Here is a 72089-nt window from a genome sequence, read left to right as displayed (position 1 = left end):
ACTGCTTGTTGGGGCTTATGCCATCAGAAATCCATATAGTCGGCACTGAAGTTTACCTTGGTTGAAGTTTTAGGATCCTTAATTTTAAAAGACATTTCTTTAGATTATTCTGGAACTGAAATAATTAAAGTTATTTCTGATTTTGTTGTTATTTTGATTTTCATCAAAGATGTCACAACAAGAAAGTCCAGAAGGTAAGTCAGTTACGTCTGATATTGTAGTGCATAAGTGTGCTACCCTTGTTTGTTGGGTTTATTGTCGCACCGACACAATTTTAGGTCATATGGCGACTTTCCAGCTTTAATGGTGGAGGAAGACCCCAGGTGCCCCTCCGTGCATATTTCATCACGAGCGGGCACCTGGGTAGAACCACCGACCTTCCGTAAGCCAGCTGGATGGCTTCCTCACATGAAGAATTCTACGCCCCAAATGAGGTTTCGAACCCACATCGATGAGGGGCAAATGGTTTGAAGTCAACGACTCTAACCACTCGGCCACGGAGGCCCCGTGCTACCCTTGAGCAACTGAGAACGATACCTGGCATTAATAAAAAGATTGCCAATGCACTTTTGTCGGTGTGTGAGGCGATGGGGAACTTAACACGGAAGTCTTGTCCGTGCTGTGTCGCAAGAAATTTACAGAGTCTGAGCTGGGTCAAATTGATTTTACCCAGAATAAATTTTGGCCACTTCAGGACAGTGATAACTTATGAGCCTTAGGCTAGAAAAGGGCCCAGTGCTTGGTCACACGCTAAGGCTGCAGATACTCTAGCTAGGCCTGGGGATTTGATTACCCCTAGACCCAGTATGCATGTTGTATCTTCTGGTATGCACAGGCCATTATTGAAAACTCCAGCTAAATTTCTTTGGACAACAGCATCAGGCAGGAGTAGGGTATCGTTACCAGGAATGAAACTGAATTTCAACCTTGGTGAAGGCAGCACTCCTTTTGGTGATGATGGTAATGCCAATGCAAGTAGACCATCATTAGGTGGGGGAGTGGGAGTCAGAGTCGACTACAGTCAGCTTGCAAGGAAATCGTTAAGTGCCATTTCAGCATTTGACATTCGACAGTAAGGGCAGCTGGGAAGCTTTTGATTTAAAGTTTACCAGATATGCTGAGGCATGCGGATGGTCAGATGCTGAGAAATTTGAGGGCTTGTGCTTGTGTCTTACTGGCAAAGCTATGGACTATTATGTACGGATACACAATAGTGGTGAGGTGAACTCCTACCAGAGTTTATATGGTAAGCCTGAGGTGCGGTTTGGTGAGCACGAGTTGTCAGCTGTGGCTCAACTGCAGTTTCAACAGGCTTGCCAGAGAGAGGGCGAGTTGTTGGATGATTTTGTAGACCGGCTTTTGACACTTGTGGCAAGAGCGTTCAAAGGCCTGCCAGATTCGTTTGTAACTACCGTATATACTCGTGTATAAGGCGCCCTCGCTTATAAGACGCATCCTGATATTGGACTATCGATCGGGGAGGTTTTGCACTGACCCTCGTATAAGACGCAGTCATATTTTTATACAGACTACATCAGAAATTTGTAGAGATGCATTATTTTCCCCAACATTCTATGATTTGCAATAGAAAATAGCAGAAAATGGACAATTTTATTGTAAAAATGCAGAATTTAAATGAATTAGTAACAGCGGAAAAAGGTTAAAAAAAGGCCGAAATTTTGACAATATTCGCCGATTTTATTTTTAAAAGAACTTGCAGACTTGTTTTATATTATGTTAAATAAAATAAATTATTTTAAAATCAATTTCGTGTGTAAAAATGCAATGTAGTAACTTCAAAACGGCGAAATGACGTCTAGAAAACGGCGGAAAATTGACGCTTTTCGCCGATTTTATTTTTGAAGGAACTTGAAAATCTGTTTTTAAATTATAATATGTAGAATAAAATAAAGTATTCTAAAATCAACTTTCATTGGTAATAATATGCACAAAATATCTCCGAAACGGGAGAAATTACGTCTAGAAATTTGACGATATTCGCCCATTTTACTCATAATGCTTAGAAACGCTGAATGTTCGGCCATGTTTCCATAACAGTAACACAGAATGTTTAGGAAAATAATGTATTTCTTGCAATTATTCGAGGATACGCAATTTTTAAATTGCTTTCAAAGGATCTCCAATACATGTTTAGGATTTTTCATTCAAACATGCGCTGCATACAATGAGAAAATTAATGAGGATAAAATATCCTCACCAATTTTCCCAAAGTAATTAACGCAAGTTCGAAAAAGCAAACAAACAAACAAAGCATATTACATATTTTAATTTTATGTGACATACGGTAACTAATAATGCATTAATTTATCACATATTTCAAACACACAAAATTAATCATATAATTTTAAAGCATGTGTGTACACATATTATTTGCAAACAAACTGACAGATAAGTTATCGACGCTTTAATCTTCAACAAAATTTTAACATCAAATTCATTTCATCAGTTTTTCATATCACATTTATTGCAAATTTAAATGACTTTAACACTACGACCAGCCATAAAATCAATGAATTTTGATAACGTCATCACCGTTATTCACAGTTATTTTCATGCATCAAATCTTACATCACATCATCAAAACCCCTCAAATTCCTCATCATCGCTATCACCAAATAATTCCTCAAATTGTTCACTTGTAATGTTTTCATCATATATCCACTGATCATCACATTCATCATCACTGATATCATCTGTATCAGCATCCGTGGCTTCTTCGCGGTCGCGCACTAAGTCACTGACTAGTTCATCATCTTGTGTACCGTCCATTGAGTTCGAGATTCCACATTTGAGGAAGGATTTGATTACCATTTCACGGGGAATTTCATTCCACGAATCTATCACCCACTGGCACACTAATGCAAGATCTGGACGCTTAAGATTGCCAGCCTTCGTAAGCTGCTTTTCGCCATTAACCATCCATTCATTCCATTTGTTTCTCATGTTCACTTTAAACGGTTTGTTCAAACATACATCTAAAGGTTGTAACACAGAAGTACATCCTCCTGGGATCACACACTGATATGAGCGACGCGATTTCAATTTATTCTTCACTTTTTCAAGAAGATGAGCCCTAAACATGTCCCACACTAACAATGATTTATGATTCAACAAAGCGCCAGGACGTTGGAACCAAACTTCTTCAAGCCATTTCATAAGAACACATTCATCTACCCAACCTTTCTCCTGCACAAACACCACGATGTCAGAAGGTAACTTTTCTTTCGGCATGGTTTTACGCTTAAACACTACTGCGGGTTTCAGCTTTGTTCCGTCGGCCAGACACGATAACACTACCGTAAAATGGGCTTTTTCACTGCCCGACGTTTTCACAGTTACTGATTTAGTCCCTTTAATATCAACTGTTCGATTGCCCGGCATATCGAAGAACATCGGCGTTTCATCCATATTTCCTATAGCACCCAACTCAAAATCATGTCCCTTTCTCAAATCAATCACAAACTTATGAAAAGAGTCAACCTTATTGTCTAGATCTTTCGGCAATTTCTGCGCGATGTGTGTTTTCTGTCTCAATACCAGATCATGTCTTTTCATGAATCGCGAGCACCAACCACCTGAAGCTTTAAATTCTGAATATCCATTTTCCATTGCAAGTTGTAACGCACGAAAACGGATCGTGGCACGTGTAACAATATATCCATTGTTGCGCGTATCTATAATCCAGTCTTTCAACTTTCCCTCAATATCATCATACGGCGATATCACAGTTCTCATTTTTTTCACAGATCTAGAATCAACGTTTAATATTTTGCTTTCTTTATTTCGCCAGTCTCTCACCATTTTTTCTGTCACACCGAATTCTCTTTCGGCAGCGCGGTTTGAATTTGCTTTTGCATATTCCACAACTTTAAGTTTAAATGTATCGTAAGAATTCCTTTTGCGTTTCATTGTGTATTCCGGCGATTAAGAACTGACAATAACGTATCGATTGATTACTGATAAGATAGCAAAAAAGGTGGCGAGATTAGGATACATGTACTTTTATGGCAGTAAATCTGACACATTTGTCAATCAAATATGGATATGCCCACTTTGAAATGTTATCCAATCATATTCCAGTTCCGAGTAGCTAGACATCTCTACTGTACCTTCATTTGACTAGAGGGCAGAATTAAAATAATTGCAGCGGACTATTCTATGAAGTCGCCAATTAACATCAATCAGTGTTTATGATACATCTATTTCTATACACGTGTTTATTTAACAGTTTGCACCTTCAGATGATTTATAATGGGTGCGTTTTAACAGTTTACACTTGCAACAATTATAGGTACCGTATCATATGCAATTGGGGATAATTAACTTTTAATAACTCTCAGTTTGCGGGCGGTGAAAAAGTATTTTCTTTGCTCAATTATATCAGTCATTTCCAATTTAAGTAAAGCTAATTCGTCAGATTTTCTGAAAGAATTTTTGATTTTAAAAGAAAAAAAAAATACATTTGTAAATAAAAAATACTTCAGATATTAAACTACCAAATCGTAAAGTAAGTAAATAATAGATCGTTATTGAGGACTGAAACACGGTGCGTGTCCGTTTAGATTTTAATACCGATATGCAATGGCTGAAATACCAAGGAAACGAAGATATGATCCCCAAAACTGTGTCTTATACGCGAATATAGACGGTAGTCAAGTCAGAAGTCATTTCTGTCAGGGTCAAGAAGATTGTTAAAGTTTCCACTATATACATAATTATAGAGAAAAGTAACTACAACTTTGGTAGAGAACCACCAAAGGAACATCCAGGCCAAGTTTCATCAAAATCCATTCAGTGATTTTGGAGGAGATGTCATTTAAACACAATTTAACGGATGGACGACTCGAATGACGGACGCACGCACACCAGACACAGCGTGATCACAATAGCTCACCATGAGCACTATGTACTTAGGTGGGCTAAGAAGTCATGATATACCGGTCAGACTTGCTTACTTTAATAAATTAAACATTAATATTCATGTAGAAACTTCAAATGGGTTGAATTTAATTCATAATTTTAAGAGACTTAAATCTACGAAAATATGATGCGACAGGTGCATGGGGATATCTACTCTCAGAGTCTGACACTGGGGGGTTTCAATAAACAAAAGACTGCCAATTTCACTAAACTGCAGAAACAAAACACAAAATATACATTCACAAAATGTCAGCGAGGCAAGTTTATGCTTTAATGTCAACATAAATTCATTTTCAGAGATGTAATCATTATAAAAACTTTGTACATGTACCAGAAAACATTCCCAATGGATTTCAATTGGGGATTTCTTTACAGAAATATGCAGAATATGTTTGGACTTGACAGAGACAGTGACAGTCAAAAGTTACCATGCTGTCCTGAAACATCCCATTATTTTGACTAATCTACCCTGACACCGGTTTCAGTACACATCAGACTGCCTATAACAATAAATTGCAGAAACAAAACACAAAATATACATTCATAAAATGTCAGCAAGGTAAGTTTATACTTTAATGTCAAAATAAATTCATTATTAGAGATGTAATCATAATCATTACAAATACTTTGTACATGATCCAGAAAATGTTCCCAACGGATTTCTGTTTCCTGACAGAAATATGCAGAATAATTCTGGACGTGATGGGACAGTCAAAAGTTATCATGCTGTCCTGAAACGACGTGACGGGACAGTCAAAAGTTATCATGCTGTCACATGACAGGACAGTCAAAAGTTATCACGCTGCCTTGAAACATTCTAATATTTGGACTTGGCGATAGCCTCAACATGAAATACAGCAAGAGTGATTTCCCTTGGAGCGTGCAGCGTGGAAAGACGTTGCTAGTGTTGCCAAATAGAATAATGTTGCCAAATAGAATAATTGGCTATGGTCCCAAAGACTGATTCCACCATATAAGTTTAATTGGCAAGTATTTCTGGGTTATTTTAAAATTATCCACCAAGTACAACATTACATTTCAGGGCCTCACTTTGTGTGAGTTTGCCTACTCATGTAAATATCAATTTAAATTATGTAAATTTTTCAGCAGATGTTAACCAACCAACCATTGATAACAATTTGCAGAAATAAAAAAAAAGTTATGTCAGAGTTTATCACTGTTCATCAGACCAGTACGAGTAGTCAACAGGGTAATCATTTTCAGCTCCACGATCCGAAAAAAGTAGCCACCTTATCTGTCGCATTTCCTTTAACATTTGTTACTGTCTGTCCCTTTAATCTTCCTTTTATTTTCAATCCTTTCAACTTGCAACCTGGTCCTTCTACCATTTTGTTTGTTTACATAATTGGTTTCCCGCGCTATTTTGTATCACGGAAAAATAACACGGTGTTACATCCGCTACACAAATACGGTGTTAGCACGCTAATACCCGTATACATACATACATACATACATACAAATTCTTCTAGCGGCACTACACAACAACTACAATAATGATAACAAGCGTCAATTTACGTCTTTGATGATGATGATGATAATTTTGATAATAATGATAATAATAATAAAAAAGAAAAACAGAAAAAAGTTAATAACCAAAAAGGAAGAAAAAAGTCACCCCCACTCCCCCTCCCAAAAAAATACACACACGCAAAACAACAACAACAACAAAAAAACCAACGCGACATTTGATTGGGATTTCAATGGCCATTTTATCGTTCTCTAATACATTATTGACCCCTCAAATAAACAAGTGACTAATTTTACTTAAATTTCAATGGTGACTTTGACCTACAAGCATACATCATGAACAACGACACATTTTCTCATCATTGAGAACATTTGTGTGCAACATTAAAATAATCGATCAAATTATGCAAGCGGAAACAAATTTTCAATGGGGGTAATAAGAACAGAGTTACCTCTGGTTATCTCCACAGAGGGCGCTGGTGAAATAAAGGGTAAACATTATGTCGCCTGGGCCATAATTAAAAAATTGTTTGTTTGCAGTGCTCCGACCCAGATTTTTAGGAGTGGGTAGGTATGTAGGGATTTTTTTTTTTTTTTTTTTTTTTTTGTAAAGTTTTGTCAAATTTCAGAGAGTAAGAACATACATGGCCGACACATTCTACCAGGAATTTCACAGAGCACAAACTTGCATGAAGACATTTATTAAACCAGATCTTTCATTTTATAATTAGGCCATAATTAAAAAATTGTTTGTTTGCAGTGCTCCGACCCAGATTTTTAGGAGTGGGTAGGTAGGTAGGGATTTTTTTTTTTTTTTTTTTTTTTTTTGTAAAGTTTTGTCAAATTTCAGAGAGTAAGAACATACATGGCCGACACATTCTACCAGGAATTTCACAGAGCACAAACTTGCATGAAGACATTTATTAAACCAGATCTTTCATTTTATAATTAATCAAAATTGAAATGGATGACAGTACTTTGCATATAGACCGAGAATGCAACGAACGATCTGGACACTCCAAACTCTCATTCCTTAAAACCTTTTACAGGACAGTTGTTCTGACCATGCAGATGCTGTCAGACCCTTAGTGTATGAAATAATGGCCTTTGTTGCATTTTGGTCTAAGTTTTGAGCAATCTGGATACAGGCCTAAGTTGTCCAACATGTTTTAGGCGAGATGGGGGTGGGGAAGGTAGGCAAAGAAGAATGTTTGCTGCCATCCCCCTGGAAATGTTAAAAATCTATTGATGAAATTGTGGCCTCTGTTACATCTCTTGACAGGAATGAAATAGTGGCCTCAGTAACAGTTTTTGACAGGAATGAAATAGTGGCTTCTGGTACCAGTACTTCTTTTGACAGTAATGAAAGGGCGGCCTATGCTACCTCCATGAATAAAATAGTGGCCTTTTTTGATGAAAGAAATGAAATGGTGGCCCCGTGCCCTCTGTTACATCTTTTGGTAGGAATGAAAATAATAGTGGCATCTGTTTAAATACATCTTTTGATAAGAATGAAATGATGGCCTGTGTTCCATCTTTGTTAGGAATGAAATGACGGCTGAACTGTTACATTTTTGTCTAAATTTTGCGTGCACTGATATTATTTATCTGGACACAGGAAATGTTGTTGCATATGAAATCCACATTACAGTCCAAAATTTGGCGGTAGGTATAGAAGAACGAATTCCAGAATATTTTTTAAATACAAGTTTGAAATGGTGGGTTCTGATACATGTTCAACTTTGTTAGATAAAGGTAACTTCTCGGGCAACTTGGGGCAGGGGAGCAGCATATAGGCCTCCCAACCCCTCCACCCCCAACCCTTTGAATACAGGTCTGTGTAGAAGAGGGTGATTGTGACCAGCTGTGGAGCTTCTCATGCTTAATTTTCAGTCTCCATTTTAGTGAAAATTAAGGCTTTAAAATTGAAAGGCTTCACTTTTAAACACAACCTGAAGTATGTCAAATTATGATTTTGTTCCTTTAAGTAAGGAACAAGAAACGAAGTTCACAGCACTTAAATTGCAAATCCATAAACCATCTCAGTCCTTTTAAATCAAAGTGTATTAGGTAATACACAAATTGTACTTGTAGAATTAGGTCAAATTACATCACACCCATCACAACATTTAGCTGTCAAACTGCTTCCTTTCATCTTACATCAAAGGCCAAATGCCGATCCGCATCTTTTCTTTGAACTTAGCCGACAAGTTAGTGCCACTGCATTTCAAGATTGTTTATGCAATTTTGTCACCAAATGTGTCGATAAAACTTGGAAAAAAAGTGAAATCATGTTTGAAAAATTAGGATTTACAAAAAAAAAAATGAGGTATGTGGCTTTATTACGTGTTCGAACAAGGTCTCAATTAATACATAAAAATGTGAATAGTTATCATTCAAGTTGCGGATTATTCTAGTGTATGATAAAAAATTCAGATGTCTGTTTAATTTATAGACTTTTAAATGTTGAAACTAATCAACAGAAAATCAGAATAAATTTTTAGACCGTGGTCATGTTGACTGACTTATTGGTCAGGTCCGTGGCGTTGTGTCAGACGACATTGTTTATTAAAAGAATGAGTTGCAATTTACGGCGAACCTACACAAACAGGTCATATACCGCCGAAACTTTTGTTTACTGGAAAATTGTTTATCAAATATACATAGGTCACCGTAAAATCATGTAAGAAAGACTAAGTAAAGATGTCTGAGCGACTTGCTCACTCGGATCGGAACTTGTGACTTCCGAAACACGTGCGAAGACGGCAATATATAGTCGCGTACACTAAACGCTGAATGATCTGCTGTATATTTAAATACGAAAAGGAAAACGTCTGCTGAAAATGCATTTTGCATCAGAAAGGATCAAAACATATAAAAAAAAAAAAATTGCCCCCCTGAACTGCCTAAAAAATTTTTTGGGTCGGGACGATTTTGATGGGTCGGTCGGAGCACTGCAAACAAACAAAATTTTAATTATGGCCTTAATCAAAATTGAAATGGATGACAGTACTTTGCATATAGACCGAGAATGCAACGAACGATCTGGACACTCCAAACTCTCATTCCTTAAAACCTTTTACAGGACAGTTGTTCTGACCATGCAGATGCTGTCAGACCCTTAGTGTATGAAATAATGGCCTTTGTTGCATTTTGGTCTAAGTTTTGAGCAGTCTGGATACAGGCCTAAGTTGTCCAACATGTTTTAGGCGAGATGGGGGTGGGGAAGGTAGGCAAAGAAGAATGTTTGCTGCCATCCCCCTGGAAATGTTAAAAATCTATTGATGAAATTGTGGCCTCTGTTACATCTCTTGACAGGAATGAAATAGTGGCCTCAGTAACAGTTTTTGACAGGAATGAAATAGTGGCTTCTGGTACCAGTACTTCTTTTGACAGTAATGAAAGGGCGGCCTATGCTACCTCCATGAATAAAATAGTGGCCTTTTTTGATGAAAGAAATGAAATGGTGGCCCCGTGCCCTCTGTTACATCTTTTGGTAGGAATGAAAATAATAGTGGCATCTGTTTAAATACATCTTTTGATAAGAATGAAATGATGGCCTGTGTTCCATCTTTGTTAGGAATGAAATGACGGCTGAACTGTTACATTTTTGTCTAAATTTTGCGTGCACTGATATTATTTATCTGGACACAGGAAATGTTGTTGCATATGAAATCCACATTACAGTCCAAAATTTGGCGGTAGGTATAGAAGAACGAATTCCAGAATATTTTTTAAATACAAGTTTGAAATGGTGGGTTCTGATACATGTTCAGCTTTGTTAGATAAAGGTAACTTCTCGGGCAACTTGGGGCAGGGGAGCAGCATATAGGCCTCCCAACCCCTCCACCCCCAACCCTTTGAATACAGGTCTGTGTAGAAGAGGGTGATTGTGACCAGCTGTGGAGCTTCTCATGCTTAATTTTCAGTCTCCATTTTAGTGAAAATTAAGGCTTTAAAATTGAAAGGCTTCACTTTTAAACACAACCTGAAGTATGTCAAATTATGATTTAGTTCCTTTAAGTAAGGAACAAGAAACGAAGTTCACAGCACTTAAATTGCAAATCCATAAACCATCTCAGTCCTTTTAAATCAAAGTGTATTAGGTAATACACAAATTGTACTTGTAGAATTAGGTCAAATTACATCACACCCATCACAACATTTAGCTGTCAAACTGCTTCCTTTCATCTTACATCAAAGGCCAAATGCCCATTCGCATCTTTTCTTTGAACTTAGCCGACAAGTCAGTGCCACTGCATTTCAAGATTGTTTATGCAATTTTGTCACCAAATGTGTCGATAAAACTGGGAAAAAAAGTGAAATCATGTTTGAAAAATTAGGATTTACAAAAAAAAAATGAGGTATGTGGCTTTATTACGTGTTCGAACAAGGTCTCAATTAATACATAAAAATGTGAATAGTTATCATTCAAGTTGCGGATTATTCTAGTGTATGATAAAAAATTCAGATGTCTGTTTAATTTATAGACTTTTAAATGTTGAAACTAATCAACAGAAAATCAGAATAAATTTTTAGACCGTGGTCATGTTGACTGACTTATTGGTCAGGTCCGTGGCGTTGTGTCAGACGACATTGTTTATTAAAAGAATGAGTTGCAATTTACGGCGAACCTACACAAACAGGTCATATACCGCCGAAACTTTTGTTTACTGGAAAATTGTTTATCAAATATACATAGGTCACCGAAAATCATGTAAGAAAGACTAAGTAAAGATGTCTGAGCGACTTGCTCACTCGGATCGGAACTTGTGACTTCCGAAACACGTGCGAAGACGGCAATATATAGTCGCGTACACTAAACGCTGAATGATCTGCTGTATATTTAAATACGAAAAGGAAAACGTCTGCTGAAAATGCATTTTGCATCAGAAAGGATCAAAACATATAAAAAAAAAAAATTGCCCCCCTGAACTGCCTAAAAAATTTTTTGGGTCGGGACGATTTTGATGGGTCGGTCGGAGCACTGCAAACAAACAAAATTTTAATTATGGCCCTGACCTTAGATTTACTATAGAAAGTAGTAGAGATTCTGTATAATAAACACTAATCAATTTGTAATTTCCTAGGTATTTGACTCTAAACACTAATTAATTTGCAATTGCCTAGGTATTAGACCCAGAACAAAATAAAATCTTAGAAAATAGTCAAATTAATACTTAAATACATTTATTTAAAGGATTTTTGAGTAGTTCATAGATGAAAATAATAAGAATTTGATTATGGTTCTGTATTGTTGTGTACCACTATGTAAGGGTTATGAAGGAATTCGTTAAAAAAAAAAAAAAAAAAACATTTAAAGGATTTATGGAGAGTAGCAGGAAAAATAGCAGATCCTGGAAATAAGACAAAACTGTGGCAACCTAGTAAACATGATATTGTTTCAAAATATTAAGATCTGACTTGCCAGAAACAAAACTTAATCTTGGGTCAAGGATTAGATTTGTGTGCTTCAGCATATAGCTAATTTCCGCAGAAGTATTGTTGGTAAACTTGCATAACTATTATTGTTTTGCGCAGAAATACCAAGAAATATTAACTATTGATGCTGGGCTTTTATATATTTATTTCAACTACATACAATTATTTATCAAATGCATCATATCATTTCATAGACTTAACATGATATTGTACTGCAAATGTCTACATAAATCATCATCAATGTTATTTCACAGATGTTCAGCTATTTATTTCCGCAGATCCTTTTGTAGAACAGTTCTAGCTTTGGTAAAAGGCTGTGTTTACAGTACTCATGATCTAGTTCAACTTTTTGTACAAACATATCCTTGAATATATACACAATGAAAAAGCAATATTGTCTTTCACTTATATAAATCTGTCCCTGTATCTGATAATAGTAGTTTGAAGTTTTCTTTAGCTCCATTTCTCCGTCCGTATATTCCAAGTATGGAAACAATTTCCCAGGTTGGATCATTTCCTCTTTCCCAGCATATGGACATTTCACCTCAACATTATTTGTTCATTGATGACTCTGTCGGGTGTTGCAGCCAGCTATGGACTTCTCTACATATTCATAAACCGCAGTTGTTGACACTATATTCCCGTTTGCTTTTCAAATTTCTTAATTGCTGTTTTTTCATATTGCTTCCCAATTTAGGAAAGTGGATCCTATGGTTTGCTTGCAGTTGATGAAACCCTTCAGTGGGCCAGTCTGAATCCAGAGGTTCTGGTAGGAGAATAGGTTCACCCCTGAAGTCTTGATTTCTGTCATATGCTTCAAGTCTGAAAGTAAGAAAAAGATAGACACCATAAATTCCTCAAACAAGATATAGTGCTAGCATAAGTCATTCACCTGTAAAATGTTATCCAAAGGGCTACTCTCCAGTATTATTGTTTTGTATATTAATTAAAGCAACACTAAATCTACAAATAATGAGATGCAATAAAGATAGCACCAATAAAACTTGCAATGCACACCATGGCCTACATGTAAGACATTGCCTCTGTGTACTGGTTTCTCAAGGTTTAAATGGATTAATACTATTTGTCTGAGAATTATTTAATTATAACAACATAAAAACATACTTTGTTAACAAATCTTCCTTTCTGCCTTTGATTGATGCCCCTCTTTTATCAGTTCTCTCTGTAATTGTAGAACTTTCCATCCAAAATATTTTGATTACTTCTCGGAATCCATTGCAAAGTGTAGTGAGATAAGAATCTGGGTCAGCATTGTTTACCCCTTATTTTACTAGCGCCACCTAGCGAGTAGCTGGCTTATTATCCCCATTGACCTTCAATAGTGACATTGACCTTTGACCGAAAACCATAGGTCATGCGCACGACAAATAGTCTAATCATGGGAAACATTTCTGTGTAGTAATAAAAAGAATCATTCAATGCAATTAAATGTTATAGGACAGAAACAAACTTTCACTTGACCTAAGAAATAAATCACTTTTAGACTCATGACAATTTTTATGACTTCATGTCTAATTATTGTCTGTATACCTAACTGGTAATGTAACAGATTGAAAATGCTCCAGCTCTGACTACAATTCCAACCAGACACATCTCTCACTTAAGGGAGACACATCGTTTAGAAACTAGCTTAAGAACAAGCATGTGAAAGTGCATGCACCCCCTTATACTATATTCTGTTATATATACTCTAGTGTAGTAATAGATAAAATATTAACGTAATTAAATACATGTACTATCGCTGTTAATCTTTCTGTACTTTTTAATAGTTATCGAAAAACTTCAGTGTAGAAAATGTCATTAAGTGCAGGCGTTGGTGAACTACTACAATGCGAGTTAGTTTCACTTTAGTTTCGTTGAACGGAATTCGGGCTGCGTGTTTATCAATCCTCTTACGCATACGCGCAGCCAGTCGTTGAAATGTATAAAGTAAGCCAACCAAGAATAAAAGTACTTTGTTTATCATCAAAATAATAAAGACAAGCTCTAAACAAACATGCAGATATATTTAGCGAATATTGGAAATCGAAAGTTGGAAATACAGTAGCGGGGATTTCAACATTCTTGGAACATACCACACTACTCTACCTGGAATTTCCAAATTAAATCAGACACGCCATTTGCTAAGTTACAACACACAGCGACTGTTGAATGATTATGATATAGTTTTAACAAAGCTGTTGGATGAATGAAAAATTGTTGATAAATGAAAATTACATGTGACTGGATTTTAACTGTGCCCTATACTCTTACACGAATTGTTCTCGTCGGGCTACCGAGTATATTAGATTGTAAGGAAACACACATTTACATGAATTAATTGATTTTCACAAAAAAAAAAACAACAACAACAAAAAAAAAAAAACTTGCTTACTTATCAGACATAATTTAATTTACTTCCTATGTGTGGTATGATATCTGTATAAATGAAATTTTAAACTAATACTCTTTTTCTTGAGTTTTTAACAAAGGGTTACGGTCTGAAAGCAATGAAAATTTAAGATTTGTTAAAGTGTTAACTTAGAGCATTCATTACGAGTAATATCAATACTCTTTATTTGCTTAACTTCATAAGAATAAACCTTTTGTCTTACGCGATAAAACTTAAACTACATGTTTATTGATTATACACACAATAATTATAATGGCTTAATCATCATTCAGTTATATATTTAATACGCAATTTTTGTTTTGTAGATGTTTGCTGTGTAGATATGGTGTAAAGACATCCTGTTTCGTTTGTTAAAGAAAAACAGCTACTCTTCAAACCGATACTCATATAGTTGACATTGCCCTAAGTAGTGCACATGAAGCTCGTGTTTCTTTAAGCACACGTGAAATTTCTTTACAGTTTGCCAATTAACATTTGACTGCATAATGTTTTCATGTGTAAAAGGATATAAACGCGGCGAGACTGTACGGATATTTGCTTGCATGATGTATACACTTATTAGTACATAAAACATATATGTTTATAGACTTGGTGTTGATTTGCAAATCAAGGAACGAAACAAACGAATTTTCAGTTCTTCAAATTTTGTGTTAAAATTTTGAAAAAATGAAAACTGAAGAAGAAATCGCATTACAGAAATGTCATATGTCCCTGCTGCAAGATTTAGACGTAAAGGACATATTACCACACTTGTTTCAAAATGGAATGATTACCTCAAAAGATTACGAGGACTTTGAAGAGATGAACGAAACCAGGACTACTAAATGTAAGAAGCTGCTTCGAAACATAATACGACCTGAAAGTAAATGTACATTTTTAGGCTTCACTGAATCTTTAAGATACAATGATACATATTCATTTTTAGCTGATTTATTAGAACAAGAAAAAGAAAGACTGCTGAGGAAGAACGACTATGAGAGTGGTGATAGAAGTGATCTTCTATATGAACCTGTTAGAAAAATTAATGTGTTTACAAAGAGGAGAAAAGCCATTTCAGCACTTGCTCATAAGCTTAAAAGACTTTCGCACGACGGTGATATTAAAACATTCCAAAGAGTGGTTACAGCTATTGATACAAAGTTTAAAAAGAACAAACTGAACATGACAACGGGTGTAAATGAAAGAATGGAGTTTGCTGACATGAGATTTGCTTCTATTGAAGCTGAAATAAGTGCCAAGAGAGTGCGTTATGACAGAAGTCTTGAGGAAGGGGATATGTTCAGGGATATGGAGTCCGTTATATCTTTTACAAGTAACCCCCGTGTGAGCAGTATGTCTTATCTCGCAAGGTGCGTTTTCTTTTTTATTATGAAGAAGTTCAACACAAGTTACTAGAAGATAAAACAGTAAGCTCTAGTCTTGATATACCGTACTTTGGTTTTACGGTTATTCATTCTGAGATTAACTTGAAAAGTGATGAAATGTTTTATTTTGCATATACTGTATTTATGTTCTTACATTCATTACTTAAAGTCCCATACCGTTTACATTATCATGTTCCAGAACGGAATTTAATTAAAACATAAAAATAACTATGTTTTAAAGTAGTGGACTCATTATGATAAATGGTAAATTACGTATCCTCCCTATGCAATTTCTGAATTTTCCGGGTTTTTTTACGGAAAGTATTGTGCGCTCTGAGCTACTTTACATGCTGCATTGTCTACGTTATCGTATGGACATCACAAGTTCCACTACTTAAAATAATCATTTTTATAATTTTGAAACAATACAAAGTAATGCATGGCTATAACTATACAATGTTAACTTTATAAGATTAAATTGAAACTGATACTTAAAATTCAATTTAATTTCTATAGCATTTGCAAGAATAAAGAGGAGCGGAGAAAGTAGGCATTTTACCATTTTAAACCTAAGCATTATTGACCTTTTTGGCACTTATGAAATAACTGACCTATTTTTTTTCTACTTTAGGTATGGTTCAACAATAGCCATGACAGATTCTATTGATGATGGGCTGGCGTATGTTCAATTTGCTAAAGAACATGCAGAGCACGTGACGCCGTGCAAGGACACGGGCATGGTTTACTACATAGAAGTCAATTTGCTGTCTCAAAAGTATGAAAAAGATCCAACAACTCACCTTAAAGCAAACATTTTGAAAACATCAGAGCAAGGTATTGCTCAGTTTACCGATGAAAATGATGAAATAAGAAAAGACTATCAGAGAATGCTATTGTTAAAAAGGGTATTTTGTTACCTAGGAGTTGGCCTTTTTTGCAAGAAAATAGAAAAAGCAGAAACTACACAAATAGACATAGAAGAGGCTAAAAAGGTGATAGACTTTATAGAAACATCCGACATATGGCAAGGGATGGAGAAAAGACGTAAAATGTTGTTCTACGTTGCTAAGTCAGAGTATTACAAACAACAAGGCAATTCGGATTTAGCAGTGGTCCATGCTAAAGAAGCTCAAAAGTTGGGAGAAGAAAATAACTGGACAGCTGAACTTCCAAATATTTCCGAGATGGTAATGGAGCTTGAAAGAAAAAGGACTACTGTATGTAAACTTACAGATGCATCTGAGGTCGATATACTTGCTGAGTTGTTTGAGGACCTTCCTGACCTCGAAGACGAGTCAGAAGAAAATAATAATGACATAACATGCTCATCAACGAATTACGTTGAACATGGAAATGGAAGCAATGATTTACCGTCGGCGCTCATACGTGGTGTGCAAGAAACCGGCGAGACAATAACACAGATGATGTATATGAAAGAATGTGTGATAAATGACCAGGCCGAAGAAGCTGTTACTTGGGCTACAAATGATTATGGCAACACTTTGCATTCAGATATAGCGTCTACATATGCAATTCAAGGAGCGGAAGAGATGCATAAACAAATGATGGATTTGAAAGAGGTTATTATGCATGACTCTGCCGATGAAACTGCTTGTAGGTCTGCAAACGGTTGTAATCAAAGAATAACGTTTCTGAAAGAGGTCAATGTAGAACAACATACACAAGATCTACAATATCATACACATCTGGGTTTTAATGGTGCAGACATCAGTTTTGACAAAAGCGATAAACAAAATATGCAAAACAATTTAGACAAAACAATAATGGCGCCATGTATGTCATATTTAAAGTCACCAGATAACGAATATGAAGAAAATGAGACATCAATCATTAAAGATCAGTTTCAGTTACGATATAAAAAGGAACAAGAGGACGATAATTGTACACATCCAGACTTATCTAATGATCACCACTTCATGCTTTTGAAAGAACAAAATTCAATTAGTCAATCAGAACCAAGTCCAGTTAGTGAATCACCATCTAACATCAGCCATAATTTGATATTGTTGAAGGAAGGAGGTGAAATTGCAATACCAACTCAGATCTGTCACATGTCTCAGTAACTCCAGTGTCGTATGATACAGCATGAGATATGATGATATATAGGGCATAAACAAGAAAACGTGTCGACGAAGTTAGCGTGTCATGATATATAGGACATGAACAAGTAGACGTGTCACGATATATAGGACATGAACAAGTAAACGTGTCGATGAAGTTAGCGTGTCGTGATATATAGAACATGAACAAGTTAACAACGAGTGTTGATGTATAAGACATGAAAAAGTAGACGTGTTGATAAAGTAAACATGATAATAACTTTTATACTACTCCCGCACGATAATTTAAACGACAGCATGTTTATATTATCGTTTGATTGTTATTGTTCTCATGACTCAAAAAGTTTGTCAATGATAGAAGCTAATTGCATACTGTAATGCTATACAAATGTACAAAAATATTTTCTGTATTAAAACGTATTAATGAAGAAAAATCATAATTATCAAACATGTTATCATTTGAGTTATCGTGCGGGATTTATAAAAACGAGCATTTTTTTGTTTTGGTTATTACGCAATGATAATTGCACTGTGCAGTTACCATATTTTACTTTGATTGGGTAGTATGGGCGATGGCTTTTATTTTCAACATTTAAGATATTTTGTATAAAGAGTGAGTTGTAAGAATCACAATTGAATAGCTGACCTTATTTATTCTTTATGAAATTAAAAAAAGCAAAAGGGCTGTAGTATATTTACTTTCCCATTTGAACTGTGCATGAAGATCAATGACAGTGCTAAGAAAATCAAATTAAAGTGGGGATCATTTTTTTCATATATGAAAAATATGTTCAGTCTTAAAAAAAAAGTATGTGACCTAAAATTGTAACAGCGCTGTATAAGTTTCTATGACATTTCTACAAAGCAATTATTTCATGATAAAAGTGCTACCAAATTATGTGCTTTTTATTTCGGTAGGATAGTACCTTGAAGTTCAGAAAAATGCTATCTTATGTATAAACATTTTTTTACACACGACAAGCGAATTATAGTTTTATGGAAATGCAATACATGTATTCGCGAGGGGTTTAAATTGTATAACATGACAAAACACTTCATGTAAATGTACAATGAATATTGAACAAAAACCTGAACTGAATTGCCCCTCAATCTGTCATTCGAAACTGTAGAATGCAAAAAAGAAGATGGCTTTCTGCCAAGTTACAAGCAATATGACACAACTAAAATATAATACCGTTTGATTACTTGTTCATAATTTAAGTCGACTCATATTTGAACTTAATATTCATCCGTATAACGAGATTAATTCTTCCTGTTTTTGCCAAATTTCTGTATAAAATAATATTGAAAAGGCTAGATGATATTTCATTTAGCAATTCATTAAATTGGTTAAAAATCAATTCTTCAACAATATTGTTTTTTTTGTATGTGATTGGTGATCCCTCTTGCAATAATGCTAGTTTAAGTGCAAAGTGGTAGAGCATAGATATTAACGTAACACGTTTGTGATAATTGTATTTCTAAACAATAGGAGTATATGTTTCTCAAACGCAATCAGAAATGCCACGCCACCAAGGGGACCATTTTATTACCGACGTGAATGAAAAGGAAAATGAGAATATAAATGAACAGTCTCGCGGGAGATTAAAGTATGGATAATAAACAAAATATAGACGGTACGGTAGGTGAACAAAATGCAGAAAGAACTAAAACTTCTAAGGAAGGCGAAGAGCAAAATAGTTTAGGAGATGACATCATTTATGAACCTGTACGGAAGATAGACATATATGCTAGGAGTAGAAGAAAAATATCAACACTGGCACATACATTAAAACGATAATCTCATGAAGGTAGAATGGACAAATTCAATGACATTATTACCGCTATTAATAGCAGGTGTGTTATGAAGAAACTTCAGTTAGGAAAGTGTGTAAGAAATTATATGGAGATGGCTGACATAAAATTTACAGCTCTGGATGCCCAGATAGAAGCCAGAAGACTGAAATATGATACAAGTTTAACTGATAGTGAAGTCTTCGTCCAAATGGAGAAGGTTATCAAGTTCACGTCCGATCCAACTGTTAGCAGTATGACATATCTTGCGAGGTTTGCCTGCCTTTTGATATGCACCTTCTTTTCAATCAGTTTGCTTCTACGTTCTATGTGTTTCAATAGTATTTAATTTCTGTAATGACAGTCTGTTAACCTACCCACTATTCCACATGTATTATAATTATCAGTACTCATTTGTTCCTTTAAACACATGGTATTGTGCATCTCGCTTCGTCATTTGAAGAACTTGACCGCTAACGTTTCGTTCAATGCAGCCTGGGGACGTCTAGTTAATAAATCGTAAACTTTCTTGTAATTTGAAAATTCAGATACATTAAACGCGTACATAAGATAACAAAGTATTGACATGTATGATATTTATAACACAGGCATTACATAACATTTGTGCATTTGTTAAGATATAATTTTAGGAGTTTATACCGAGCGTCATCTTAACAATTTACCGCATTGTCTATCTTTAGAAACAGCTAATATTTGGTTTTCACCGATTAGGTAATTTGAGGTAAAAGAGTTTTATTTTGCGCATTATATTATATATTTGTTTATTTGCAGATTAGGTTCTGCTCTTTCCATGAAAACTACACTTGACAACGGACTGGTTTATTTACAATATGCAAGAGAGCACAGTGAACGTGTACTGCCATGTAAAGATACTGGGATGGTGTATTATATAGAAATCAACCTTCTCTCCCAGAAGTATGAACAAAATCCCACTGAAGAGATGAAAAAGGAAGTCATAAAAACGACCGAACGCGCTATAGCACAATTTTCCAATGAAGCAGACGACATTAGAAAAGACTATGAAAGAATGCTGATGTTAAAAATGGCATATTGCTACCTTGGTTTGAGTCTGTTTGGCAAAAGAATAAATGATGTTAAAGTATCAGACGGGGACAGGCAATCCGCAAAGAAGTGTAACGACTTCATTGAAATTCCAGATATTTGGGAGAGGATGGAAAGCAGAAGAAAAATGTTGTATCACATTGCAAAAGCAGAATATTACAGACAAGAAATGGTCCATGATTTGTCATTATTAAATGCAAAAGAAGCGGAAAGGTTTGCACAAGAAAACAAGTGGACGGCAGAATTACCAAATATACTTGATCTGATTGAAGTATTAGAAGCAAATTCTCAAAATGATGTGAACGATGAGCAGTTAGCAGACGACATTGTACAAAGGTTGTTGGAAGACGTTGCAGACGATGGTGACTAAAAAAGAAGATAATATGTTAACAGAGATATGAAAAAGTTGATATCCAGTTATCATGCGACTACGATTAAACCTATACTTAACAAAACTTGGTATCTTGGCAAAAGTTTTGTTACTAACAGTACATATATGAATTATTCACATATTTACACAAATATATTGAACAAAATGGGTAGTCAGGGATTTCCCTCTGTTGTTTCAATGCAAAACTATCGTTTTATACATTGCATTGATAGCTCAACATCGCGAGAACCAGACATCGTAACCTGATTATATCAGTAAAAATACCCCCCGTTAATATGTTAAAATGAAATTAGTTCATGTATTCACACCACATTATTTCTCCAAATGTTCAAGATATCTCCTCTTACAACAAAATTTCACTAAAGGCAAACTCTTTCAACTTCCTTACTTTTTCACTAAAAAAACTTCATCACAAATATAAATAAAAATTTGAGCCGCGCCATGAGAAAATCAACAGTTTCTCTAATTGCAATAGGTTTTGAAAGCGAACAGCATGGATCCTGACCAGACTGCGCGGATGCTGGTCGCAAAGCCACGTACTATGTTGGTTTTCCCATTGCGCGGCTCAAATACCTTTGTCTGTCGTTCTATAATATCACCAATACCAAGGACCCGGCTTTTTCATAAACTGAAGACAATACTACTATTTGAACAACAAGTGTTCACTGAAGAATTTTACAAAAGAAACGAATACGTCGAGTCCAATATCAAGATTTAATTTGTGTAAAAGAAATACTTGACCAATATAGACATTTGGCAGAGGGCCAAAGACGTGTATTATGTCTCGATGTGTAGAAAAGACCCACACACTGGCTGAAACTGACTACTCTAGACACGTGACCACTTCATTCATTTTTATTGTGTTGCACATAAAAGGTTTATTAAAAGAAACATATAAACACAATCGTATGGAGATTTTATCTTTTTCAAAAACCAATATCCTGCCATCTTTCTCTCTCTGTCTATTTTTTTTTCTCGCTCTGTTATTTTACCCGACTCTTTGATCCAGCGCTTAGACTGTCTGACTACGAAACTAGGGGTCATGAGTGCGAATCCCCGCTCTTCCAACTAAATATTACCATGGAAACTTCTGGAACCCTCCCACTAACATTACTAATAGTCAGTCTTCTGGAGGAGTCGCCCATATTGGTTACCGGAGACGACTGTAGAAAAATTAATGCAGGTAAGACCTCAATAAGGAACGCCGCAGCTGTATTATGTCGGGACATTTCATGTTAGAGTATTATCCTGTCAAACCAATTATGTTATTAAATAAAAATGTGATGTTAACTTTTTCAGCTAGTGTCTTATTATGTTAAACAGTTAAGCCATTATATAAAGCTGTGATGTGAACATGAACAAATAATGTCTAATAATGTCAAATATATAAGTTATCATGTCGAATCGTGCTGTTTACTTGACCAGATAGCATATTCTTATTTCAACTTTTCATTTTGTCGAAGAGCTTTGGTATTATGTGAACATGCTCTCTGAACTTGTCCAAATTGTGCCATATTATGTAAACTAACCATGCCATCATGTCTAAGTGTGATGTTATAAAACTGCCAAAACAATTCCTTGTAATGTTGACAAGTTTGTAATCATGTCAAAGTGTTGGTGTAAAAGTGTACTGATTCAATCATCTTTATAAAAGTCAACAATATCGAATTTCTTTTCCCTAGAATATGACTTGTGGTTAACAGGCATTTTATCCATATTGTTTTTTTACTGATTTACACAAGAATGACAAACTGTAATGACAACGCAAACAACCTTTCTGGTATTCAAACTTTTATTTTCATTTACTGAGAACATTTTCCATCAAAAAGCATGATTATTGTAAACGATTAACGTTTTACCAGACAATAGACGTTAAAATCTTTAACAACCAACGGCTATTCAACAGGTAAGAACACTTGTCGCCTTATTCATGATAAGGTAGCAGATGCCGGTTTTTTCTAGTACTTCAGACTTCCGAGCGATGTGGCCAAGTCAGACGGCTTCTGATATCTTACGAGATGCAGACCTGAAAATAAAAAGATACCTGTTTACATCTTACTTGAAGAAGAAATAAAACACATAGTAAACTTCATACAAAAGCATAGATTTTTAAATCCACAAGCCACCTGAAAGATAATTTCAGCTCGCGAAAATACATGACATTTCAGCCCAAATTAGCCATTTTTCCAAGTGGCCTGAAAATGTTAGGGGAAATGATAGAGCCAAATGGCCACATGCATTCAGTACTCAGTTTCAAGTATTACTTGCAGAGCTGGACAAAAATACCTGTCAACCGATTACTTTTTTCACTATTTTCAACTGTGTGAGGCCTATAGGTCACAATAGGGTAAATAGTTTTCCCTATATACGACCTTTTTTAAAGAGCTACCAAACATAGCTAGACCCATTTCAGAGAACAAATACTTACCTCATTTTAAAGAGATATGATAAAACTGATATAAAATGAAGAGAAAAGTAGGGGTCATATATCTTCTTAGAGAGATTTTTCTGGTCACATTTGCTTACTGTAAACTGACATCAAAATCACACTGCTGTGACCTGGAAGTACTACTCATACTAAAATTGAGCTTGACTTCACCGAATACAACCTGCTGTCCCATTTTTCCTACCAAAATGTCAAAAATACATCCACAGTGAAATTTAAACAGAAACTAGCTTCAATTTAGACCTCTGTTGCCATGCCAAGTGAAAAATTAGTGTTCAAATACCTGGCAGCCATTACGCGACTAGACCAGATGGCTTCCACGCTGGTTCCTTTAGTATAGTTAGGCCTTTCTGTTATTTGACAGTTCACGAGAAGCTGAATGCTGATAGTGGTATATACGCATTTTAAGCAGTTATACGAAAATAATGCCATCAAGCTTACATTCGCATCTGCCAGAATTTCTGCAACATACCATTCTTAAACTTGTTAATCAAAAACTCACATCAACAAATATTTTAAACATCAAAACAGCCTTCACTTCACGGTTTTATCTCTAATGACAGATTTTGAATCTGTGGCTGGAAACTACCAACTGCTACCTAAACAATTATCACAGTATGTAATACCGTTAAATACGTGTTGATGCATATGATCCTGTTGTTTGTTTACCAGTAATCGGATATGCGCCTACTTTCGAGACAAAATTACGGTAAGGGCATGACACAATCTGACTAAAGTACATCTCAAATTAACGCTACGCTTTGGATTTGAAGACGTGCTTTTGAAAGACTCGTTCTGACTGCCCTTCCACTAGCCAGTCAGAGCCTTGCTTTCAACATTTTGAAAGTGACAGTAGAAGTTTTAAAGGTGCAAAAGACTACACATTTTGAAATATACTACTAAACATTACGATTGCCGTGTAATATTCCCTTGAAGTTAAACACGTGCAGAGAAACGAATGATTTGTTTTATATTTTCTTAGACTGACCTGGGTGGTCATTTTGTCCTACTTTCGTGTTTATCGCTTTTCGGAAATCGGTCGGAAATTCTTCGGGATCAGGTGATTTTAAGATTAATTCAAACGAATATCCCATAAAATAACTTTTTTCTTTTGTATTTCCGTGTTGGTAATTGTACACGATTTGTATGAAAAACAAGAGATATATAAGATTTTAGTTTCAAACTGACAGTGACATATATTAGGCCAAGGCAATGTGTTTATGTCTTAAATTTTATTGAATTAATGTAGCAATATGCAATATGTATTTAGGTAAATTTCAATCACATTTTGTTTCTTCAGCGTAATATAGTTATTCATCTATATTTAGCCAGGGATTTTCATGCTTATAATTCTTATGACGACCACATCATAACTGGGCCCTCATGTTTTGAGAGGTATCATATGTCACGGTAAGGCGCAGTCGGTAGAGAACTCGCCCTGTAAGCGAGGAGTCTCGGGTTCGAGCCCCGGACTGACGGTATATTTTTCACACCCTGTGACATTCGACGCTATCTTGATGGTTCAGCCAAATGCTTGTTGAAACGAGTCGTCTGACTGGTTCAAATAAAAATAGATTTGTGAAAATAAAAGTAGCAATATCGGAAATCCTAATTTACAGAGAGATGCCTCAGATCTTTGTTTAGAAGACCAAGTACTTTAGTCAGATTGGGGCATGACATGCGCTTATTTTCCCATACGGAATAACGGGCTATGCGCTATATTCAAATATGCGCTTATTTAACAGATTTATAGTATGTTAACTAGCCATGTTATCATGACAGTGCATTGTGTAACTTGATAAACAGTGTCGTATTTATAATACAAAATGTGGTGTTAACATGTTCAAATGGTGTCTTATTATATTAGCTAGCCATGCTTTCATGTCAAAGAGTAGTGTTAACTTGTCAAAACATAGTTTTATTATGTTAAAACGTTAAAATTCAACATCACATTTTGACATAATAACATTGCGGTTTTACGAATAACACGCTATATGGACAGCAAGACATGAATTGCCAGGATAAAGGACAGCTGCGGCGTTCCATACCTAAAGCTCTGAACCCCGCCTGTAAACACTTCCGTAAATGTTACAGAGCACTTACTGCGTGAGTAACTAAGAGAGAGTCATGTACAATTGCTCAGGTAGTGGTTTCTCCCATTTTGTCTGCAGTATTGTTAAGTAAGGAATCTTGATTCAAGTAAGGCCTAAAAGTTCTTTGTTTCCTTGCTCCAAAAAATTAGGGTAGTTAGGTCGGTTATCTTTTTTTAGGGGTGTGTGGGGGTGGGGGGGGGTGGGGGCGGGGGATTATTTTTCATTAAGTGAGACTTTTCGGAAATTACTTTTTGTGTCAAAAATGAATACATATAAGGGAATCATGCCTTTAGAGCGTCAGTAAGTTGTTTTCTAACATCACTGACCATGTTTAAAGCATTAAAAATTGCCAAAAAGTTGAAAAAAAATATTCTCCAAGGCCATAAAACATTTAGGGTCGGGCCAAACATTTAGGGTAGGTCGGTATACTGGAAACAAACATTTTTTTACGCCTAATGAAAAAAATATACTTAGCTGATACAAATAGAATAAATAAACTAAGAGTCACAAGTCATGACAGTATAGTATAAACGATATAAATAACAATTCGACAATGATATAGAAACGAATTGCGATATCAGATCAACAGAATAACGAGACGCAAAATGAAATACATTTTTTATTACCATTAATTAAGAAAATAACATGGAAAATCGTTTTAGTAATAAGAACATACAAAACCAACAGAAACTCGAATGATCTTTCACATTATTTTTTAGCTTAAATTAAACGGAGATTATTTTTCGATACTAATGCCTGCGATTGTTTAACGAGTATTGATTGTTTAAACCAAAACTAGATTACAACGCGGAAGTTAAAACAATGCATAAAGGAAGTAATAAGCGTGTAACGGTTTTAGACTCAAAATCATGCGAGGAATTATAGGAAATTAACGCAGGTTTGCTTTTATTTTAAGTTGGACTAAATAACATAATTTCTAGTTATATTACATAACCAATGTTTATATATATATATCTGTCCTATTTTGTTCTTTTTTATTTGTTGTTTCGATTTCAGTCTGGTCTAGTGTATTTCTTTTTTAAAAATCCCCCATTTCGCGCACAAGTACTGTTTATATGTTAGTCAGATAAAACAAATCGATGACCAAAATTCCGATCAAACTATCAAATGCATTCACAAGGTTAACTACCCGAGCGTAACACAATGGGACGTTATTCGACACGCCAAAATTGGAGTTTATACATACATGCACGATCTACACTGACGAGATACGAACGTTGGCGTTATTTTCGTGACATGATTTAAATTTGTCGGGCAATGTAAGAAATGTACATGTACTCTGAGCGACCGAAACTCGTACGCTTTTATTCAGCCCTTTGTTAAAAAAGGCACTCGCTACAGTTTTTCCGGACGGGTCGATATTTACCCCAACACCGTGCCAATTTGTAATCGTAGTGCTGGTGCGGTCTTCTGCGCATGCCCGGAAGTGATTATCTAATGTCGCGTACGGCAAAAATTCGCAAATTATTATATGTTCGCATGCATTTAATGTGCAAAATGTATAATATACTGACTAAAGGTTATGGTATGTATCGCCATGGTTACAAAATATATACATTTAAAGTACTTATAGTTCAAATTGCTTCAATCCGACATATACTGGAGTCTGTTATTTATACCAGCGCTCCAACTCTGCATTGAGTCACAGCTGTTTCTAATCCCGTACCGTACCCGTACCGTGCATTCGTAAACTATAGGTTTTGTTAAAAAAATAAGGCGGAAACTTTCATCGTTCTATGCCATCAAAATGCTTCAGAAACACCTTAAAATCCGCTTATTAGGAAATCTGCCGTTTGATAATTTTATATATATATATTTCTAAGTCATTTGCTCAAACACTGAAAGAGTATTTCGTACCAGCCTGCGTTGTATAAATGCCCGTCACACCCCACCTCGTTGTAATTTGATTTAAGCGAAATCTAATATGGTGACCTATCAATTTTCTTTTTGTTTTAGATAAGGTAGACATAACCAAAGGTATGTGCAGAGTTTGATTAAATTCTTTTATGTGAAACTCGACAAAATAGCGGAAGTACCAACTTAAAACTGACAAAAATATGCAAAAATAGCCCTTGGGTCTGCTGAACAAGTATTCCTTTCTTTACAAAATCATGTTCTTTTGATTTCTCTGAGCATGTTTCAAATACATATATTGTTTTCCGTTATAAAACTGCTTAGATAATCAAATTTATGCTGATTATTGTACTTTACTGAAATATATTTTAGGATTACAGAAATTTTTAAAAATGTTTAAAATAGCACCATATCTAGTGGCAAATTAAATTGAAACAAAGCTGGTGACCTAGTATTTTTATTTCATTTTTCAATACATCATAACATGATCTTTTAATACAAAACATTTCATCAAAATCTATTATTGAGAAAAAAATACGAAACTGTAGCGAGCGTCCTTGCTCCGCTGCTGTGTATGCATATATATGCATGAATACAATAGGTAACAGATAACGGCCACGTGCCACACTTTAGCATGCAAAACCACAGGTATTTCATATAGAATTTTATATAAAACAGACTCTGTTTTGACAGGCGTCACTGTTCATAGTCAGGATTTTCATGCTTTTTCAGTGACAATTCAAGGTTAAAAGGTAGGACGGGAGCAGGGCTTTAAAGACCCACCGCAACCTAGTGACCTATTTTTTCCTCCTACATGAACTTCGCGCAAATCATTCTGATAAACTAGTATAATACAGCTATTCTACAAGCTGATAGGTTGACAATTTAGGCCCTCACTGAATAAATGTGTCTTCACATCTTCATCTGCAAACGTATTCAATCATATTCTTTCCAGTATAGCTTTCAAACATACAATAATAACTGTCTTACACTGGAAAAACAAAGTATGTTCTCAACGCATCTTAATCTTTCAACAAATGTTCATACTATAACATTAATAAAATGATATATTTAGACGCTAAACACATTGTCTCGGCCTTATATGTCACTGTCAATTTGTTTCTTCTCGATTTTTTCATGCAAACCATGTATAATTGCCATCATGGATATACAAAAAATACTATTTTGTTGCGCGTCTTTAAATGCATATACCTGCTCATGATTTCCTCGTGCAGTCCGTGTGTGTCAATCATGTGGTTTTATCGAGCGAATTTTACATAGATACATGTATTAGTCGACATACACCATTTTCAGAGATTGTCTGATAATCATTTTGCGATAAGCCGAGGCTAAATTTCGAAGAGAGGGCCCATGTTTTGGCTATGCTCAAATGTGGGCGAACGCAAGAACAAATTTAAAAAGTCTCTCGTTCGATAATACACTGTATCGTTCGACGTGTCAGAGAAACGGAAACGTTTGTCTCTTTCGGGTACACCGCGTGTAACGTCAGTACGGCAGGACAATTACATACGTCAACGTCATTTGCGTGACAGGTTTGTGACGACTGAATCCAGGTAACGTTTTAGTTAGGTAACTGAGGACAGTCTATAAGTCGACATGCAGTAAAATCGGCTTAGAGAACGGGAAATTATATGTCACAGGCCCTATCGCGTCTTATTTGGGCCCGCAACCATCGCGGTCAGCGTTGGCAGAACGTAGCGATGAGTCACGTTTCAACTTTTGGAACGCCTACGGGCGTATCCGTGTCAGCAGACGACGTTGTGAACGCTATGCTAACAATTGCAGCGCAGTCCTTGAGATGGGAGCGGAGTTATGGTCTGAGCAGCCATCAACCATAGGTTTAAGTCTCAACTCGTCCTGTGCCAAGGTTATCTCACAGCCAGGCGTTACATCAACCAAATGTTACGTCCTGTGGTTGTCCTTATATTCCGTGAACGTCAAGGCTTGATCTTTCAGCATAACAACGCGCATGCCACCAGGAACTTTTTTTAGACGAGCAACATTTGCGTATTGCCTTGGCCGATGTGCTCATCGGACTGCAATCCGATAGAACACGCCTTGGATTACCTTAGACAGACGGTGGTTTCGTTAACCACAGCCTGCCAACGTCCAGGAACTGATAAGTAGCGCTCCACCAGGAGTGGGCCAGAATCCCACGGTATCTGCTACGTAACTGGAGCGCACGGGGCGGCGTCTTGCTGCTGTGGGGGCCAGTAATTGTGGCCAAGCGCGCTACTGATTGTGTCAGTGAACTTACTCTGACAAGTCTATTGACATTCAAGATTTGAAGCATATTGCGGCCATGAAATACTGTCTAATAAACAACATATTCTTTTAAATCATCAGATTTGCAAATCGCATTGTTCTTTTCTAATTTTGAATCACAGTTAACAAAATATTGTACAATGAATTTGAATGAGGCGTTTCTTTTTCTCGTCAGGGTTGTATTTAGTGCTTCGAAAGTGCAAGCATGCATGAAGAGGCTGCAAGTGTATAAACTCCGATTTTGGTATGTTCTACAAGTTTGCAGAGCAACTTCCGATAGTGTTACGCTCGTGTAGTTCACCCTGTCAATGTATGTGATATTTTGACCGGACTTTTGGTCATCGATTGTTTTTTTCCATTTGACAAACGTATGAACAGTGCATATAATTGTCGGTGGTAAAAGTATAAGGTTTGATAAGACTTTTTTCTCTTACATAGTTTAAATATTTTAAGTATAATATTTAGAAACTGTATTTATGTTTGGAAAGGTCTTTTCATTTCTAGACAAATAAAACAAAATTATCATAGACATTAAGACTACAAAGGCCACCAAAGGTAATTAAATGCCTTACGCATCCCCAAGATTAAGACTTACAGCTAGGGATCCCAACAGTTTCACAGTATTCCTTACTTTTGAATTGTATTGCGATTCACGGTATGCCTTGATAATATGCACAGTGATGGGGCTTATAACCCGTTAACAGGACAAAATATATCATAAAATTTAAACAAGTATATTTTTTTCAAAAAGATATGAAACAGTTTTTTAAGCATGAACAAGTGCAAACTTTCGGATAAAAGATGTTTATTCATAGTAGACATTTTATTCCTTTCGTGATATATATTTTTTTTGTAGTCATAAACATTAAAAATAGTTTTTTTTTATCTCTGTTAAAAGACCTTTTCAAAAACGTGTAGCTTTGTATACAAAACGTAGTAGAAAAGATACAACTCATTGAATATAGAAGATATTACATGTGTGTCTTTTCATTTTGAATTTATTAAACTCGTTGAATAAAATTGATAAAATGCTCGGCAATGCGGAAAGTCACAAATGTAATATTCTTTTTATCACATGCTAGCCTTTCCTGTCGAAACATCAAAAATTCTACTTTCTTTTACTATATAAACAAGTCAGTTTGACGAAAGACTCATGTACTATAACTGACGTCGACGCCAAAGCTTTATTACACTAGTGTATTATCATTTTTATTTAATTTTATTACACTCCCGCGACGTCAAACATGTGATAAAAAGCGTTACGCACCATGTTAAATATAAAATTAACAAAACGGAATTACTCATTACGTGATACAAAACTGAAACACAAAGGTGAGACACTTTATTTCCATTTATATTTTATAGAATTGATTAAAGTTGAGTTGTTAGTGCCTTCCTACATTCTTAAGGATAGAACCATATTATACATCATGTTGAAAACCGGTTGACATGCATTTAAAGCTACTCGCCCCTAATTGGAAAGAACATTATCAGCATGTTCATTTCCTCTAAGTTAGCAAAGTGAGTGAAACTAAGTGTAAGATTTTGGTAAAAGGCAAGAACAATGTTGATTTTCTCCATTATGTCAAAAGCATTGATATGGTCTACTCGATTCTGCAAAATACCTTTGGTAATGTATAAGAATATCTCGTAAAAAGTCATATGTCAAAAAGTTTGTACCAATTACCAACATTTTATGGCATTTTGAGAGATCAATAATTTCTCCTAAAAAGGAGAGTCGCTTTAAAAAGAACATTTGAAAATACACAAAGCATAAACGCATCATCAAAGTTTGTTGTTAGATTTTTTTTCTCTCTAAAAATGTCTTATTGAAAAAGTTGAAATATTCATTCAAGTTATAGACATCGGTGATAAAACATCATAACATACAAATGGGTGGTGCTCAGTCTACACAGAAGATGGCAACGGAAGACATCCTGAGGTTTTTGGAGGAAGAAGTGAAAACCTGGGGTGACAGCATAAAAAATCTTAGAGAAAGTTGGAAGAATAAAGAGAGTTGGGTACCTGCATATCTGAGAAAACAGATAGAAGAAACAGAGACAAGATGGCTTAATATCAAGTCAATAACAGTATGTCTTTTGTAATTGTGTTTTTGTATAATTAGAGGTTATTGCAACTATTAATGTAGAAATAGGTAAATATTCAATTTTCACACTGTATTAAGATACATAACCTAACTGTGGTGTTTATGAAATTGTAAGTAACAGGTCATGCACAAGCCTGTATATATATTTTTTAAAACAGCAATTTAATATATAGAGTGTATTTATTTTCATTTCGTGAATATAGAATATATCTCCCCGAAAGTATGAAAATTGTCTCACTTCGAAGCAAACTAATTTGCTGCTCATTTCATTCTAATTGGTGGAAAACAAGCAAATAAGTAAAGAAAAACTTTAAAAGTATTTCATTATTTGGCATAAAATAAAAAAGTTTTATCTTTTCAATTCATTATCAGAATTGACTTCTCTCAAGACGTTCCTGAAAGAACGTACAAAACAATAATTGATAAAATTCGAATACATGTATTCCAACATTTACACCCATTTGTAATCTGGTCATATTCATTGCTTAGTTTCAACAAATGTTTTCAGACAAAGCTTGAAGAAAAAAACGCCCGAATTAAATATCCCGAAACAGCCATGCAGTATGCATGTTGTTGTCAGGAAATTCAAAGAAAAACAGATGCTGAAATGAATCAACTGAAGAAAGAAAATGAAACGTTACTTCGAAATAAAGAGGAGACCGAGTTTAAATTGAAGAAACTGAAAGAAATAGCTACAGAACAACAATAGTAATGCATACCTATTAAATATTATTTTAAAAATATATATTTAGCGTTTAATCATTATTTTGACTTGAAGCATGATTATACGTTTTCATGACATTTCCTTCTTTTGTAGTATTTGAATCATTATTTGATTATTTATGTAGCTATTTTCTATAGTTACATGTATATAGAAATGCTTTAGTATTACACGTAACTGTATCATTATGTGTGCTTCCTCGTAAAATGTGGTTTAAGTTCTTGTAATGCCAAACATCATTATACATTTTAGCAAACTTTTTCCGTCAAAACTGCACACTGAGGGAAACGTTAAGACTGGTAACACTGCGTCGAAGGTTTGTTTTAAATAGTTATATGCACGTGTAAGGTTTCAATTATGAAATTGTTTAAATGTAAAAGAGGTATATCTCAGATTGTAAAATACCTGTTATGTAGTTTAAACATGACCTTATAGATAAAAATTGAAAGAAAAAAACAACAACAATTTTATTGAATAACAAAGCATATTTACTTTGAACAATTACATACATGTATGTACATTTTGGCTGTTAAGAAATTACGATGTGTAAATAGCTTAATGTGATATTTGTATTGTTCACTTATACAAATATTCTGTCATATTCCATTTACAAGGTTAATGCTCTACTTAGACTATATAAGTCATACATACATCAAATGCAGTTTAAACTAAATATTTAAACCAGTCGTGTCCTAATGTATCCGCAGGATCGATTACGTCGAGCTGATGAATATAGAACTCTGGGCCAGGATGAATTTCTTAAAAGAATGATGAATTTGGAAGATGAATTTGAAGAAGAAAAGGCCCAACTGCAGACTGAGAAAGAGATATTGGCCGCACAGAAAAACAGTCTTGAAGAACGTGTCGAACATCTAGAAAAAACAAATTCTGACTTGCAGGAAAGGTAAAATAGATGATTATCCCTTTGATTCATCTACAACACTAGCGAGATAGATAAATTACAGTTAAACACGAAAGAAACATATCCTTGCCAATTAATTCGTCTACGACAAATAGTATTTTGTCGAGAAACAGATTTAAATACTAAGTCATCATTCTTTGTTCTGGATCATTTGATATTTTTGGGCAAAAACGTCTGATCTCCTCTAATTCACAACTATAATTAATCAAGATATCAACTTTTTCTTACATTCATGTAGTTTTTTCGTATCTAAATTGAAAGGTTTTTAACAAAATGATGCATGATATAAAATTTGTAAATAACAGTTGCCTTTTGTCGTAGAAAAGAAAGAAATAGCAAAGAAGAAACATCTGAATATCTTATTTGTAGAAATAGAGGAGGGTTAGACAAAACTGATAGACTTGAAGCTGAAAATGCAAAGCAACAAGAGAAAGAAACACTACAGGTACAGCTTTTAATCTCCTCTTCTCATTGTTCGCGTCGTGTTCTGGATATATCCGATTATTCAAAATATAGCCCATTTCAAGCAAAGATTGAGAAAATTTATGTCCGAATGGTTTTAGCTACACTAATTTACATTTGCTTTTAATTTAAATCTTTATGTTTCAAGACATAAGGTGGGAAGCCAAGTAGAACTTTTGAATGGCCCCAAAGATATTCCCAAATTATCCCTACTATGTATTTTAGCCAAACGTTTGTGTTGGTTGCATTTAAGAAATAATTTTTAGCACAAGAGTGTTTTAACACTATTTATGCACGATGGGCGGTTATACGTCGTGCGTAATAATTTCACGAGGACACAGCCCGAGTGAAATTATTTGTACGACGTATTACCGCCCAAGTGTATAAACAGTGTTAAAACACGGTTTTGCTATAAATTATTTCGATTCTAATATGCCCTTAATCTAAAACAGTAGATAAAATATAGAAGCGCTCTTTCTTGGTCGCAACAAAAGCATAGACGTCACTGCACATTAACGTGACGTCATTCTAGCGTAAGCGTGTTTTAACAGATACAAGCATATTATAATTTGTGTTCCAAAGTATCTTTTTATATATTTATCATCTATCACAACAGCAGTCTGGAAAAGCCTTCCCATACTTTGGCTCAGTAGTGTTTCATTTTCTGATCACTAATCAAACAAAGTACGAGGAGCTTTTGAAAAATAGTGACAACAGTCCAGTACTTTTACCATTTGCACGTGCACCAACAAGTTTGGCATGTCACTGGAAAGAGTATTGATTTTTCTGTCTAACTGACCGGAAATGGCACTAAACTAACGTGCAAAAGCACATTTAATTAGCAGTTGAAATTCAGGCTCCAGATAATTTTTTTTTGGCTTATGAGTATTTACTCATCATAATTTTTATGAATGAGTAAAATGTTAAAATGTTAAAATCTGAAATTGACTAGGAGTAATTTTACTCCTGAGAATTTGTAAAAGTAAAAAAAAAACAACTGAAATCAGTTTTATAACATATTTATTGGGTGTATCCCCCATGAATTTGTTTGCAGTTCACTACGATTTCAATATTCAGCCTTCAAGTATTTTTCTTCTTTTTTCTCCCTTGGCCATGCAGCTTTGGCTGAATCACCCTCGCTACCGAATCCAATAGAATATTCAATATACGTTTAACTATGTTTTGAGGATCATTTTAATTGGTTTAAAGAATGCGTAGAATGTTTGTTTTACATTCAAGACATTTTTGTTGTTTACTCCGCACTGGAAGTTTACATTTTGAATCAACACCGCCTTAAAACACACTACTGTAACATCCATATTAATTCCCAACCATTTGATTTACGCACGCATTGAGTGTATAATATAGTTTAACCTAGGTGTATAGAATACCATTCAATGCGTGTGTACGTTCAATATGGGAGAATTATTGCCGACCATACGTAAAGCATCCAGACGATTCAGATTTTGTTTATTGTTCCTTCGCAAGGGAAGGAACACTTATGGTGAACATGTCACACTTGACTAAGCATGTAATGGATACAAGGGTATCGTCAAAGGAATCCGAATTCCCGTAGGGCGCCGCCATCTTGGACTCATTACAAATAGCCTCTAGCCCAATATGTATTTACGCATAATCAATCTTTATTTCAATCTTTAATGAAATACAACTCCGTAAAATAACAGAACAACAAGACACAATAATAAAGTTTAAATCATGTAACTCCTCAATTGAATATATCATAGTAAAGAATCGAGATTAATTAAATGAATATGCATCATCTAAAATAGACTCCCGCCAAAAAAAAAAAATAAATAAATAAAAAAAAAAATACGTAATGAAATTGTCCCTGGTCACGTGATCTTTTTAGCTTCTAACATTTCAATACACAAGTTTCAGATTTGCAAGTGCTTTCTTCTGCGTACTTTTTTTTATCCTTCCTGATTTGTTTTTCGAATCGTAAATGCATGTATGAAATTTTTTTTTGTGTTAAGTGTGCAGGTACTCGGCGGTGTAGTCGCGTGATGAAAACATCCGGAATTGAAATACAGACTGCAAGACAACTGCTTCCAAATAGCGTAATATGTACTGCACTTGCTTATACTAAAAAACAACTTTGGATTATAATAAAACTGTTAATATTTAGATTAGTTCTTAAATAGTTTAGTTTGCACCAAAAATGACAGAACATATTTTTCTCATTGCATCATTAAACATTTGTAACATGCTAAAACAATATCCCTTAAAATATATTTTATATGCGCTAGAAGGAACCTTTTGGTAAGCTTAATCTTGTGCTAGTAAAAAGTCATTGCGTGCGTTTCTGTAATTTCATATACATTTTTATACGCTTAAAAATTATCAGACGTGCATATATGCATTATTTTAAAGGGTAATTTACGCTAATACGCATCTTATCTGGAGCCCTGGGGCCGTATTCATAAAGCATCTTAAGTATAAGTATAAGAAATTGATTTTTTACTTAAGTATTACGTAGGTAAGAAATTTATTTTACTTAAGTATATTTGTTATTCATAAAACAACTTAATAAGTAATTCTTGGCTTTTATTGTGGTCGAAAACATTAAAAAAGACAACATTAATTTCAGACAGACACAGCATGCACAATTATGTTTAAAGTGCTTTTATCTGAAAAACAACACTTTAATCGTACTCACGATGGCATTTTGTTTTCTGACTTAAGTCATTTCTTACGTATCTTAAGTTTAAGCTGTTTTATGAATAGGACTTAAGTTTTACTTAGACTTAAGCTGAAATCACCACAAACTTACGTAAAATCTTCAATTTAAGTCAAAACTTATACTTAAAATGCTTTATGAATACGGCCCCTGGTTGAAATACATGTAGTATATCATACTAACCGAAGAATGGCTGTATCTAGCTGCAATTATCGCGAAGAGCAGAGGGCGTATTGTAAGATACGCGGACTGCTTAGCATCGGCACATCAGAAATTAAAGCCGACTTAGACAGCGTGTACGGCGACAGTGCGCTGCCATTCAGTACTATAAAAAGAGGGGGGGGGGGGGGGAACCAGAGCCAAAAATGAGGCCCGTCCTGGGCGCCCTCTGACAGCTGTGTCTGACAAAGACATTGATATTGTGAAAGTAATAATCGGGAAAGATGTAAGATGCACAGTGGTGCAGATAGGGGAAATGTCGGGCCATACTTCGTCAGCGGTTTTTCTGATTTTAAAAGAAAGACATAACCTGCTAAGGTTTGTATACGCTGGATACCGCATTTATTGACCCCTGAGTAAAAGAGGGAGAGGGTAGAAAAGCTTCCGCCCTGCTCGTCAAATATAAAACAGGGAATATAGGCGTATCAAAGAAATTGTTATAGGTAATGAGACGTGGCTGTACTTTTTTGAGCCTGACAATAAAGAAAATAAAAAAAGTGGGTAGGTGAAATAACGAGAGGCCCTTTATTGCTCGGCGGCGCAGAAGCGTCAGGCGGGTTATGTATGCCCTATTCTTTGACTCCGATGGAATTGTGGCTCGTTTTCCTGTCCCTAAACACAGTAGTGTTACGGGTACATTTTACAAAGACAATGTCATCTCTGCTGTTCTCGACCATTACACAGCGTAGCGCCTAAGGACAGGGGAGTGGGGCATCAAGCTGCTACATGACAACGCCCTGGCCCATCGTTCAATCGTAGTATTGGAATACCTCAAGGAGAATTATATTGATGTTTTACCACACCCAACATATAGCCCTGACCTCTCCCCTTGTGACTTTTGGTTGAACCCATACACTAAATCATGTTTAAGGGGGCGCCGCTTTAAAACACGCAGCGCAGTTTGAAGCGCTCTATACCAGTGTATAAACGGTATAACTAAATAGCGCTTCCAAAATGCATTTTCTGAGTGGCTTTTACGCCTGGAAAATTATGTACAGTCAGGTAGAGAGTACTTTGAAGGTCTCACACAGTCATTTCTTGGAAAATGTCTACGGTATGGATAGCCTGCCGCTGTTGCCACTACTTTTCGAACCATCCTCATATGTTATCATTTTCATAGCTCGCGTTTTATACTTGCGATCCTTCTTAAATTACAATAGCAGTATTTGAGTGCGGCTGCACAAACCGTCCCTGCACTTGTGCTCAGTGGCGTGTGAAGATGTTGCATTTTTATATACTATGAACAGACTCATTAAAACCGAGTCTGCTGTTATTTTGATAGGTTGCGTTTTATGCTTAATAAATTATCTTTTAAAACGTAGAAAATACTGGATTATTAAAAAATTTGAGAGTCCTCATTTTGGTAACGAAACAACAAAAACAACAACAAAAGACAAGAACTCAAAAGCAAAGGTAACATGCATAGAACGAAGTCATACATACAGCACTCTACATGGAAAAGTATACGAATGCATCAGACCGTATACACATATTAACAAACAGATTGAAATCGAAAAGATTAAAATTCAATAAACAATTATATAGAGTCATATCATCAAACATTTAATGTTCATTGTACCAAACACTGAATGTGTAATCATAATATTACCCTGCTGTTATACGTGTTTGAAAGCAGTACTAAATCCCTAAAGTTAAGAAAATTAATTCCATTTATTCAACCAAATTCGACATATATTCAGCAAAGCCAACAGATAAAAGAAGACAAAGAATGTCAGACCGAAGAAGAAATTGAAGAAACATTTAGAAAGGCGAAAGACGAGCTGAAAGAGAAATATCTACACGAACAGTCGAAAAATGAAGAATTGATTAAAGAAAACAACCGTCTAATTGAATGCAACACACGTCTTAGTAAAGAAAAGTCAGAAATGCTGGCGAGGTATGTTGAAGTTAATATGGATTATGATGTGACCATAATACTTTGCAGGTTATGTGATCGTAGTCCACTGATCGGTTGTTTGGTACGGAATGCTTCCGCCAGTACAAAATAACTATCAAACATTTTCTTAGGCGTATGGAGCAGACAGGTTTGCTAATCATATATGAAATATTAGGTAAATTGCAAATAAAATAAATCTGAATCATAAGTTTTGGTGATGGATTTATTTTCGCTATGTTAAGTTTTGCTAACTGTCTGTATTCGCGAAGATATATACCCACGAAATGGCTATTATTGTTATAAATAGCCCTGTACGAATGTCGTCCTTCGAAGAAGCGTTCCACATGTCGGCCGGTCGGTCCGTCTGTCGGTAGAGAGAACGGTTTCCGCCCAATAACTTGAGAATCACTTGATCCAGAATATTCAAAGTTGGCAGCATGATTGAGAATGTAGATGAAGTAGATGGCCCCTATGTTTTTGGGAGTCAGTAGGTCAGATATCAAGGTCATAAGGGCATGAACCTTAAAACGGTTTCCACCCAATGACTGAGAACCAATTGACTCGGAACCTTCAAGCTTGGTAGCGTGATTGAGCTTATGAAGTAGATGACCCCTGTTGTTTTGGGGGTCAAAAGCTGAAAGGTTAAGGTCACAGAGGCCTGAACCATGAAAACGGTTTCTGCTCAATAACTTGAGAGCAACTTGCCTCAGAATCTTCAAACTTTTCAGCATGATTGGGCCAGTTATTAGGCTACCCTGTCTTCTTCTCCCTGTCTTCTTCTCCGGTTTTGCCTTTGCCAACTTCTTTGTCCACGGTTTGTTTTTCTACGTCCACCAATACATTATTAGTCTGCACATTTAAGGACAGACCTAATTTATCATTTACCTAAGCAAAGCCAAAAGTCATAAACAATACAATTCATTCCTGTATATTCCATAAACGGTACACAATGTGTAGATCAATTTCACCACAATATTCGTACCTAAATGACTTACTGTTAGTATATTTTTCTCAACTGTAAGAATATTTCACAAAAATGTGGCATTTTCTATGATATATTTGATTTTGTCATCGGAAAGGGGAAATGACAAAATGATAAAATGATAATTTCCATTTGTCTATAAGCAGCAATAATAATTATTATTTGTATATAAGCAGAAATAAAAGCTCTTCAGAACAAACTGCCAAAGGTGAAACAGAACGCCAGAAGCAACATAATGAGGAACCATTAAAGGTATATCTTTGATTTTTTCCCCAGTAAACGCAATATTTTTTAATATATAAACTATTCTGAAATATGGACTTGAATCATTTTTAAATTGTAGGAGTAAAATATTTATTCTAATACGACCCCATTCATTTTCCTATTAAACAAAGAAGGCTGAAACTTGTGTGTTATTAGACAACCATTCATTTTTCTGACGTCACAATTATTACGTTATAGCGTCAAACGGCATAGCTGCGCGCTGGAAAATAAACCCACGGAAAAGAGACAAATATTTTATGGATGTACTTAAAAATCCCTGGAAACGTGTTAGAATCGAAATAATATATACCATTTAGTGATTTGCTCTTAAATAAAGTCATTGTTGTAGTTCAGATGCGTATTATTATACCACTCGGGCTGCGCCCTCGTGATATAATTCCTTCGCATCTCCAAACAATGATTTTATTCAACAACATATCACAAAGTGAGATATATTATTTTTTAAATAATATTCATTTTATAGATCAGCAAATGAAACAGCATCATTTCTGTCCATTTCAGAAACAAAGTCAGCAAGTCAAAGCCACACAAGGAAAACAGACTGGAAGAGATAACCCGATAGAATCATTGAGAAAGAAGTGCCAAAAAATGGAAAAAGACAATCTAGAACTCCTCGACCAGAGGGAAATGTTGAAAGCACAGAATGATTCGTTACAGACATATGCCAACCAACTTAAAGAAGAAAAGGATGAATTATTGCTTAGGTATTATGTCAACTATTTCTGTAAATAAGAAAGTATTATCTTTCATGGGAGTTATACTTGCTTCGGTGATCAAAAATCACCAGCTTCCTGGCTTCGCTGTGGGTTCAAACCCTATCAGAATTCAAATTCTTTCAAGTAAGGGAGGCTGCTGAGTTAGTTCAGGTGCATGCCCGTGCCTGAAATAATCTGGGGTCTCCCGAAACAATGAAGGATTGAAAATTGCAATATTTCCTAAACCATGCTGACACTACTTGGAACTAAACAAAATACAAAATATTTTGATTTTTATGTGATTTTTGCACAATAGACTATAATGATTTCTTTGTAATTTTTAAAAATTATCAAACATGATTTTACAATTTCTTAAAGCTGCCAACGTCTCATTCATCCATATATCTTTTCATTATTGACAATGTTATATTAAACTGACTTAACTACGTGTAAGCATTTTGTGGGTGAAATGAATGCTAGTATTCAAGTTAAATTTGATTTGATTTTTACTTGTATAGTCAGCGAACCACGAAGAAGTCTTCCTTAGCGTTATAATTGCTTGAACATCCATCAGACTGTTTTGATTAGAATATATGCTGCTTCATATATTGTTACAGGCTAAGTAAATTCGCTGGAGACAAACTTGTTGATAACAATCCTGCAATTACCGACCTGAGTGATCCAAACCGACCTACTAAGCTTGGAGAGTTTTACAGCGAGATATACGACAATGAATGGACCAATGCTTTTGAAGCGTTAGTACATGCTGGCTATGACGAAGTAAAAACGATAGAAACATTAAGACTGACGTTACAGGTTAGCGTTAAATCTATAACTTGATACAACTTTTATTCCAGTGTATGACCTTTCAATTTTTTTTACTTTAGACCCTTTATCTAATGGATTTACAGGCTGTTATTTTGCAAAACTCTTTTTAAACAATCGAAAGGACACAATTCACGATGCCATAGGTCTGTCCTGTCTGTACGTCTGCTGAAATATTCTTTTCCGCTCAATAATTGAAGAATTCTTTAATCCATGATGCTCAAAAACTTAATTTGCACATGTTCATGAGCAGTGCACGGCTCCTATGGATTTTGAGGTCAATCCTTTCACAAAAACCTATTAAAGCCTTCTTGATTCACGACCCTCTCACTTTCCAGGTCCTTAGCTCTTTGGATTAATGACCCCTCTTAAAGACAAAGGTCACGTCACGGACGGATGACAATCGCCATCAATGGCAGTGACCATGACCTTTGAGTAAGAAACCTCAAAATTAATAGGAGTCCATGATGGATGTTCTCCATTACCTTAATGGTCATGTATTCTTCGTCCTAGACGAACTGACTTCTAAAATCAGTATGGTTTATTTTTGTCCATAAGTATTTTGCCTGCCATGTTTAAGGGTTGTAGGTCGGGTTATTTTCAAATTATTGGTAGGAAGTTTTTTTTGTACCTACACTCATATTGAACTTGAACTTTTACCCACATACCTTAAAATCAATATGTTAAATACCGTCAACTCGCAATGTTCCTGTACAGTTTGAAGGTCGCAGGTCAAATCGCTCACAAACTATTTAGAGGAAAAGCTTTATGTACTAACAGTCAGTGTTTTAAGGGGCTTGACGATTGTTGTACATTTTAGTTCCTCTTAATATGAACACATTGCATCAACCTTAAGTCTGATGTCATTTTGGTTATTTGTACCATCTATTCTATCGATGACGTGTCAAAAGACTACACGCGCATATGACGATATCTCTAAAAAATTTAATCTATGTAAAAAGTCCTAATTTAACGTTACTCACTTACTGTTAATAGAGGATATTACATGCGTGTCTTTTCGTATTGGATTTATTAAACGAGTTGAATAAAATATTAAAATGTGAGTTTAGTAAATTCAATGTGGAAAGACACAGATGTATTATTCTTTATATCACATGTAAGCTTTCCTTATATAAAAAAATCTTCTTTCTTTAGCAATAATAGACCTAGTAAATCCGACCAACGTCTCCTATACTCAAGACGACGTCAACGTCAAGACTTTATAACACTATCATCAAATTTATGTAATGGCTTTATTTCATTTCCACAACGTCAAACATGTAGTAAGTGAGTTACGTAGGAAAAGTGGGAACCCAAAGGTCAAAAAAGAAAAAAAGAAAAGTGTTGCAGACTCAGTAGAAATATATTTAAATAGTCCATTGACAAAAATAACATTTTCCATTTGAAACTGTTTACATTTAAAATCTAAATGTTTAAGTGCTGCAAAGGCGTCTGCGGTCTTTGAATGTGGCTTTTCCTATTGGACTTTATCTTGTTGCTTTCTTTCACCTAACGTAGAACGTGATGCAATTCTGTGAGAGAAAGTCTGAGCTTTTGTTACAAAAAGTTTCTGATGCTGTAAATCTACTGTTTGAAGAGTACCGACAAACTGTTTTAGAAATGGTGAGTTATATATTCAAATATTATTGTACTCTTGCTTTTATATATGTTATAAGTAGGTCATAATGTGAAGAAAAAATAATAAAATTGTGATAATCAAAAGTATATATTGATATAATGTGTACAAATCAATGTGCAACTGAACAGTTGCAACATATTTGATATTTCTGAGAACTTGCGTGTGTTAAAACAATAAGTAAGAAAACAGTAGGAAATAATTACTTTGATATTGTTCGCCTCAGTGTAAAAGTCCCTGTAGCACAACAGAATCTGGAAATTTCTATATCTATATCTGTATCTATAGTCTATCTCATGATTCCTTTATTTAATGTGATATGTTAATACAGTTTACATGCAATATTTCAGAGAATGCCATCGCATTTAACAATGCCAAAACAGCAGGTCAGTAAAACTTTGAGGTTACAAATATTTTTGATGAGACGAAATAGATATTATTGATTATATAAAAGTCAACTGAATGCGATTTATATGTTTTAAACGCTTTATATGACAGTCTATCCTAGTTTAGATAACTGATGTGTTGAAATCAAATTTAATAAATAAAACCTAACTATTTCATATAAATAATGAAATATCATTGGTACGATGTAACTACAGTTTTAGAAATCGCACGAAATTTCAACTTTATTTCGTTTTATTTTAAAGATGGTTAATCTGATTTTTGTGAAGAGACGGATTTAGATAGCTCTATAATCAAAGTTTTTATATTTGAACATTTGTATTTATATATATTCACTAAGCGCATAATACATGTTAGAATTTCTTAAAATTTGATTTTTCTATCCTGTGTGCCCAACCAATATCAAGTTATTTTAAGATGAGTACAATTTAAATAAATATAGTTTGCCTATGGAATGAAATAAATATTGGAACTATTTTATTTCTTTTTTATTGAGTAGCATTGACAATTATATATCTAGCAGACATTTATTAGAAATGCGAGTGAATTCTGAATCTACACGCAGTTTTAAAACGTTTTAAGTAATAGAGAATATTTGTTTGTTTCAGCGTATGATCGAAATATATTTTAACGCGGGAGCACCATAAGCAATATGTTTGAACATGTAAATTATGGTGTTCTCTAGTGAAAAATATTTCGATCTTACACAAAAACAAACGAACTTTCTTTTTATGTCATGTATTTTCAGTGTTTTTGAACAAATCATTTCAATTTTCACCCGCACAGCTTCACGTGCATCATAGTGTCGTGACGTCATGAAATCGATATTAAACGATTGCAAAATAGTTTTCTTTTACATTTATCACGCCGTACACCTTTATGTACATACATCTATAGCTGAACTGAAGTACATTTTGCAAGGAGTTTCCAGTTATTTATAATTCATATTCTTTTGCATTCAAGTGTAGTTTCGTACAAGTGAAAAATAAAAAAGAAGATATTTTGACTGTTTGAAACAGTGAAAACATCAATAGATCTATTCTTTAACTTATACCTTTCAGTAGGCGTTTTCAATGTAAACAAAAATAAATCATATTAGATCTATCTATGAACTTTTAATGTAGAACTAAAGTTTAAAATCATATTTCAATAAAAAGAAAACTAATTTCTTATTAAAGGGTAAGGAAAGCCTGACAATAAGTTAATTCTGTATAAAAGTCATCATCAAGTCTTTCATTCTGCTGAAGAATTTTTAAAATCGGACCACTATTGAAAACGATATGACAGATTGAAATTTAAGAAAATGGCTGATCATTGAGGCAGCCATTTTTGTGTGTTTATGACGTCATTTACACACTGCTGAATTCTTTACTTATCAAATAACCATTAAAATAGATTAATTTCCATGTGTTTCTTGAGTATAAGGTGTAAAACCTGATGATTTCTTTCATTATAGCTGGAAAATATACAGAAATTATTTTACAGAAATAAGTAAATACAGTTCAAATGTATGTGTAAAAAATTAATAAATCCGCCATTTTGCTTTTTTGCTGCCATGGAAACAAAAGGCCGCCAATTTGACCAAATATCTAAAGGCTCATAACTTTCTCATTTTTACTCTGATTTTAAAAATTCTTTCACTTCTTTAAATGATTTAAGAAATCCCAGCTGATGCAATTAACGTAAGAACAACATTGTCTTTCCCTTTAAATGAGTGAAGAATTCATAAAATGGTTTAAAAATAAGACTTTAACAGAATATACGAAAAGTGATAAATGTCATTAAATGTTGTTTAAAAGTTACTGGCCACATTTAATACCTTTAGTATACATGACAACTTTGTGTGTCAAATTAAGTTTTAAGTTCAATAAAACTACATGAATAATGCAAATATATCATTTCAGGCACGAGATGTCGGACAATTTCTTCGTCGTGAGAAGTCTTCGCTACAAGATATAAAACTACAGCGCAGATGGGAGCCCGATTCTGATACAAATGCCGATAGTGTTAAAACGAGTTCCGAAAAAGTAATTATTAGTTTGTTTACTGCAGTAGAAAGAAAATCAATTGCTGTAGATTTAATACAGATGTGGCGTTTTTCCTTTTTCACTTTTTCAATATCTCTTTTAAGAATAGATCTGTATTTTTGATACAGGTAGACACAAAAGGTTAAAGTCACAATCACTTTCAAATTTAGATTAACACTTTGAGCCCGACGCACATGACAATATATATGATGTATTGCTAGTATTTAGAGTAATCATTGACTGATCTTTTAAAATATTCTTAAGATACTGAAAGACGAACACTCAAAATTGAACGCTGATACTAAATTGAAGCAGCTGCGAAAAGACATGGCGTCATCAATGGTGCCTATTGTGCAAAAGGTATGTTTTAAGTACCTTTTATGAACGTGTTGTTATCATTTACTGTATTTCTTTTCCAGTAAAATGTAAATGATTACAATAAAACATCCGCTGTAACATGTATTGACGGAAATTTTGAATATGTAATAATGCAAAGATTGAAAATGACCACTTAGATTGCAGAGAGGTAAATTATAAAGGCAATAAAAATGTAAATTTTGTCTGTACTCTTTAAGGCGTACATCGAAGCAAGCTGGACAAACAGATGCATAGAAGAACTAAAACCATACATTCTGAAGTGCCTTTACCTAGGCTGGATGATGGTTGTCCAATCGCCACCGCTGGTCCTACATGAATTTCCCACCGAAAAAGAGATAAAATTTGATAAAAACATGTACAAAGAATACACCGCATCCGGACCTCTAGTCAGTTACGTGGTTTGGCCAGCGTTGTTGTTAGAGGAAAATGGACCTGTCGTCTGCAAAGGCGTGGCAGAAGGGCAGAAACCCTAAAACTAGATGTTTAGATGTAGTACCGATAAACAGATGCATGACTTGTGTAAATGACATAGCTAACACAATGTTGGTGATCTGCGAAGTGTCTTTTATATAACCACTACATTTTATGTTTTCGTGTTTTATGATACTTAAACATTATAATTTTTTAGCTGATTAAATGAAACGCAATATGACCAGTGCGCTGTGGAAAATGAACTTGCCGTGTCGTATGGAAAATGACACAATACACATTTCCAGCAACAAGAATTCGGATCGTAAGTTTGCCGAAGGAATTCAAAACAATCATCATAACTATACACGACGTTTTATTGTTTTGTGTTTATCAGTTTTAATTTTATTTTGTGTTAAAACCTTGATCTTCAGACAATGGTTTTACAATATCTTCATACAATGTGTGCTGTTGAAAGCCAACAGTGGAACATAATTCTCTTCATGTTCTAAACCGATTTTCATAACATATAATTCTTGCCTTTGTGCTTCATAATAATTTCCATAATTAATTTTGAAGAACGAGAGCTGCAGGCTCATTTTCATTCGTTTGAGTTTTAATCCAATAAAGAGTTATATTCAACGTTTTTATTTAAACACTTGAAGTAATCTCATTGCATAAATATTATCTTAAACATCTTACATTCCGAATCTAGAACTTTCTAAGAATTATCTTTTAAACCTGTCTGTCACTGATTCAACGTTTTTATTTAAACATAGGTTTGTGTACAGAAATAAACTTTGACCTTGACATTGACCTAGTGACCTAGTTTCACATTTCTGTAGCTACAGCCTTCAAATTTGGACCACACGCATAGGTTTGTGTACAGAAATAAACGTTGATCTTGACATTGACCTGGTGACCTACTTTCACACTTAGGAAGGTATAGGCATGTTAAGTTATTTCTGTGTAGGAATTATATAGTGTACTATTTTTAGCCCACCATCATAAGATGGTGGGATATTCAAATCACTCTGCGTCCGTGGTCCGTCGTCCTTCCGTTCGTCCGTCCTTCTGTCCGTTAACAATTTCTCGTTATCGCATCTCCTCAGAAACTACTGAGGGATTTTAACCAAATTTTCACAGAATGATGTATTGGTATCCTAGTTGTGTCCCTCTGAAAATCAGACTGGTTCAACAATTTTTGAATGAGTTATGGCCCTTTGTTTTTTTTTTAAATTTACATAGATTTGTATAGGGGAAATCTTTGAAAATCTTCTTGTTTAAAACCAAAGGGCCTAGGGCTTTGATATTTGGTATAAAGCATCATCTAGTGGTCCTCTACCAATATGGTTTAAATTATTTCCCTGGGGTTAAATATGGCCCCGCCCTGGAGGTCACATGGTTTACATAGATTTATATAGGGAAAAACTTTGAAAATCTTCTTGTCCAAACTACAAAGCCTAGGGCTTTGATATTTGTAATGTAGCATCATCTAGTGATTCTCTACGTAGGTTGTTAAAATTATCCCCCTAGAGTCAAATATGGCCCCTCCTAAGTAGTTACATTGTTTGTATAGACTTATATAGGGAAAAACCTTCGAAAAATCCCTTGTCCAAAACCACAGGGCCTAGGGCTTTGATATTTTGTATGTGACATCATCTAGTGGTCCTCTACTAAGATTATTCAAATTAATATGGCCCCATCCTGGGAGTCACATGGTTTACATAGACTTATATAGGGAAAAACATTGAAAATCTTCTTGTTCAAACCACAAAGCCTAGGACTTTGATTATTAGTAATGTAGCATCATCTAGTGGTTCTCTACGTAGTTTGTTAAAATTATCCTCCTAGGTTCAAATACGGCCCTGCCCTGGGGGTCACATGGCTCATATAGACTTATATAGGGAAAAACTTCTTTTTGTCGATAACCTACAACATTCAAATTTGGACAACATGTATTGTTTGAGTGGCAAGATGAACCTTGGCATGAGTTGACCTTGATCTTGACCTAGTGACCTACTTTTACATTTTTGTAGCTACAGCTAGCCTTCAAATTTGGACCACATGGATAGGTTTGTGTACCAAAACAAACTTTGACCTTGACATTGACCTAGTGACCTACTTTCACATTTTTGAAGGTACAGGCTTCAAATTAGGACCACATGCTTAGTTTTGTGTTCCAAACTGAAATTTTACCTTGATTTTGACCTAGTGACCTACTTTCACATTTTTCAAGTTACAGACTTCAAATTTGGACAGCATGCATAGTTTTGTGTACCGAAATGAACTTGGATCTTAAGATTGACCTAGTGACCTACTTTCACATTTCTGAAGCTACAGGCTACAAATTTGGACCACATGCATATTTTTGTGTTCTGAATTGTAATTTGACATTGATTTTTACCTAGTGCTTTCACATTTCTCAAGCTGCAGCCTCTAAATTTGAAGCACATGCATAGTTTTGTGTACCGAAATGAACTTTGACCTTGAAATTGAACTAGTGACCTACTTTCACATTTCTCAAGCTACAGCTTTCAAATTTGGACCACATGCATGGACCACATGCACAGTGTTTTGTACCGAAATGAAAATTGATTTTGACCTTGAGATAGTCTTGAAATTTGGAAGATTCAAAAATGGCTCAATGGTGGGCGCCAAGATCACTCTGTGATCTCTTGTATTGACATAGTCCTGTCACTTTGGAGCAGGGATAAACATTCTGACATTTCTTGCAAATTTAGCCGGCTTAAACCAACCAGAAGTATTTTTGCTACTGAGTATTCCTAGGCGCAGCCCCACTATTCGTTTGTGTTTCATTCTCAACTTGATTTCGTCTGTGTATAAGTATGTACATGTTCATTGCATACTCTATTGGAAGATTGTGCCGTGGATGTCATTTGGATCTTTTGATTGCTTTCATCATTTAAATACATCTAATTAGTAGAAATCTTCTGTTATGGTTTGAAAAGGAACGTCTGGAATATTATTTCCGCATTATGAGGATGCCATTAACATGTAATATACGTTTTTGTGCAAACTGTCAATCTTTGGCAAAACTTTATATCATGAATAATGTAAGAAGCAAATAGGAGAGATCGTGTTTGTATACAAACCCGTTGTATTTTCTATTTTTAGCACTGATAAGACAGAGATCGGGTTGGCACACGCCGAGCGTCCATGTTCTTTTGTAAATAGTAATGTTTTTCTATCGGCTTAAAGTTCCTTAAAACTCAGATTATATCAATAGTTATTTGATCAATGGAAAGGTTATAAAACAAGCAATTTATTAATAACTATTAATCATTTTTTCGAAGTAAAATGGATGAGTTATGAACGCTTAACTTACAGTGTTTTTCTAAATGTTTTGAACATCGCTACGCCGCTATTAAAATCATATGTCATTTAAAATGGTAACTCATTTTATAAAGATAATTGTATAAGAAAATATCAAAATCATAAGCATTTCAAAACTTTTTGAATTTTTAAAATCTTTAAATAAACGAAAAAGTTATTAAAAATTAAAAATTCCGATCCCATACATAAACAATGTAAAAGCAATTGTTTTGCCAACCACCAGATAAACAGGTGTTAATGCGTGATGTCACGGCGATCTCTCTTATAATGAACATATCTAAATGCATTAAGAACAATAGCCGCTTGTCATTTATCAAACTGTAGTCAGCAAAAGCAATTATTGTCTCTTTTTGTTTTGACATAGTCTTTTCTGATTTATGCAGAAAGTGTGACAAGTGTTATACGTAAATTTAGAAAAAATTATACATTTCTCGAAGAAACGCGCCAGGTCTTTGTCATTCTTTTGGAATTTATAGTGCACTTTCATGTTTAAGTAATTCAAAATAAAGAGTAAAAATGAATAAATGAGTTCTTCAGTTTCTAATACGCCGTTTTATGGTTATTTTCACACGATTTTAGTTCATGGAAAAAATCTAAACACATATTTTAGAACACAGCTATGCAATTAAGATTGTCTTTCAATTATTTGCCCAACAAACCTTACGGAAGCTGAAACATAAGCATTTGCAAGGTAGTTTATTCTAATCATTCTAATAATAACCAATACTCCAATTGCTATATAATTCAAGTTTGAAATTTTTCTTCAAGCTGGCATTTTTTAAAGTAACTAAAAACACTGAAAATTAATTATTAAACATATACACCAAGAAGGAAAGCAATCCGGGTATGAGTGTATCCATGAAAACTATTGTTAAAAACACTTCTATCTAACATAAAGACACACAGTTCACTGCTTTTAAATATTCAAAATGCCGAAAAAATGTAGTTGAAACATGAATAACCGCTTAACTTAATAAAATTTAAAACTTGGCCGTTACATGACAAAACCTGTATTAGTGCCAAGAAATCAAAATTGAGATAACAAGATATTCACGAAGAACATTCTCACTTTTTCATCTGAAAGCAGTATGACGTTGTCGTGCATGACATGTATTTTTATGTCATTTATATAAGAAATTATACGTATCACTAGGTAAACATCGCACATTTAATATTTAGAAACAGTTTAGAATGATTTAGCTGAAAAATAACTTAACCGTGTATTTTTGTTTCGTCATGGGCCTTTTATCTTCACACTTCTATATTATCATGGTGCATGGTTGCTTTGAAATTTTGGTTACCATGACAACACAAATAACATATTATTTGGAAAATATGGTAGAATTCGATTTGCCTTAGATAACTTAATTATCATATACTAGTTTTCATTTTATGCATACACATAAGAAAATCAATTGATTATCCAGTATTTTAACCTTTAGACTGCTGACGGCAAGTGATTCTGTCTTTGTGACAAATGTAAACTTAGATCAGCCTGCACGTCCATTAAGGCTGATCATGGTCTGCACTGTTCACTATTCAGTCAATATGTTTTCAGTGAACATCCCTTCGAGCAATGATTAGTACTGCCCAGAATGAATGATGGATCAGTCCATAGTAGACATTTCGCAGGCTAAAGGTTAAACTATTTATCATGCAACAATTATATTGTGTCATTTTTACCGGTTGTCTCGTGGAACGGCCCATTTATTTTGTAACCTGACTTAACATACAGCGCCACCTTTTATTGAATCAATGATTCTGGAACAGCGGTTGTTCTTGTTGAGCCTTCACTTTATGCGTTTTGACACCTTTTTTCTAAGCAGCAAGATCGAATATATTCTTATATTCAAGTTTCAATGTTATTGCTGCTTTCATCTGAACAACTGAATCAGTAAAAGGTAAATAAAACTGCATAAATATCCATACTCATTAGAAACATAAAAGGGAAAATATGAGAGACAACAAGAGCTGTCAAAGGATACTATTAGTGAAAAAGACCATATCTTGGGAAACTCTAGTAGAATTCTAAATTATGAGAGTTAAAGTGAAATCGCATCAAGGCTGTAACCTGAAGTTCTGAGTATATATTGGGAATAATTCATAAATTATTAATGCCAGAGATATGAATTTTAAGTCATATGTGTATGATTATATGAAACAACTATGTAAGTTTAATTCTAATCCACTAAGTAATTATATACTTTAACATGAAATTCTAAGTAAACATAAAAATAGTCCTTGTGTCATATGACATGGGTGATTATGAAAAACTACTGCTATTTTTAAAGCAAATCCATCAAGTAATAACAGAAATAGTATGAAAGAGCACCAACACGCCGACGTAAGGGTGAATAGGATAGCTCTGCATGTACTTTGTACAGTCGAGCTAAAACTAGTTTCAAGGAAAAGAAAACAAAATGTTCCCATATATAATGCAGAAGGCTGCATGAGCACATTGTAAGTTATGTCTGTCTAATAGTTTATATGATTTGCATTTACAGTTTCATACCTCTACTTTTATTCATCGATTGCCACTATGGCACTGTCAGTCCTTGACTTTCCCACACCTCTTTTTATCTAAAAATAATCGTGGATCTCAAACCTGGCAAGCATGTCGAAAGAGCTGAAAAACTACATTACAGTCATCCAACACCTCTCCCCTCTGTATGTCCTACTCATTGGAAAAAAATTGGCTCTAAGCAGACATCAAAACAAGGAGTCACATGCAAGTGTTTTCAATATCTATCAAATCAAAGTTTTAACATTCCTTTCCCTAAAGGGAAGGTACCCAATCTAATCTCCTATTTTTTCATTACTGAAAAACCTTTTTTTCTGCAACAAAATCACCAAGAGGTATGTTCAATAGCATAATCTTTTTTCCTATATCAGTTCATTCAATAAATTTTTAATTGAAACTAAACTCCCTTTAGGTCATCTACATTGAACTCACCCGCTAAGCTGAGTAGAGAGAAGGCAAATCTACGGCATTGAATTTCCTGTTATTACGTTGTAAGAAATGGACATTTTACTAGTTTTCAAAATACAATATCCGTTTACCTGGTGTGTTTGGCTTTCAGACATGAAACTACATTTTTATAAATAGGTATTACCCATCCATCATTTGTTTTCAGACTTTTTGTTCAAACATACTTACCCCCGTTTTTAATGACATTTAGAGACTAGACTAACACACAATTCTAAAGTAAAAAACATGCATTGACCTCAGCACTGTCATGTAACATAAAATTTCATAGAAAATGGCGAATTGTTAAATAAAGATACAAATTATACGATTGCAAACTTTATCGTTTTCATCCATTCAGCTAATGTCTAGTTGAATCTTACAGGTTTCCCTTCATTTCTTTTCAAGTAATCCAACGCCATTATTTACGTAAAACATGTTGACGCCGTGGAGGCGCAATCTTCATGATTTTTCTAACCTATCCAGTCCGGTTAGGATAAGACCTGAAAATTGCTTTGTCCAATAACTTTCTTCTTTACCTGTATCGCGATAGTGACTCTCTTCAGCAAGATTTATTTCGATTAAACAGTGCTATTTTTTCTGAGTAAAACAGTAAATAAAGATAACGAACGGATCAAATTTCTTGTAAAATAATACCATAATGAGTGCAAGTCGCCATATGGCCTATAGTTGTATCTATTAGTGCCGCACAGTAATATGGCGTGTTTTGTTTTAAGCAATATGTAAATAAACAATCAGTAGCACTCTCGTTTAAAACAAAAGATAATAAATGCAAAATCAATAGACTAAGTTGGTTTGATGGCACAGTAGGTTGAGTGGATCGAGATGTAATTATTTTTTCAGTGATAGTTTTGGCGGTTCGAACCTTCCAATAACTTTTTTTTTTATTTTGCATTTCATACTTTGTGTAAGTTTGTTTATCTCTGGTTTCAAATTCAGTGTTTTGTTTCTTTTTTTTTTCGTATAAAATCGGTCATATCATTAAATCAGTCGATACTGAAATTATGACCCGGCAGTGTTATTTAAAGTGAAGGACAAAATTGTTACATAATTGATAAAAACCCGTTTAGCTTTAAAATATCAGGAAAGCTTCAAAACATTAGATTATATCAAAGACGAAGTGTATTTAAAATAATTACGTGTTAATAGTAGCATATAAGTTAATGAACAAGTTAGAACTAGATTAACTTATTCTTGTTGTCTTCGATGAAATGTATTGAAATAAAAGGAAAAGAAATTAAATACAGTTATCTTAACGGGTCTGAGGATCGAACAACCGGCGAAAATGTATAACACGAATTTCGTAACCGCTCGGCCTAAGAGACGTGGTTGGCTTTTGAAGAGAGCAGATCGAAGAAAAATAATAATTAAATAAATTATTTACGATATTTGGAAATTTCTAGGACTTTGGACCAACTACTAGTAGCTTATAAGGATACCTCAGAGTAGCGGCGTATGCCCTGAGTTGCAGGTTCCTTTAATACCCCAGAGTAGCAGCGTATGCTCTGAGTTGCGGGTTAAGACAAATTGGGTCTGGGTCGTAGGTTCCATACATGCGTATATTCGAGTTAGAGACAAGTTTGAGACTGAAAGGTACATAGAGTACAGAAGTGAAGGTCTGAGGCAGGGTTGAGACCTATGCCGTAGCATATACAGCATTCCGGATAGATAGAAGCTATATAGTCTCAGACCAAGTTGAAACCTTATTAAGAAAGTTCCGAACATAAATATTTTAGTGATTAATAAGGGACAAGAAAATTTGTTTGAAACCAATTGAAACATTGAAATCAGATACAAGCTCAGATTAACAACATAATTGTATTTCTAATTTGTTCCAACATTTTGCAATCATTTTTACAATCATTTGTGAAGAATCATTAAGCAAGGTAGCTTGAGAAAAATTATAGATATACATATTTTTATACCTAAAATAAGCTAGATAGCTGGAAAATTTATATTGATACTTTGTTATTATATCTAGTCTGTTTGAGACGATAATTCAGTACCAGGCTCGGGCGAAAACGTTACAATATTGTCCGTAAGTATTAACCGGACATTCATTGATCTTCGCCAGTATTTTCGGGCGTTTTCGTTAATTTACTCGATATTTGTGCCTTGAAAATTTCTAGATTAATTAAAATAACCAATTAGTTAACCAATGGCACAATGTTGTAGTGGTAAGCTATCTGACTTGGAAGCACGTTACCATGTGTTCGGATTCAGTTCTGACCTGTTTTAAATAAAATTCCGTGTGTTTGTATATGTATCTATATTACATTATTTTATGAAACATTTCATTTTGTAGTTAGCAGCAGTTCTTTGAATTTGTTCGTTGAATAAATGAATACTTGTCTGGTCCTGCAGATTTTAGATGACATTTTGTAGAACGATTTACAGACACGTACGTAGAAGAATGTTAATGGATATTAGAGTATTTCGTTGATAAATCATCAAAATGAATGTGACATTTGTGTGAAGTTTACAGATAATTTTTTACAGATGAATTAAAAAGAAAAGGTCAGACGGAGGTCTCGAACACACAACTCTGAGATTAGTGGTAGAACGCTTTTGTCTGCACAGCTATATCTGTACATGATAATGGTGGTATATAATTGGTTTTTCAATATATATCATTTTTTTAGTTCGGGAAAACCAAAAAATTAATTTACGGGAAACCCTAGGGGAAATATTCGTGAGTGCCATTTCCGGAAATTTTTGTTATTGCTTTATTTGTTTATATTTCAAAACGCCATACGGGTTGATTTAAAAAAACAAACCCCCCGCACAAAATAATGTAAACAACATAAATGTTTATATTATCTTCTGTTTGTTAGGGGCCCAAACCCTCTTTTGAACTAAAAAAGAAGTTAAATCATCCTGAAATGCTATCCAAAAATTTATTGTCTGTATTGAAACTTTTTTAAATGAAGAAAAGTCATAACTATCAAACTCAAAAGATTTACGTCGGGTTTTATACCTATTTTAACGTTTAAAAAAAAATTTAAAGAAAAAGTAGCCCGGGAAAAGTTATATTCAAAACATAAACAAACTATTAAATTTAATCTTTTAAAAGGGATTTTTTTGAACAAACCCAATTTTATAAAAAAAAAAAAAATTTTTTTTTTAAACGTACTAAACGCCCATATAGTAAAACAATTTTTTAAAAAAGGAAAAAATTTTTAAAACCTTCAAGGTAAGAAAAAAAAAGTTTTTCATTTTTCATATTTATTTACATTAGGGAAAAGCTGTTTTTTAAAATTTTTTCAAATAAAACAAAATTTTATAAAAAATGGGAACACAAAAATTACTTGTTAATTTGATATATAGATCGCCCAACTGACTTTTGAGCCTTTTTTTTAAAAAACGGATTCGATTATTTGAAGACAAAATGTTCACCCATTCTAAATAATAGCAAAAAGGGCATTGCTATCAGTCAGGGAACAGGGGAATATGGGAAAAATATTTATTCAAAATATTTTCAGCAAGAGATTTAACAATGCCAAAGCCCTTTTATATGGAAAATGAAAACCCTTAAGGGATGCATTTATTCTATTTTTGCAAAAAAATTAAAAAATTTATCACATTAGGGTTAAAAACTTTGACTAAAAATTTTTAAATTGGGTTTTTCAGTTTTACATTTGGCCTTTAAAGCATGATGCATTTGTTTAGTAGATGAAAGGTTTCGGGAATTTCCGAAAGATCCCCAAACATAAAATTTAAAAGGGGTTGGATATTTTTTAAGGCCAATTTTTTCAAAAATTTAAAAATTTTTTTTCCATACTTTGCATTTTTTTGAAGATCTTTAGAAACCTATTTCATATAAAAGAAAAAAAAACCGGTAGGTCCCGAACCCCCTTTCATTATATCGGCCATTTTCTACACACACTGTCAAGACAAAAGTGAAATTTGAAAAACCTGGAAAAAAAAGGGTACTTTTCAAAAAAACAAACTATTTTTTATCATTTTGAAAAAATTTTTGTTTTCTAAAAAATTATTTTGAATATGCCAATGAATCAGTAAAAAATTCTTAATGATTTTCACATAATACTGTTACCCATTTTCAAAAGGGCAAATAATTAGCCCACCCATTTTTTTTCCAAGGGGACCATTTACTTGTATCAGTCAAAAGGGATACCCAAAAATTTTTAATTTCTAAAATTTAAAGATTTTTGAAATACTTTTTTGTATTATTGATAAAAATTCTTCCAAAAAAGGGGGAAAAAAAATTTGGGGGTCACCGAACAAAATAAAAAGAGATTTTCTGAAATTTTTATCATGAAAGATCCCAAAAATTTTAGAATATTGCGGTTCTGGCAAAAAAAGCTAAAAAAAAAAAAATTATTTTCATAAAAAAAAAATGCTAAACAAAAGAACATGGGGCAAAACAAAATTTTTTAAAAAAACAAAATAGTTCCAAACCTTTTACATCGACATTTAAATCATAAAAAACAGATTTAATATTCCCCCACCCCCTTTTTTAAGTTAAGAAATAAATTAAAAAGGGCTTTGGGGTTAAAAACTCCACATAAAAATTTTACAAAAACCCAATCTTCCCCAAAAGGGTAAAAAAAACAAAAATGCATGGCTACATAATCTGGAATTTTTTCTTTAAAGGGGGTTTCCCGACCAAATTCAAAAATAAGTGCCTCTGATATATTAAAAAATAGCAAAATTTACCCCTTTTTTCAACGAAAATCATTTTTTTTTTAAAAGGGAAAATCCGAATAAACTTAAAAATTTTCTAAAATAAAAAGTGTAGGGCCCATGGGGTTTGAAAAACCCCAAAGTTTTCAGGAAATTTTCAGACTAGCAAGTCCAGAGTCCCCCTGTCCCTTTTTATATAAAAAGTTGCAATATTTAAAAATTTTTAACGCTCTAGTTTGAACTTTTTTTCAAAAAAAATTTTAAATAAAATTTAAGGGCAATGTAATGAGCCCAAGCTCTTGGGAAAAAAACTCGTTTTGGGTATGATCAAACCCACTTGTCCAGGGTTTGGGCCCCTTTAAATAATCCCAAAACTGCCCTGTTAATTTTCCCCCCTTAAAAGGGGTTTTGGGGGAGATACGGGCCGGGGAAAACCAAAATTAAAGGGCTTAAAGGTTTGCCCCTTTTGCCCTTTTTAAACCCCGCCCTTGGTTGCCCTAAAGGTTTTTCTGCAATTGTTTGATGAGGTGAACTTTTAAACCCAAGTTTAAAAGAAAATCCTTCAACATTTTAAAAAGGGGTTAAGGAAACAAAGGGGCCACAAAAGTTACGGAAGGACGGAAGATGGAAGGACGGAAGTGGGGAAAGGGAGGGGCAAGCCCAAATTCCTATAACACCCCCCACCATTTGGGGGGGAGTTATAAACCCCAAACACAATAACCAGGGGAAATGCCCAAAAAATTTCAGCCCCAAAAATTTTTCCCATGTGTAAAATTAAAAAAAACAAATCCCAAAACCCGTACCCGTATTATCATTTTCAACAGATATTTTAAACCAACTTAAATATTTCTAACAGGTAGTAAACCCACCCAAAGAAAACTAAAATATTTCAAATTGTCACTAAAAAATTTCGGGTATGTAGGACTCTAAATGAACTTTATCTTAAACATATAACGGGGGCCCGTAGTTGGCTTTTTAAAAAAAATTGCGGGCCCATCCCCGCCAAAGAAGGGGCCTTTGGTAGGGGGTATTGGGGTATCCCCCCCCAACAAAATTTTTTGGAAAATCTAAGAGTGTCTAGGGGGGCATTCTGAGCCATTCTGGGGGAATTTAAAACCAATGCTAAGCGGGAGTTTAATTCAATAAAAACACACAAAAAACGATCAAATTTCATTTAAATTGACTAAAGTTATCAAAACTAAGTATAACTGACCCAACATCATATTTCATTTTTCCCCATATCAGTCAAAACTGTAAAGTGATATGGGTTTTTTCTATTTTTTTTATTGGGCTTTCCCGAAAAAACAAAATAAACAAAAATTTTTTTTTGTTTTGGAGTGGAAAGGAATATATCACATTGACAGTTGATGCAATTAAATATTTTCATGGCAGGTAGCCCGATTTAAAATTGTTTTCATTTCTCGATGTGATATTCCAATCCTTCACAGCAAAAAAATCGGTTTTTTTTGCTGAATGCTATAAAAAAAATTTTAAACCCCCAAACCTATTTTCACTCACAGGGGTGACGATAAAAAAATTTTTCCTGTATTTTTTTTTTGAGGGTAAAATAAAGCGAATAATTAAACACCCCCATGCTACACACTCCGATTTAATTACGAAGCATCCGAAGTTCTGATTATATTTTTTCCCCATAAAAGGGGAATAAATCATTATTTATTAAACGGGATGCACTTTTCAATAATTATTCAACTAAAAAATAAGCTGAAAACCCGGTTTTTTCCAAAATATCTTTTGTACTATGAAACAGATTTTACAGCACAGTCCTGGGTTTCTTTAATCAAAAAAAATTTAACTTTAAAAAACTTTAAAAAACCCCCCTTAAAACCATTTTTATGTTTTCAAAATGCATTAGAATTCACGGATTTTTGAAGGCCCCGAGGTGTGGGGGAAAAATTTAAATCAGGATTTTTCCCCTTCATAAAAAGGGGCCGCTGATGGGCCCCTTCCCCTCAGTAAATTTTTTTTTAAAATTCATGCAGTTTTCCAAAAAAAATTGGGATTTTGCATCAGGTTTTTATCCCCCTTTGCTCAAATACCTAGCTTTTTCCCCCCCCCCCAAACCCCTCAAATAACGGGCCTTTGGGCCCCCTTCCCCCCCTTTTGGAAAAAAAAACCCTGTAATCCCGTGGGCCCAAAAACCCCAAAGGGTCGGGGTTTCAATTTCCCCGGTCCGCTTTAATTTTTTTTTCATGACATTCGAAACCCCCTTTTTTTTCCGCCGGCCAAGTACGCCCTTTTCCAACATATAAAAATTTGGGGCGATAATTGGGGGGGCGGGGTAAAAACGAGCAAGAATAAAATTTAAAACTACTGGATCTTTTTTTAAAAAATTTTTTTTAAAAATCATGGAAATTTTAAAAAAACTACGCTCTAATTACTTTTTAAATTTTTGGGGTCGGGCGCGTATCGGGGCATAGGGCCTAAAACGCCTGTGCGTAAAAAATTAAATTCGACACAAACTTCAGCGAGAAACATAACGAACAAAAAAAGGGAACACAGGGGGAACCCGCACAGGAAGGGCCGGTGGCAACACCTTCGAACGAAAATGGTTTTTTTCCCTCCTTTCAAATTTACCCCTTTGCTTACAAAGCGGGGCATACCGATACTGTTTCCCTTTTCCCTGAAATAAAAATATTTTATCTTTTTTGGGCATTTGCATTTCCCCGTGATCATGCATCGGGATTATTGGATCTAAAAGCGAAAAGTGAAAAAACCCCTTTATAAAGGAGTAGGGACAAATCTTTTTGATGTCGAACAAAAATTGTAAATCTTTTAAATTTTCGTATATTTTTTAAATGTTAATGTCATAAAACTTAATTAACATATGTGAAATTTTGTCATCCGTTTAGTTAAGTTTTCTATACATGTAGAAGACATTTCGCAAGTTTAGGGTCTCACAAAAAACAAAAAATTTCTGCCCTCCCCTAAGTGACAAACTTAAGTAAAACAAGAAAAAAAATAAAGAAAAGCAATTTTTTTTAATCCCGGGAAAACAATTATGTGGGTAAACCAAAACAGTTTCAGGGGGTTTAGTATAAAACATCAACTGAAATTTTTTTACAAGTACTTTTAAATGTCTCAAAAGAACTGCCCAAACTTTTAACAGTTTTTTAATTTGGAGAAGCCCCCCGGGTCTCCTGGGAAAATAACTTTAGGCCATGAACTGATCCTGGATAAACCGAAAAATTGTTCGAAACCCCAACCTGATTAAAAAACTGATCCCTGGAAAAAGCCAAAATTTTTTTTCAGAAAGCCAACCTGAGGGTTTCCCCTCAAAATGAAAAATGAAAAAAAAAAGACACCTCGTGCGAGGTTTGGGAACATACAAAGATACAAGGGGAAATACAACCCTTAAAACCTTTCATATTTGAAAAATAAACATTTACAAACTAAATTTGAGGAAAAACATAAAAAACGGGTTTATCTGTATTAACGAACTATATGCCCTGGGTTTTAAAAATAACACGAAATTTCATGTAAAGCTAAACAACCAGTATAAATATTTGCTGCTATTACAAAAATTTTTACCAATGATTTAAAATTTAATTGACACAAAATCCAAAAACCCGGGGTAAAAGTAAAAAAACCGGATTTTGGATTTTTTTAAAAATTTAGACCCCCCACTTCACCCGAAACTTTTGCCACACCCCCCTATTTTGGCGATACTCAGCAAAAGCGAAAATTCGTTGTGCATGCAATTTTTCCTACGGCAACTACCGAGCGCTCGTTTCTAAACAAACAACCTACATTTTCACTTTGCCAATTAAACATCGGAAATACCAATTTGGGCATGTCGGAATCTGTTTCCCAAAAAGGATCACCCCGCCTGACGCTATAAGTACAATAAGATGCAAAAAAACAGACCCGTGGAGAAAAAAAATGATAGTTTTCCCGTTATCCTGGAGTAAGAAAAACGGCCGCTTACGGGAAAATTCGAAGACTTTATTAAGGGTTTTAAAATTAACACTACAATCTTTATCCAATCAAAATGCAAAAGGGATTTTTTAAGAAATTTTTGCCATTTTTAAAATTTTGCATTTCCCAAAAGTTAGATGTTTAATGACTAAAAAAATGTTAATTTCCCTAGAAAACTTAAAATTTTTGAAATGTGTGCATAGATAATTTTAAATTTCAAAAATTTTCCCCAAAATTTTGTGCAGACGCAGTGCATTAAATTAAACACTGACGAAGATTCAAAACGTTTTAACCCCAAAGTAAAAAAAACCCACCTGGGAATACCTTTAAAAGTGCGAGGTACAAAAACTTAAACCAAAAACGCGGATGCAACCAAGGCATTAATTCATGACGAAAAATTTCCCAATTACGATAAAAACAAAAAAAAAAAAAAATACCTTTAATGTGCAAAGGTAACTTTCCCCTTCATTGCCATTAATCTTGACATTGGGGAGGATAAAAAAATTTAAATAATAAATAAAAAAAATTTTCATAGGGGACGGGTTTTTGCACAGGGTTCGAATTTTTCGAGTTTTCCAAGTTTTAAAGCAGTTAGTTTGCAGTTACCCCCCCTTTGGCTGAGGGGGCCCTTGGCAGTTTTTCCCAATAAAATATATCATAGAAGACACAGTTTTTTTCAGTAAAAAAAAAAAATTTTTTGAAAACAAACCATATATCTACTTTACTATATGTCTTTTTAAAAAAAACCCGGGGGATTTAAAATTTTTAAAAGGGAAATTCACAGAACTCTGTTTTCAACGATCTAACCTCAGCCGTCTAGGCGATACCCCAATTTAAATTACAATTTAAATTAAACCCCCTTCATTGTAAAAAAGGAAACAAAAAGGGTTGTATTCCCTAAAAAAAACCGGGCTGCTCGATTTGAAAGTTTTTGCTTTTAGACAATGAAAGAATTTCCCTGCCATTAAGAAATGAGGGGGTTAGCTAATCTTTGATTTTTAAATGATTACCTCCATAATATTAGTACAAAAGTAAAAAAACCAAAATAGATTAACGCGGGAAATTTAATGGGCAAGAAAAACCATCTCTTGCCTAAAACTTTCACAAAATCTAAATTTTTTCTGGAGATGGAACCCCCCCTGACCTACATCAACCCGCACTTTGGGCTTTTTCGTCCGAAACCTTCTGCCAAATCTAGGGGACAGTTAAAAAATAAAATCGGGAAAAGGGAGATCCTCAAAAGCACCGAAAACAAGGAAAACCCTAAAAAAGTCCCGACTGGGGTTTGATTGAGTTTTGTTCATGAAAAAAAGGGAAAAAAATTTCAACACGCCCACCCCCCCCAAACCCCGGGGCTTAAGCAGTATTTCAATTTTCCCGGTTTACGCTCCCGGTTATGACTGTTTCATTACCTCCACCAGCCAAAAACCCTTTTTTAAACCCCTTTTCCGATTTTTTATTGCATTTTTGGCATTTTTTTTTTTTTCCACTTTTCCCCGATAATTGGCCCCCCCCCGGCCCGCAGTCCCTTTATAGAAACTACCCACGGGGAAAAATAAATAAAAATTCACCCTTAAGGTCCGGGGAAGTGTGTTGAGAAAAAACCCCTTTAAATAATTTTTTTCCTATAAAAGGTTTAACTGAATTTTAACCAAAGGGAAAGGGGGGCTACTTCTAATCGGCTTTGTTCTAAATCTCTTCCCTGGGCCCCGGGGGGCCCCGGTTCCGGGCCCCCCCCTGGCCCGTACCCCCCCAAATTTTCGGGGGGGCCGGGCCGGGCCGGGCCCCAGATTTAATTTTGGTACCCGAATGTTTCCCATAAAAATTTTAATACCCCCAATTTCCCAAGCGGGCCCGAAATTTTTCCCCCGTATTGTTTCTTGCTCGGGTCCCCCCCAAAATAAAACCCCGGGGTCCTTTTGGAAAAGAACCCATTAATAACCCGGGGCATTAAACTTATTTAAAAAAAACCATTTTTGCCCTAAAGAAAATTGGTTTTAAAACAAAATTGAAACCCCCCCCTTTTTCTGGATCAAATCAAAAAAAGTAAAAGGGGGAAACCCCTTGGTTTTAAAAGAAAAGGGCCTAACTTCTTGGGGCCCCCCTTTTTCCCTGCGGGGCCAATAAACCCCAAAATTTTGCATGCAGTGTTTCCCATCCTTTGGGTTTGTAAACCCCCGGATGTGTCCCAACAAACCTTAGCGACCTCTTAACTAAACCATTGGGAACTTTTAATGTGTTTTGGTTTAAAATTAACCCAGAGTTAAATTTTAGGGAAAGGGAGTATTGAAAAAATATTCATTGTGGGCCCCCTCTAACTCTTTGTCAGGTTTTTGGCTTTTTAATTTGGGGGGGAATTTTTTTTTCTTGGGCAAAAAAAATAATATGCTTTTGGATTTTTTTTTAAAATTTCTAAGTGATATTTTTAAACCCCAAAAAAATGCTCTTGACCCTTTTTTTTTTCACAAAATTTTTGGTAGGTTTTTTTTTTTCAATACTTAGATCAATAAAAAAACCGGCCCTACAAAAATATTCAGTTTTTTGGTATAACGGTTAAACCCAAAATTTTTTTAAACGTTTCCCTGCAAAAATTTTATATCCCAGATCCTAGAACGGAGATATAAATTAAAAATTGTTTTCCGTTGGTATAACAGGGGGCCCCCCCTTTTAATCTCGCCCAAAAATTTTGGGGGTTTTTCTTTTTTTAAACACCATATTTTGTAACCGGGAAAATATCAAAAATTGACCAAAACAAAAATGCATAGTTTACCAAGGGAAACCGGGGCGTCGGATAATTCTCTGCCCTTTCCCACCCCTTTTAAACCGTGGGTTCGTTTTCGATTTAAATTCAGTTTTGTTTCCTTAAACCCAATAAAATGTCATTTTATGGGATACTTTTTTTTAATTCTTACAACTTTTTTGGGAATAACGGAAATGTGAAAAAATTTTAAATACTGTGAATTTTTTTCAAAAAATGAACAAAAAACCCACGAAAATGAAAATTTTTCCTCCATGCTAAGTTTACAATAAATTTTAAAAAAAAAATAATGAAAATGGTCAATCAAATTCCCGAACTCACAGCCCCGGGAAAATTTGGGGAAAGCTAAATTTTTTTGGGGCCCACAAAAACATACTGCATGTAAAAACCTGGCGTTTAAAAAATTTTGGGATTTTTTAAAATTTGGTTTTTAAAATATTTATTTTTTTATTTATGTTTGGGGCACCGAAAATATTTACGGAACCCTACAGAATTTTCCCTTGAGTATATTTTCAATAATTTCGCCCAAAAACTAAATAACCTAAAATAGATAAAATAATAAAAAATTAAATGGGTTTTGGGGGAAAACCAAGCATCCAGTCAAGAGGGGAGATCCCTTGTAATATCATAACAAAAATCAGGCATACCCTTTAAATTAGACTTAAAGTTATTTTTAAGTTTACAGGCTTATTCCCAGTGAAAAATTTTTTACAAGTGGAATTAAAAAGGGTTTTTAAATAATGTCTGAAATACCCCAAAAATTTAATTCCTCAATTAAAATTTTCCAAAAGTCAATTTAAAAGATGAAAATAGAAATTACTTTCCCCTTTTTTTAAAAATTGAAATCGGGGCTGGCCGGGCCCGGGCCCCCGGGTCAAAAAAATGGTTTCCTCGGGCCAGGCCGGGCCGGGCCCAAAGGCCAGAGATTAGAACATGCCCTTCTAACAGGCCATAAAATATATAAAGTTTTGATTGTCCCAAAAAACCTATAAAAAGTGTCTTTCAATTTCCAAACGGGCTAGCCCAAAAAAAATTTAAATTTTTTTTTAATTCACGCACAAGATATTATATTTGAAAATTTCTTTTAATTTAAAACTTTTTTAGAAAAGAAACCTTGGCCCCTTTCCCTAAAAGAAATTTTCCAAAAATTTTCTCAAATTTAAAAAAGCAAAAAAAACCCTTAAATTTTGTTCAGGAAATTTTAAACAGTAAGGTTCAAATAAAATTTAAAAGTACATGAAATTTTTGTATACGGGTATAATTCCCAAAAACAGTTTTTCTGAAAATCTATTAATAAAACCCTTTTTAAAATTTTTAAATGCAAAATTAAAAAAACCCAAAACTAAACCCAATAAAAGTTTCAATACTACCTTGTAATGATGAGTGGAAAATTGCAAAAACCCCCCAAAATGGTACTGAAACTAATAAAGGGGAACCCAGAAACTGAAAAAAAAAAAATAGGACAAGTCTAAAAATAAATTCCACTGATTTTAAGAAAGAAACAAAGCCCGGCTTTTGAATATTTTTAAAAAGTTTTAAAAATATTGTTTTTTAAAAGGGAAAATTTTTTTTTGTGGCAATTTCAATAGATTTAAGAGATAAAAATTTTGTTTTTAAAAAAGAAAAGAAAGAAGATTTCATCCAAAGAACTACAAAATCCCCTTTAAAGCAAAAAGAAACAACGCAGACTCCTTCACCAAATTTTAGTTTTAAATTTTGTTAAAAAATCCCCTTTTTACCAAGTTTAAATTTTTCTTCGAATTTTCTTTCTATCTTTTAAAAATAGCAAAACATCTTGGGTTATGTGATTCTTTTTTTTTTATTTTTAAATTTAAATTTAAAACACTCAAAAATCCCAAATGAATTCCCGAAATACTAAACAAATTTAAAGTTTTTAACATCCAATTTTTAAAATTTTTTTATTGATTTTTAATTTTTCATTTACTCTAAAACCCGTAAAAGAAAAATGAACACAAATTTTCTAATCACTAGCTGTTTATTTGGAGGAAACCAAAATGTAAAAGCAAATCAAAATAATTGGGAGCCCAATCCCCTGTAAAAACTGTCTCTTCTTCAATGGAAAACCCGTTTTCCCCAAAATTTTTTCCCTACACTAAAAGTTTTTCATGAACTAAATAATCATGTAGTTTTTTTCGTCGAACACTGGAATTTTTTTTTTAAACTCAGTGTTGCCCCCACCTCGTAATTGACTTTGTACTTTTTGTTCTGTCCCCCCACTAACAAAATTCCCTAAAATTTCTTCACTTTGCCAATTTTTTCACCACAAATGTTAAACATCAACTATGTGTGAATTGGAGTACATCTGACCCTTGTACTTATAATAAAAATTCCGGTTAATGTTTTTTTTTAAGAGTATCCTGCCAAAGCTCAGGGAAAAATTTTTTCTCAGAACTGAAATTTATAATTAATTTAAATTCAAATACTTTTCAATATGACTGCAAAATCATTTAACGAAACCCCACCAAAACAAATTAAAAACATCATCACGAACTCTCACTGGGTCATTATTTTACTCGCCCCTTTCTGGAACTTTTCCAGTTAAAGAAGGAAAATTGGTCTGTTCCGCCTTTATTATTTCCCCTTAGGGGATCTTAAAATTAAACCCAAAACATTTTTCAAACTGACTCTACTCAATTCTGGGTTTTGAAAATAGACATAATCCCAAAAACTGGTTCTGAAAATTTACAATCAATACAATTCGCATTGGGTTTCAGAATTAAATAACTTGAAATTCCTAAAAATTTAATATTTTTAAAAATTTTTGTTATAAAAGGGCTTTAATTTTAATTTATTCTGAATCCTCATGAAAAAACCCTATTAAAAAGCCACTGGGCCCTTACTCCCCCAAAAGATAAAAGAACCTTAAGGCCTCAAAAGACATTAAAATTCAAATTGTACAACAAATAATTAAACTAGATGTACAATTTTAAAATTGTACATCTTTTCCCCCATTCAGACATAATTTCCCCTCCCCTTTAAAAACAAGCTTTACCTATTCCCTAGGCATTAAAGGTTTCTAGAAAAGAATGAACCCCTTTTTTATAAAAAAAATATCCCATGAAATTTTATTATGCCCTGACACAAAAGAGCCAAAGCCATGAGAAAACCAAAAAAGTGGCTTTGCGACCAGCTGGTCAAGACCACCTTTCAACCACGCAGTCGATCAGATCAATGGGTTTTTTGTCAAAGTCAATTTCAATAGAGAAAACCCTTTTAAAAGCGAACCCGCATGGGCAAGACGTGCAGATGCTATTCCGGGGAAAAGGGAATATGGGTTTGGGTTTTTTCATGCCCCGGGCCCAAAACTTAAAAAAAAATAAACCCCCTCCAAAACTGTAGTCCCAAAAAAGATTTAAAGAAATCAAGGGAAACATCGTAAAACACGATAAAAATTTGGGTGCACCCTCTTAAATTTAATTGGTGGGTTTTTACCAAAAAAAACCCCACCGACTGTTAGGGTTTAGAAAGAACTAAAAAAAATTTAAAAAACAATAATTTGAGCTTTTGCCAAAGAAAAACCAACCCTAGTTGGGGTTTTTGGGCCCACCAAAGGAAACCAGACCAGCCCGCGCAAACCCAGTCTGGTTTAGGATCCCTGCTGTTTTTCCCCAAAAGTTTTTTTTCCCAAATTCCCAAAAGGGTTTTTCAAGGCGAAAAAGCATGGAGCCTGGGCCCCCTGGCGCGGATGTGCCCGGCTGGTCTGGTCCATTCTGGTTGCAAACCCCACAAAGTTTGGTTTTTCCTAAGGGGACGTGACGAAGGGCTTTTTCCCTTTTCCGGGCCCCAAGGGTAGCCCAACCCCTTTTGCCAAATATTTAAATTTTTCTGTAGAAGTGGGTTTCGCTTGGGGGGCTTCCACCTGGGTTACAATATTTATTCCCAGAACAATCACTGAAACCCAAAAAATAATTTTCTTTGATAATAGATTTATTATTCTTTTGTAAACTCTCTTATATGCAAATTTTAAACCAAAAGGGGAAGTGCAGTGAAGCATTTTCCCCCTTTTCTCTCGATTAAATTTCAATACAAAGACAAAAGAATTTAAAGATAGTCAATTCAGGTTGGGGACCGGGGGAAAAGGATAACGGAATTAAATTTTGTCAAGTAAGGGGTTTTAAAAAAAGGAAAAGATGGCGGGTATTTTAAAATAAAGAAAAATTTGGGGGAAATTGTTTTCACCGAAAACTTAAAAGGGGTGTTACCTTTCATTTAATTACCCCAAACCAAAAACCAAATTTTAAATTAAAAAAGGCCTTTTTTAAAAAATTTTTTATTTAAGAAAATGGGAAAACAAAATTTAATTTTTGAAAACCCAAAACTGTCAAAGCCCTAAAGACAAAAACCCCCCCCCCCCTGCTTTAAAAAAAAAAAAAAATTCTCCCCAAAGTTTTTTTAAAAAAAAAAAAAAAAAAAAAAAAATTTTTAAAAAAAAAATTTAAAAAAAAAAAAAAAAAAAAAAAAACTTAAAAATTTTAAAAATTTTTGGTTTGAAAAAAAAATTTTTAAAAAAAAAAAAAAATAAAATTAAAAAACATGATTAAAAATTTTCACTACTACGGTTTTGCATATACAAAATACATTGCAGTAACCCCCAAAATACGTCTTTTGTGTCAGAGACCCAAACTGCAAACTACATAAGACATACTGGGAGAAGAAGGCAACTAGCTCAAGGTAAGTTTACAAGGTTAAATATGATTACTACTTTACCTAAAAATTGTCTAAAAGTCAAGGTAAAGTAACAAGGAAAATATAATTACACATAACCAAAGGGCCTTTTTTTTTACCCAATATTTCTTGATTTCAATTAACTAATTACCGAAGGTAAGTATAATTAAAACTATATTAGAAAATAAAGTACTAAAAAACACATTTTAACCAAAAAACATACACAAAACATGTCAAAATTTGGGGTTTCTTGGGAAACTGGAAAAAAAACATCAGTGAATCGAGCTTTAAATATCCTTTAAAATTTCCCAAAAGGGAAAATACAATCATAAAATACAACAATCTTTTTCGGGTGCCCAAATTTTTCAATTTTCAGGTAAGTTCTTATTCATGATCCACAAAATTTTTCCAAGGAAGGGAATCTACCCCTTTTGGTTGAAAATTATAACAATGTAAAATGTTCTAAGAAAAATAAAAAAACCCCCAAAATTACCCTTTTAAAACCCTTTCCCAAAGCCCAAAAATAAATAAACCATTTGGCACCCATACCTGAGTCAACCCGAAAAAAACAATTTCTGACAAAAAATTACCCCCTAAAACAGATTTAAAAAATCGCAGCATACCGCTGCCCCTTATTAAAAACGTAACCCAAAATCCCCCTATTTTATCCAATAAAAGGGTTCTGCTTTTCCTATTTTGGGCGCTTTTGATGGTGTTGAACTGTTTTCCAGGGTGGTATTTCCGATCTCCCCTACATCACCCCCCCGAGTCCTTCTTGCAGGAATTACCCTATTTTTGTCCCCTCCTACGGGATGTTTGGGGAAAGGGGAGCCACTGTGGTCTCTTTCCCAAGTAGGTTTTTGTAGTTGGTGCTGTAAAATAAGGTTTCAATGTTGTCTTCCCAAAAACCTCGAATGTTACCAGAAGGAAGTTGGGTCAACGGGATCCCTACCCCTCTGCAAAAGGACATGAAGGGAAGGAAAGGGTTTTTTGGTGTAGAAAACCTAATTTCTTATACCCCAGCTCCTTCCCTCCTGAAACCCCGTACACGGGGAAAGTCTCGTGACCTTGCGCACAACACGTATGGTTTCTGCTTGCTCCCAAAAATCAGCCCCAAAATTCTGTTTTCCTCTAAACGAACCCGCGCACAAAACAATAAACTCCCCCGGGTGAAGGACCGAAACTTCGAGCCTTCCCCAACATAAAAAGCGACTTATTGGCAAATCCTGAGTCCTCGCATTTGGGCCTTGTCATATGCGAAACTTCAGGGGGTCGCGCAGCTTTTCACTTTCTCAAAGGGGAAACAGCTGAGAGTCATCAGCTGGGACCCTAGAAAGCACAACTACTAAACGAGGATGTCTCCCAAAAAATTTGAAAAACGGAAAAACCCCGTCTTTTAAAATGGGTTTTCATTGTACGCAAAGTACAAGGGTGGGGGACAGCGCCCTCCAGTCGGACTTTTTATACTCCTCCCAGGGTAAACCCCGCATCTTTTTTTAACGCCCGATTAAACCCCCTCGACCTGTCCGTTTTCCCATTGCAATGTAAGGGGGTGGTTCTTGTCTTTTGAAAGCCTGCGATGTGACATAGTTTCCCTTTAACAGCCCAGCTCGAAGTTCCCGGGCCCTGGCGCTATGGATGGACGCCGGAAAAAACCCTAATGCAATTTTGAAATTCTCAAAAAGAATTTGGGTGTTGTCCTCGCCCTTTTTTTTCCCCGGGAGGATATGCCTGTGCATAAAAACCCTTTTAAGGGGGTCCGTTAGACCCCGGGTACCTCAAAACCCCTTTGCCTTTTCTCCAAGGACAAGAAACCAAAAAGACGACTTGCAAAGGGGCCGGAAAAACGGGATCGGACAAGTTTAGCTTTTGAAGAAAGACTTTCCTTTTAATGGGAAACCCCCCACAGTTTTTAACTTGGCACCACAAATATCAGGAAACCCGGGAAAATAAAATCTTTCTTTTAAAAATGACGGTTTTTCGGTCTCACCCCCGGGGGCCCAAAACCCTTACAGACTTTAAAGATTTCGATTCGAAAATTTTTAGGCAAGACCCAACTGTAGTCTTTCGTGTCCCCTCAACAAGTGATTTTCCCAAATAGTACACCATCTTTAAGGAAAAATTTTTAACCCCCTCCCCCTTTTAAAATGCCGCATGGTCCATCGGCTTAGCCGTTTTGGGACCATTGTTAAGATGGTCAATTTATGTACTAATCAATTTATCCTGTTTTTGGGCCTTTTTTCCAATCTTTAGACGACAAACTATAACAGAACAATAATCCCTCTGGGAAACGAATCTGAAGTTTTTTTTTGGGAAATTACATCATCGGGCATAGAGAGGAGCACTTAAACACCATCATAAGAGCTTATTGATAACGCTTTAACAGCGTCTCTGGGGATGTTAAAGGTTTTTCCCCTTTTTCCTTTTAACGAGATAGGCTGTCGGCATCCGTAATTTTTCCCCAGGGCTGTATTTCCGGGACAAAATCATAATTTGCCAAGGAACAAGCCACGGTGACAGTGGGATCAACTTAGCGGGGGAACTCACATAAGTTAATTGGGTGGGTTTTCCTCACAAAACTCGAAATTGCCCCCAAAAAAGGTAGTCGGGAATTTTTCGGACACCGGGCCCCCTTTTTGTGCGAAAATTCCAGCTTGTGGCCGGAAAAAAATTCCTTTTCTGCAGGGTTTTAGACTCCTACTCGCAAAAGCAATGACCCTTCTTTTTCCCTCTTGGCGTTGATAGAGGAAAGGCCCCAAAACCAGAAGATTTAAGCATCCGTGTGCACCTTGGGGGGGGGGGGGGGGGAACGGGGGGGGGGGGGGAATCGAGCTGGCATATGCAAGTACAGGGGGGTTGGTAAGTTTTTCTTTAATTTATCGAATGCTTCCTGTTGTTCCTTGGCCCATTTAAAGTGAACTTTCCCTTTTTTGATTTTTTTAATTTTTATGTTTTTTTTTCTATTTGCAGGGTTTTCCCAAAAAAAGATTGTTTATAGGTCGTGTAAGGATGCAAACCTTTTATGAATCGCCTGTAAAATCCTTCAAACCTAAAAATTTCCGAACATCCTTTCCCTTTTTAGGAATAGGGCCAAAACTTTTTCAGCTTCTACCCTTTTCAGGATCTGCCTGGGGTCCATCTTCGAACTATTTTCCCAAGATAAGTTATTTTTTTTCTTCTTGAAAAATTCCCCATTTCTTCGGATTTACTTTCAGTTTTTACTGAGCCAAACGTTCAAACAAAAAGTATCAAGTCGGCAATATGGAATCTATGTCAGAAGAGAATATTAAAGATGTCCCTCGAGATAAATTAAACAGTCCTTCAGGGTTTAGGGCCCCCCATTTCCAACCCCATCAAA

At 34.7% G+C, this 72089-nt stretch overlaps 3 protein-coding genes across 4 annotated transcripts; all 3 read left to right on the top strand.

Moving 5' to 3' along the window:
• The first annotated feature begins 13686 nt into the window (after window positions 1–13686).
• LOC128552792 (uncharacterized) lies at window positions 13687–18414 on the top strand. The gene is made up of 3 exons (XM_053533859.1): window positions 13687–14183; window positions 14590–15633; window positions 16280–18414. The coding sequence occupies exons 2-3, from the start codon at window positions 14951–14953 to the stop codon at window positions 17730–17732; spliced, it is 2136 nt and encodes a 711-aa protein (XP_053389834.1). The 5' UTR covers window positions 13687–14183; window positions 14590–14950; the 3' UTR covers window positions 17733–18414.
• An 838-nt stretch (window positions 18415–19252) lies between these two features.
• Window positions 19253–22426, top strand: LOC128552793 (uncharacterized). The gene is made up of 2 exons (XM_053533860.1): window positions 19253–19796; window positions 20316–22426. Exons 1-2 carry the CDS (start codon window positions 19546–19548, stop codon window positions 20974–20976), a joined length of 912 nt encoding a protein of 303 aa, XP_053389835.1. The 5' UTR covers window positions 19253–19545; the 3' UTR covers window positions 20977–22426.
• Window positions 22427–26140: 3714 nt separating this feature from the next.
• Window positions 26141–50236, top strand: LOC128552791 (filamin A-interacting protein 1-like). Of its 2 annotated transcripts, none has more exons than XM_053533856.1 (15): window positions 26141–26434; window positions 31554–31787; window positions 32313–32512; window positions 32778–32841; window positions 33233–33429; window positions 33817–33892; window positions 38527–38723; window positions 39879–39957; window positions 40492–40694; window positions 41303–41501; window positions 43029–43133; window positions 43497–43532; window positions 45456–45578; window positions 45843–45938; window positions 46154–50236. In XM_053533856.1, the coding sequence occupies exons 2-15, from the start codon at window positions 31590–31592 to the stop codon at window positions 46427–46429; spliced, it is 2049 nt and encodes a 682-aa protein (XP_053389831.1). In that variant the 5' UTR covers window positions 26141–26434; window positions 31554–31589; the 3' UTR covers window positions 46430–50236. The 2 variants fall into 2 exon arrangements, with proteins under 2 accessions (XP_053389831.1, XP_053389832.1); XM_053533857.1 differs by having other exon boundaries at window positions 26142–26434; window positions 39882–39957.
• The last annotated feature ends 21853 nt before the right edge of the window (window positions 50237–72089 follow it).

This window comes from Mercenaria mercenaria, unplaced genomic scaffold, assembly GCF_021730395.1.
Source record: "Mercenaria mercenaria strain notata unplaced genomic scaffold, MADL_Memer_1 contig_3155, whole genome shotgun sequence".
Lineage (NCBI taxonomy): Eukaryota > Metazoa > Mollusca > Bivalvia > Venerida > Veneridae > Mercenaria > Mercenaria mercenaria.
This window is presented reverse-complemented; position numbering and strand designations above follow the sequence as displayed.

What these genes read in the sequence shown, in the direction of transcription:
- LOC128552792 (XM_053533859.1), top strand. Translation starts at nt 14,951, where the DNA reads ATGAAAACTGAAGAAGAAATCGCATTACAGAAATGTCATATGTCCCTG. An exon ending in AGTATGTCTTATCTCGCAAG is followed by an intron (nt 15,634 to 16,279) that starts GTGCGTTTTCTT and finishes TTTCTACTTTAG; the next exon opens with GTATGGTTCAACAATAGCCA.
- LOC128552793 (XM_053533860.1), top strand. Translation starts at nt 19,546, where the DNA reads ATGGACAAATTCAATGACATTATTACCGCTATTAATAGCAGGTGTGTT. An exon ending in AGTATGACATATCTTGCGAG is followed by an intron (nt 19,797 to 20,315) that starts GTTTGCCTGCCT and finishes GTTTATTTGCAG; the next exon opens with ATTAGGTTCTGCTCTTTCCA.
- LOC128552791 (XM_053533856.1), top strand. Translation starts at nt 31,590, where the DNA reads ATGGGTGGTGCTCAGTCTACACAGAAGATGGCAACGGAAGACATCCTG. An exon ending in TTAATATCAAGTCAATAACA is followed by an intron (nt 31,788 to 32,312) that starts GTATGTCTTTTG and finishes AAATGTTTTCAG; the next exon opens with ACAAAGCTTGAAGAAAAAAA. An exon ending in AAGAGAAAGAAACACTACAG is followed by an intron (nt 33,893 to 38,526) that starts GTACAGCTTTTA and finishes ACATATATTCAG; the next exon opens with CAAAGCCAACAGATAAAAGA.